The 72089-nt window shown below is 37.9% G+C and overlaps 1 protein-coding gene across 1 annotated transcript; it reads left to right on the top strand.

The window, feature by feature from the left end:
* The first annotated feature begins 58376 nt into the window (after positions 1-58376).
* Positions 58377-60851, top strand: LOC131575528 (uncharacterized). Its single transcript, XM_058831114.1, has 2 exons — positions 58377-59172; positions 59257-60851. Exons 1-2 carry the CDS (start codon positions 58377-58379, stop codon positions 60849-60851), a joined length of 2391 nt encoding a protein of 796 aa, XP_058687097.1.
* The last annotated feature ends 11238 nt before the right edge of the window (positions 60852-72089 follow it).

Here is a 72089-nt window from a genome sequence, read left to right as displayed (position 1 = left end):
TATCCAGCCCAAAATGTAAAACGAATATACTGATAAAACAACTGTTAATAGCTCAAACTTCCTTCTTTTTGTTCTGTACCTACAGCAAGGCATCATTCATAAAATATTAGCATTAGTATTAGTGTCCAGATTCAAAACTGTAATTTAATTTACCCATACTGTGTTCACATAATAGTTTTAGCTAGAATATATATGCAAAGAAGGATTGTAGATACTTTTTTGCAGCTTATAATTGAGACCATTTTAAAAGACATGGTCAACTTTCATTTCATGATTAATATTCATAATAATAAGGGATGACTTCCTTGTGAATATAGATCAATAAAAATCATGTGCTTCCAGTGGGAACCATCTGAGAATTTTAGAGTAAAATTTTTTCTAGTTGGATGAACAGTTCCAGAAAATAATAATAATCTCATTTAATAAATCTCATAATAAAATTTATCTCATTTCAGCACAGAACTTTTTCAGAAATCATGCTTCATCACCTATTTTTCCTTTCCTAAATTTTTATTAAGCACTTTTTTTTTTCTGTTTTCCTGAGGTATGATTTGAATGAGCAGTCATCGCTAGGAGTTTATGTTGGTTTATGGGTGTTTTTTTCTTTTTGCTTACATTCACTGATACATTGTATCAAAGTGCTTATCACCTCATAAATTAGTATTCCTTCAGGAAATTTTATTCCGCATAAGAGCTCTGACTTTTTCACAAAAACAATTTTTTTTTCTGAAACAGATGCCAGAGAAGTATGATATATTCCTAGTATCTCTCATTGCATAAATCTACAACAGACTTTCCACATCACTTTTTTCCTAATATTTTGGAGGCAGGCTTTGTTAGATAGTTCTTCTCCCAAACTTTTAAATCAAAAATACAGACAGGAAGATTTATCAAAGGATGGTCAAGACATCGCATGGGAACAGCACCAGTCGTTAGGTCATTACTACTTTGATGTATCCTTTTTCTGATGCCTGAAGCTCACACTGTAGAAGGAAGCACAACAAACATGCTTTCTTAGGACTGATGAATAGCCCAGCTTAGTGGGGATCTCTGCTTTGGTTTAGCTTCTCAGGAATTTAATTCTTCCCTGTACAGGAATATGCCACAGGGAATACTCTGTAGTGAATTTCTACAGATAAATCTGTAGAGAAAAATAACACAAGATTTTTGAGTGACTTTGAGATTGCCATTTAGATAGTAATATTAATTTGCCTGGAAGATTAAGAGATTTATTAATCCTTAAATAATTAGGGTTTCAAGGGGGTTTGGCAGACAGTCTAGTCTGTGAAAATTTCTTAGAAGTCAAAAGCTTAGAATTTGTGTAAATTATGACTTAGAAGTCAGTTATCTGTTGTTTACACAGCTGTTAACTTTGTTTTCTGGTTTGTAAGTCAAGAGACCATTTGTAATAGTTACTGGCTGCTGTAGCAATGATTTTGAGAAAGATTTCTGGGGTAAAGCATCCCACTAACTTCTCCTCCAAAAGCTCTTCCATGAGCACTTAACACTTCTGTAGCTGTAGCCTGTGTAGCTCTTTGCTAGATGAATACTTGACCCAAACTAACCCAAATATAGATGCTTCCCTGTTTTCTGCAATTTTTTTTTTTTTTAATCCTTTTGTGTCTATCTCAACAATTAATTTTTACTGAATTTATTTTTGGTGGAAGATTTGAATAACAAGAGATGTTATGTACTGCATTTTTTTTTTTTTTTTTTGGTGGAAGATTTGTACAACAAAATATGTATTACTGCTCTTTTCAAGCAGACAAACCTAGAAGTGGTTAGTTTGGAAAAGACCTCTGAGATCATCAAACCCAACTGTTAACACAGCACTGCCAAGTCCATCTTTAAACCATGTTACTAAGTGACCCTTCTACAAGGCTTAATACCTCCAAGGAGGGTAACTCCACCACTTACTTGGGCAGCCTGCTCAAATGCTTGACATTTGCTGTAAAGAAATTTGTCCTAATAGCTAAACTAGACTTCTTCTGCTACAACTTGAAGCCATTTCCTCTTACCCTATCACCTGTTGCTTGGGAGAATGGACCAATCCCCACCTTGCTGCAATGTCCTTTCATACAGCTGAAAAGAGCAAGAAAGTCTCCCTTCAGCCTTCTGCCTAAGAAACCCCAGCTCCCTCAGCCTCAAAACACTTGCACGCTGAACCCTTTACCAGCTTTGTTGACCTTCTCTGGACATGCTCTAGCATGTCATTGTCTTTGTCAATTATATATTGATTAGTATTCCAGGCAACCCCAAATTCCTGTAAGTCTGTTAAATGTACACGGACTACTTAACCTTTTAAACTTTAGTCTAATCTTTTCTGAGGCTTACCTGTAAAGCTCATTAAATATTTTCAACTTATTATTTTTTTTTTTAAATAGTATAAGTGGACTTTGAATGATCTTTTATTATCATATTTGACACTTGTGAGCTTAATATTCAGGTCTTGTTTTATCAATACAATTGTTTAACTTATAAGAAAGATGGGAAAAGATTATTTACAGGGGCAAGCAGTGACAGGACAAGGGGCAATGAGTTAAAACTGGCAGAGAGAAGGTTTAGATTATGTATCAGGAAAATCTTCTTCATTGTGAGGGAAGGAAAGCACTGGAACAGGTTGTCCAGGGAAGCTGTGGCTGTCAGATCACTGCAAGTGTTCAAAGGCTGGGTTGGATAGAGCTCTGAGCAATGTGGTCTAGTGGAGGTGTTCCTGTCCATGGCAGGGGGATTGGAACTAGATGATCTCTCAGGTCCTTCTAAACCACACCATTTTGGGATTCTATGATCTTTTGAAAATATTTTAAATAAATATTTAAAAATATTTAAAAAGATGTCTAGCTTCATAGTGAATTGTTTTTTTCTTTTTCTTTTTCTTTATTTTTTCTTTTTCTTTGTTTTTTCTTTTCTTTTTCTTTTTCTTTTTCTTTTTCTTTTTCTTTTTCTTTTTCTTTTTCTTTTTCTTTTTCTTTTTCTTTTTCTTTTTCTTTCTTTTTCTTTTTATTTTTTTTTCTTTTTCTTTTTTTTTCTTTTTTGTACAATATTATCATCGTTTTATTGCAGTTGGGGTACAGAAATACTTAGAATAACTGTGTTGCTTAAATGCTCTTATTTTAATCTGATTTCTTAACATACCATCTTCATCTACAGCAATAGCTTTGCCAAGATTTGCATAGTCCATGATGAGCTTCCAGAAGCACACATAGAAGAGCAGACATTTTCACATCCCAGGGGTCCTTAGACACCAGCTTTGTGATCTTTGTTATTCTCCCTTGAGATTTATTGTTGGTGACATCTGCTTTTAATTTTCTACCACTTGACAATCAATTTTTAATTGATATCATAATTTTATAACTGTGTGGATGGTGTTACAATCTTGTGAAATTGTTGTTTGTATTCGAGAATGTAATGTCCATTCTCTATGCTATTTGTGTTCTTTTTTGTTGATTTGTTGTTTTGTTTTGCTTTGTTTTTTTAAGTCAATGTTTCTTATAGATTTTTTCAGCTTCAGTAAAAATGATTCAAAGTAATGTCTGTATATATGCACAATATATTTATTACTGAATTAAACTGTCTTTTATTCACTGATGCTAAGCATGATCAAATAGCAGCACTGAATTCCTCTAAGTAACTATAAACTTTAAATCCAGTGGCAAATTAAGCTGTCATGGTGAGCATAAAATAACAGGTCTGGACAGCTTCTATGTTTTCAGATATCTTATTGTTCAAAGAAAACATTACAGCTATGGTTGATATCACTTTCACTTACATTTTATTTTTTCTTAGTGAAAAGACTAGTCTCATTTTTCCAACCATTTATGTTCTAATATTACTTTGTTAACTTCAGCTGATTCTCACTTGCTCTTTTTATTTTACAAGAAAGAAAATAATTTCTATGATCCTACTTCAGAGCATAGTTTTTTGGTTGCTCAGATAATTTGATGGAATCCACAAAGGTAACTCAAAGGTAAGAGGGACAATCAGTTTTATTCACAAAATCATGTTGTGACTGCTGTGAACCACAGATGGTATAACAAAGACTAGCACTGAACTATTACTATGTATTCTTTTTCAAGTTAACTTCACAGAATGTTTCTGAAAATCCTTGGGATACTGAACTCTGCTTCAACAAAGTGTTTATTTCGATCTCCCTTTTTTGTTTTATTTGTGATGCAGATACTTAGATTTGCTTGAGAAAACAAAAAGTGGCCTATCCTCTTAATGAAATTTGAGATTCTGCATTGCTTCTTTAAAAACTGCTATTGATCTTTTCCACAGAAAAACATAAAGGGAGAGTACCAAATAGGTTTTTGCCAGTCATAAAGAAGGGACTTGTAGTTTCTATTCTCAAGTGGTATCATTTGGGACCTTAACGATTCAGGAAAGAGAGAAACTAGATGAGTATTGTGAGTTCCCTTAGATGATTTGACAGGGTAATATTTGTATGATGCAATTCTTCTCAGGTATCTGACAGTCTGGGTTTAATAAAGAAAAATACCTGTTTCTTAAAAGTTTGACGTATAAATAGAAGCTTTTTTCCAAAGGTCCAACATTTCCCTCCTCATTTCCATTTCCACTAACAGTTCTGAAATTATACTTTATTTACAGTTAAATTACAATTCTTAGTCTAAAAATCAGAATCTTTCTTGCCTATGTATTTGTGAAATATTGCTGCATACATAGGTATTTCAGTAAAATAAGGGCAATTTTAGTTTCCAGTATAATCCTGGAAAAGCTGGCAGCCCTTGGCTCGGACAGGAGCATTCTTTGCTGGGTTAAGAACTGTCTGGATGGCCAGGCCCAGAGAGTGGTGGTGAATAGTGCTGCATCCAGCTGGCAGCCAGTCACCAGTGGTGTCCCTCAGGGGTCTGTGCTGGGGCCAGTCCTGGTCAATATTTTTATTGATGACATGGATGAGGGAATTGAGTCCTTTATTAGTAAATTTGTGAACAACACTAAGCTGGGAGTGTGTGTTGATCTCTTGGAAGGGAGGAGGGCTCTGCAGAGAGACCTGGAACTGTTGGATGGATGAGCAGAGTCCAATGGGATGAAGTTTAATAAGTCCAAGTGCTGGGTCCTGTATTTTGGCCACAATAACCCCCTGCAATGTCATAGGCTGGGGATGATGTGGTTGGACAGGGCAGAAAGGGACCTGGGGGTGCTGGTGACAGCAGCTGAACATGAGCCAGCAGTGTGCCCTGGGGGCCAAGAAGGCCAATGGCTCCTGGCCTGGATCAGGAATAGTGTGGCCAGCAGGAGCAGGGAGCTCATTCTCCCCCTGTACTCAGCTCTGGTGAGGCCACACCTGGTGCTGTGTCCAGTTCTGGGCCCTCAGTTTGGGAAGGACATTGAGACACTTGAGCACATCCAGAGGAGGCAACGAGGCTGGTGAGGGGCCTGGAACACAAACCCTGTGAGGAACAGCTGAGGGAGCTGGGGTTGTTTAGCCTGGAGAAAAAGAGACTCAGGGGTGACCTTATCACTCTCTACAACTCCCTGAAAGGTGGCTGTAGTCAGGTAGGGGTTGGTCTCTTTCTCCAGGCAACATCTGAAAGAATGAGAGGACACAGTCTCAAGCTGTGCCAAGGGATATATAGGTTGGATATTAGGAAAAGGTTTTTTATGGAAAGAATGATAAAGTATTGGAATGGTCTGCCTGGGGAGGTGCTGGAGTCACTATCCCTGGATGTGTTTAAAAAAAGACTGGATATGCCATGGTTTAGTTGGGGTGTTAGGGCATTGTCTGGACTCAATGATCTTAAAGGTCTCTTCCAACCTTTTGATTCTGTGATATCATGGGTTGTTGGGCAAAATATAGCAAGTAGAAATAAAAAAAACCCATGAAACTTCCTAATAAAAAATACCAAAAAACCTCCCCCAAATCCTATACATGAGTAAATGATCATTCTCACTGGAAAAATATTGGTTATCTGAATATCTGAACTTTTTATCTCAACAACCTGTTGATTTAAAACAAAAATAGAGAAAAAAATTAAACCTGTCTTCAGTTTCCCTGTGATATCAAAGCCCCACATAGATTTGGGGAACAAGTACTAATTAAAGGGAGGCTAGGAGTGTACAAGCCCTTTTGTATATATTTATCTGTCAAATTCACCTATTTTGACATTTCAGTAAATGCTATTCTGCAAGAAAATTTAAGATCTGACACTTCATACTCTATCACTCACAAATTAAATTCCTGAAGAAAATACCTTATTGCAAATATTATTATCACAGACATGCAAACAGTAACTAAAAGGGATTTTCTAGTGTGGACTATAAATGAAATCTTTAGGTAGTTCTCTAACACAGAACTATCATTGAATGTTCAGAGCTACTTTCCACTTTGTAATATCAACAAACCCTGACACATTCCACTGAGCTAAAAATAATGTCTGTGAGCACTGCATAAAAATGTATTATCAATTTTATTTTCATCATAGTTATATTAGTTTCTTTTCCTAGTCACTTAATAGTGATGATACCAAATATAAATACAATAATGATTTTTAAAAGAAACATGTTATCATAAAGACAGCTGTGCTTATTAATCAGCTTTCTCTCAATCCACCACCAAAACATCCTATCCAAACAAGTTAAACTAAAATCAGTCTATCTAAAAGTAGTCACTATAAATTATCCTGTTCAATTAATCTTTTTTTTAAACTATAACACAACATGTCCCAGCCAGAAACATTTTGATGAGTGTACCAGTATTTCTCATTTCTCAACCTTTGACACTTTAATAGGCTTACTTTGCAATGAATAAATCACAAGAATTCTTCTTTTGAAAGAATATCTGGAGAAAATAGAATTTAATACTCCTATACAAAAATTTCAGCCCACAGAAATGTTAAAAACAAGTGTGTTTCCAGGGGGTGGATGTGGGCAATGTAAATTTCAACTTCTGAACATATGTAAACTACAGAAATAACTAAGGACCAATAACTAAGAAGTAATTAAAATGACATAATTTTATTTTAATATCTTGAAAATATCTGGAGCTATTTTAAAAACAATTACAAGTGTATTTTTCAAGTTTTTTCAAGGGTTTTCACTATGTACACTGGAGGACAACTATTCATCAGGTATATGTAAGGGGAGGTAGCAAAGGCACTCAAAGTAGCCCAGCTGCTGCAGAGTGGTGTAAGCTGATTTATTTTGCTTCAAAGAATGGTGACATATAATCAAAGAAGAGTCACTTTCTTCAGTGCTGGCTATGGAATTTACTGCCACAAGGAAAAAAGATTAAGTATTATTCCCAGTGCCACCCTGTTATGTTTTTTCTTCTAGCCTCATGTGTTCCAGCAGGTTACTGTAAACTACTTCTCCTTTTGTGAATTAAAAACAAAATACATAATCATCCAGGGCAATTTGGAAACTTTGCTATTTTTCCAGGCTATTTGTCTTTTGTTTTGATGTGTTACTTATCTAATCTATTACAGTTATGAAGTTTTTATTAGTCTTTGGGACCATCCCTTCAAATAACTACTCACAATTATGAAACTCGTTCTTGAACCAATGTCCATCTAAGACATTGGTACATTGAAATTCAGATAGCCTCAGAGCTGAAGCAAATGACTTCTTGTTCTTTCACACAAACTTTTGCTGGTGTCAAGCATGGAGGCTGTGCAGCACAATGTTTAGTAGCAACATTGATTCTCTCATATTTCACTCATTCATTTTTTTAGGATTTTTCTCAGAGACTGAATGTGTGAAAATGTCAGGCATTATTCAGACATAGAAAAAAATAAATAAAATGAGGGTCACATCTGTCTAGCTGTCCTTTCAAAAGGAGTGCTTAAGTTTGGCAGCAATATTCTTTCAGCAGTTCATCTAGTCTTCTGAACTTGGCTTGACCTGTACATGTGTCACTAGCATGTTTTGTACAGGCATTCCTTTAATTTTCAGTTTTCCTCAGTAATTTCTTTTGGTTTCTCAACCACTCCTTTTCATTACAGGCGTTAGATGTTGGGAGTCGTATGTGTGAAATCACACCTCGTCACTAAAACAGCCAAAGCAGCCAACTGTGACTTGCTGCTTCTGCAGGTTTCTTCTGAAATGCCCAGTGAAAAAGATAATGTTTTTTAAGTTTTCAATTCCTTACAGTTCCAAAGAGAAGTAAAAATTCTACAGAACTAGAGAATACTCAGCAGTAACCAAATAGGTATATTTCTTTTTCTTTATGAAAGTCAGAGACTGTTCTTCATGACTATTTGTCAAACAACATTGTGAGACATGAGGTTGTTTAGGTAACTTTTGCATTTTATCCTGTCTTTTCCACCCTTTGCTTGCTGGGTTGCGCTCTAAGATTTTGTGCTTTGTCAGTGTTTCTCCCGGTTTCAATAAGTCTCTGTGCAACACCAAAGCAAGCTGTTGTCTCAGTTACAACAAATCAAATTTAAGGATGGGATTAAGATTCGTCAGAGTTTAGACAATCTTGAAATTTATATTGGGTTAAAACTGTAACAGCTGAGTTCATTATTCATGAGTTAATCTCATGAATTCTTGTACTTTTTTTCTCTTTTTAAGTTATCAGTGACAGAATACCAAGATACTTTTTTCTGATGTCAGTACAAAATGCAATACTGAATTATGACAATTAATCCAAGAGCTCCTTACACAAAATATTCTGTAATAGTTTTGGGTAAACTGGTTCAGGTTTCCTTGGAATTTTTGAATATTCATCATCTAAACTTTTTTACACCCAAATTATTTTAAATGATTTATGTATATGTTCGATTGGAAAATGAACTAGATGATGTATGAGATTTCTTTCAATTCTATGACATATAACACAAGCAAATATTAATATCAAAGGCAAATCTTCTTTGACACATCTAGTAACTGATACTACTTTTGGTTTTGATTTTGCCTTTGGTTTGCAAGTATCATGAAATTAAATATCCTAAAGTACAAAAGAAAACTCTCAAATCACTGTACATCTGAAATATATCAGTTCTCAGTTTTGTGAGTCCCTGCACCAAGCTGTAAACCTTGGAACAATAATCTATGAATTTGTGTTCATTATCACTTCATTGGAAGATAAAGTTCAACAAGAGGAAAAACTACTGGTAATTGCCAAAATTCCTGTGAACTTCAAGACATCATATTATTCTGGATAAGCTGCTGAACAATTTTATTATCCATGAAGTAGTCACAGAACAGAAGAAAATGAAATAAGAAACACAAAGCAACATTTCCTGTAGGTATCCTTGAAACCGTTCAGGAAAGGCAGAATTCACCCTTCCTCTCCTTCCTACTTTTATCTGAATTCAACTTTCTTATATTGTCACATACACAGGAATGTGTAATTCTCATGAGGCTGCTGAGCTACTGCTTTATGATAAATTAACGGAATAAAATAGTAGATTCTTCAGAGCTAATCATGATCTGACACATTGAGAGCATAAAATAGAATGCAATTCTGTTCCTTCTGCAAATGTGTATGGTGAGACTTTCTTGAAGGAATGAGGAATACAAACCAGCACAAATGGATAAAAAATTGTACACCTTCATCTTTGTAGCTTTAACACTCTTAAGTTCTGAGTTCTGTTTTGGATGTGGGCAGAGGGTTTAAGTCTATTTGAAATCAGCATATAGATTCAATTTACTGCCAGGGTCTGTGAAAAGGTCTTGAAGAAAGTCGTATCTTTCCTTATCCTTTGCTGAATGGTTTGAATCTCAGTGTGTGTCAAAATACAACCTTGCAAGGCTTGCAAACTCAGCAAGTTCGAGATAGAACCCATTTCCCTGCCTTTCAAATACTTACTATTATTGGGAGGGTTTTTTTTCAGCTATTATTACAGTTATTATTGCTCCTTTTCCCTCTTATAGTTTCTTATTTCCCATACCACCCGCTGAGGAGGTGATGGATCATCTGCCTCTGAAGGCAGCTGCAGTGCTATGCAAAACAGCTTAGCCTGTGGGAGGCTGAAAAGGTTCAGGTAACCTCATATTCTACAGTCATGATCGTCCATTCCCAAAATAGTGTTTTCACTAACTTCTCCCATGATAAATTCCAGAAATATTAAACATTTGAAATGCATTTATGTAAGAACTGTGTTCCATCTCACTACCTGCTCAGAAGTGAAAAAGCTGGTTTTGTTGTCTCTGTGAGGAAAGGCTGTTTTAACTTCGTCAGCACAGAACAATGATTCAGCTGAAAGATGAAGCAAAATTGCTAGCAAATGGAGTAACTCAGCTGAGTAACTGCAGTAATTGTTAGATGTATTTGTTCCCATTTTAACCTTCCTAAATTATAAAAAACCCCAAACAAACAAACAAAGATTCTAATAAAGAAAGACATTGTGGGTTTTTTGGTAACTATTTTTAGCATCACCATGTGAAATGGGAGAAAACATTGTCCTTTTATTTCCAGGGTGATACGCTTACAGACAGGTACAGTCTGGATTAAGTTTGAAAATCTTTCAAGGAAGTTAGTTTTCGACACGCAGGAGGACCGAACTGAATAGTGCCATACCACCCAAAATCCTACAAGTGCATGTAACAGAAATTTAGATGTAGAGGGGTTTGCAGAATACAGACTAAATTTACATTTTGCAATGAACCTGTGACATGTAGTGAAAAACAAAACTGATATATCTAAAGCATTCTAGAAAGGCAAAATACCGTGGATGTTGCAAATATCTCAAGTTTTTGCAATGATAGTATATTTAAGAAATAAAACTCCTAGATGATCTCAGAAAGTGGAATGAGTCCTGTGCCACGGACCATTAAAATGTGTCATAGCTTTTACTCACGAGGATTATAAATTAAATTAATTCATTATCAGTGTATGCTTCTGCATACTATTGCAGGATTTACTTAACCGTGGATTTGTGTTAGTCTTTCATATTTTCCTCATAATGTCTTGTCAGCTCTCATTTCACTAGACTAAACGAACATCGTCTTCCTATACCTCTTTACAGGGGACTGAGATCATTCCCCTAGTGAATCCTGGGAAATATCTCCCTCTAAAATAGCTGTTCAATCAATACCTTGAATGCATTTTCCTATCCTTGCCAATAATATGTAACTCACTGCATTTCTGGATAGCTTTGACCTGCATCACAGGTGACTGGTTCATCAATACTTCCCTGCTGCTCTCAAACCTAAGGAAAATCCCTTTCTCTTTATTATAGATATTTTGAGGCTAATATTATATATCATACAATTATCCATTGGTGTAAGTTTTTAAATCTGCTTGAGCTGGATTCTGCTAGCAATTGTCAAAGGATGGGTTATTTTCTTGCAAGTTAATATGAGTTAGTAAAATACATGACATTTTATGGTTACAAAAAGAGATTGCAAAAATGAATTTTAAAAAGGATTCATTTTTTCCTTATGAAATCCATGATTTTAAGGCTTGAATTCTTGAATTTCCTTAGAATTCTGATTATGGTTCTGGGATAATATATGGGGCACATTTGAGACTGGGTCTCTAATGTACTTGGCACTGCAGAAGCTTATAACAAGTGACTGGTTAACACAGTGCTCCACAGAAGCCACTGTACCCGTGCTTGACACTGTCAGTCAGTTCTGCAGCCAAGGCTTGCTGGGCAGCTTCCCCCTCTTGTACTGCACAGCTCCTTTCAGCCATTTGGATTTTATAAAACTGGACTTTTTTATTAAAGACTTCACTTTTCAAAACTCAAAAAATGGACCTTGATGGAAAATGTAGGAATGTAGCTGTCAATTCAAAATCCTTCTAAAAATATCCTTCTTTCAATCTTTGTGAAAAAAAATTAACTCTGTTTCAGTAAATCAGGTCTTGTAGGTAACATACCACAATTCAGTTAATTATTTGTGAGTTCACAGGCATTCTTAAAGATTCTTACTTTGAGAGAAAAGATACTAATTAACTCTTTCTTGCCAACCTCTGAATGAGAAGTCATAATTAATTTCTCTAAAATTTTCACTGTTCCTTAAGCTATAGCTGACATGTCAATAGCAATATTATGTACAGGTACTGCAAGGATTTTAAGCAAAAGGATGAAATGTACATGAGGCCAAGTATTGCCATTCTAATCCTTCACTTGAGAATATTTAAATAGTTAATTAATTGTGTCAAACTAATAAACTTGGTTATTCTTCAGCCAGAACAATAAAATCACTTCTACTGATTTCAGATATAATTTTCCAGAGAACTAGTGGACAGAAAATGTTGAAGGAATAAAACATTTGACAGCCTGTTAGTCTTTAATCTTTGCCTGTTTTCCCAAATGAATAAGCATAAAATTACTTAAGCAGGTGTTTCTGTAAATCTTCTGATGTAGGAAGACAGTATATTGAATATCTTGCACATTCCTATGGGTTAGGTGAGTTATTGATGCAAACCCATTGACTTCATTTTGTCACTCAATCACAGTGACTGCTCAGATAATGACAAAATTTTGTTGTTACCACTTTCTGTGTTTCCTAGAAATACTTAGCAAACTCACAGTCAAGGTTCACTTAGGTCTATGGCATTTATTTTGTTAAAACGAAGCTTTAATCTCATTTGTGAAGTTTAAAATAAACATTAATCATAAACAAAGTGTGAAGGAAACCATTAGGATAAAATTTGATTTGCTGGTTGTTTAGAGTAGCTTAGGGACTGGTGCAAAATTGACTGGAACCAATAAACTGACTCCCATTGATTTAACTAACTTAACTTCTTAAATTCTTCAGATGTTAAATAATTTACAAGATGCATAATGTATTTATAAATATCTTCATTTTAATATTTCAAATGTTAGTAGTTTAAATATACAAAGTTAAGGAAGAAAACCTAGGCTACAATTGTGTTAATGTCCCTGCCCATCCCCATAATTTACAAGAGATTACTCTTGTATAATAAAGTATGATGGAGGCCAGACACATTAATAATTCTTTATTTATAAGACATACAGTGAAGAAATCTAGTAGGAATAATTTTCAAACTAGATAAGAAAAAAGAAGTTAGAGCTATGATTTTGCTTATTAACACTAATTAGCTGTTTTTCATCTAACGCTTCTTATAATGATAAATAATTACTTTAACAATTATTTTAATGCATATAAAATTTGTTCTGGTGAATTCAGATTCAGAACTGTGTAACCCTTACTTATTCTTAAGATATATTCTGTGGCTTAGTAATATAGAGAGTTTTAAGAAACATTAGGTTTGAGATTGAGAAACATTATCAACTTCATTTGGGAGAAGTTTTTAAAGTTTTAATCTCTATCACCTCATGATATTCTGACTGCAAAACAATAGAATATGGTCAGCTTTCACCTGCTGACCTCTTCTTCCTACAGTAAACTACAGGGCTTTAACTGAGCTCTACCAGATACAGTAATTTTCATTAGCAAGTGGTTGTTTTTTTCTCTTTACCCCTAGAAACTGTAATGGCCATGATGCAGTTTGAAATCTGACTGTGATGTTTTACAAATTAAACCAAATTATTTATGGATAGATTTTGAGTAGAAATCACATTATAAGTTGCAATTTTGCTAAACCAATTTAAAAACAAACTGAGATTATCTTAGCACAACAAAAAGGTATTTTTAAACACTGCTAAAATTTACTCTCTTCATAAAGCTACTTTTAAAAAATAAAAAGTATTATTGAAATATTTATTTAGATTTTTTTTTTTTTTAATTTTAGGTTATTTACCTTAGTATACTATGATAGAAAGAGAAGAAAAGATTATGGTTCATTTTTAGTTCCTTCTGGTAAATGAAAAGAAACCTGTCTGTATTTTATTCTTGATAGTGACATCATTTCAGAGCAAAACCTAAACTGATTTAATATTTGCAGCAAGTGATTTCAAGAGATAAATCATGACTCAGAAATGAGATCAAAGTCTGAGAAGGACCTGGGAGCCTCCTGGTTCATTTGACTAGAGGAAAAGTGATCCTCTGTGTGTCATAGAAGAGCAACAGAAAAGCACATTTTGAAAACACAATTGTTTTCTCAATGTGTACAGTTTTAACATCATAACTTCCATTAAAATCACTGTCCTGTTGGTAATTTCTGAAGTAGGGAATAAGGACTGTATTTGTGAATAGCACAGGTTACCCAGAAGGGGAATCAGTACATTAGGTTCAAATATGTGCCTTTTCGTTTTTATAGTTTTGTCCTTTGAAATACACTTTTAGTCATTTTAAAGTTTTCTTTTTTTTTTCATATCAAGAAAAAAAAGACTGAGTAATTAAATAGAGACGGAATGATCCTTGTTGCCAAACCTTTTGGAGGTGCCAAGGCTAAAAAGAAGATTTTAAAGGGAAAACTGAGCTCAAATGGGAGTATGATCTGCAAGGATTATAGATTTCTAGGAGGAATCTTGATGAAGAATAATGTCAGTCTTAGGCATCAAAATCCATAAGAAGGATGTGAATTAGATTATCTATTTAATCCTTAAGTATCACCTAAGGAGCCTGCTGGTATTTGATCATTGGCTACTGTGATAAACTTAAGACAGCTGAACACTCCTGAAGGATTGAAGGAGGTCTGTAGGTTCAGTTACAACTAGATGTTTATTTCCCCTTTTCCCTCCACCTTTATCTTGCATTTCTGTAGAGAGTTAAGTTTGGGGAAATGGTAGAGAACGTTCAATTCACTATTTAGAATGCAACATGGGAACCAATTTACAGAGAGGAGGAGGATAGAGTATAAAGAATGAGGATTGTTGTGGGGTTTTTTTCACTGCTGTTGTTTTCTTTGTTTGCTTTCTTTTTTTGTTTGTTCAGTTGGTCTTTTTACTTCTAGCATCCCTGGATGCCTACACAGATGTTAAGAAAAAATAGTCAGAAAAAACTCACCCCTGTAATCATAAAAACTATTCAAGATATGCAGTCAACTTGTGGTCATCTATATATGAAATAAACAGTCTGGAGAACTCTGAGGAGATGATGACATTTCTGCAGTATCCACAATTTGGGGAGATTTTCTACCCATTTTTGTGCAATGTCTCATTGCTACAGACCAGACAGAGACTTGCTACTGACTGCCAGTCTGAAAAATTACTCAACCTGCTAGGTGCCTTTTTCATGGGGACATTTATTCCACCTGAAAAGTATGGTCTGACACCCCAAGGGTACAGAGCACTCAGCATTTGCAGGTGAAACTAATGAGATGTGATGACTAAACTTACACCTGAGATTTCTGCAAATGATTTTCTCTATGTATAAAAATACTTACAGAGGTAATATGATTGTCCGTTATCATCCTTAGTCTAAAATATGTGTTGACTACTGTCATTCAAGAACTGTATAAGTTTAAATTAATTAGGTACAAGACAAAGAAAATGCTTTGATAAAGAGAGCATGATAAGTGATCTATCCAACTGGAAAAAAAAATTATTTAATTGAATGTTTCTGTAAAGGGTGGTTATTATTTTTTCCATCCAACAACTGGAGTTATAGAGCAGTTACAGGAGGCTATATTTTATGTGTATGGAATAAAATTTCTGATAGTTTCAAAATCTAAGTTTGATTTATTCTTGTATTTCTGAAAACACCAGAGATTAATGAGGTGTGTGTCTTATTTATTTATTTATAGTAACTTGGTTACATAATTTTGCATTTAGTTTAGAAGAATGAAAAATATTTATACGAAATAGAGTGAATGCTTGAAACACAAGCAGAAAAATGGTTTATATTAAAATGATTTTTGCTTGGTATATCTGGGGTTTTCACCTGGCTTTTCCTTTGACATACAAAGGAAAAAACATAATCTGTGTCATACAGACAGATGTTTGTTCTTTAACAGTAAGTAAAAGGGACAGAGGCAAAACTTCTGGTTCTCCCTTAGCTTTTATAGCTGAACTGATATCATAGAGTAAGGAATATCCCTTTGGTTAATTTGGGTCAGCTGGCCTGGTTGTGTCCATTTCCAGGATATTGTCCACCTATCTTCTGTTTTTAAGCAGTCAGTGATTTTCAGATGTCTCAATACTATTTTAATACAACATTAGTTGTCTGATGCACATAATAATCCAGTTATTTTCTCTATCTACAGTTGGAACTGCTTACTTAACTCTTGGTTCTGCTTCATTCAAAGTTTGCAGTTTTGTTTTCTCAGCAAGTTTAAGCTTTTCAAAGCAGGATTGTCTGCTCAGGTGATTTATGAAGATTATAAATAAAGGCCTAAATACTCAAAGAAATTCCATCTATGATATAAATTCTCCTAACAAGATTATTATAGTTCTTTTATCCATCTGCATAAACTGCTGTATCTGCTCTGGTGCTAAAGTATGTGTTTTTGAAGCTTATCTGGAACATATTTCTCTGCACAGGGGAGAAACTGATCATTGAAATAATATTTTATATTTTAATGTGTTCCAGCTGTGCAAAATATGCTTCTGTAGATCAGCTGCTCTATGTGCAGGTGAATCTTCATTGAAATGCAATAGAATTCAGAAGCTCCCAGAAATTAGATTTAGCTTTTTTTTTATTATTATTATTTTTTTTACCCATTCTGTGCTGCAAAGGCTGAATGTCACACAGCATACAAATAAAACTGGAAAAAATGATATAAAGCCACTGATCATTACCTGACTGTTGCTGAGTGAATAAAGTGTGTGGTCAGATATTCATCTGGTACTGACAGATAGAATTACAATGAGAGCACTTTCAGGGGAAAAGTATTTCCTGATAGCATTTGCTCATGAGTAAACCACTTTTTAATGCAGGTGACCCTTTGCAACTCTCTGCTCTGGGAAATATTTTTGCTGTCAAAATTATCACAAGGTTACAGTTTCCAAAAATTCTCTCTCCTAAAACAGGAGATGGGCAGGAAACAGGCTGCAAGCCATGCTCCCTATTCTGTCTGCAGTATGCTAGTGACTTTTCACTATGTGTGTCTCTCCTCCTGGTCTTCTGTCACATAATGCAAATGGTGGGGAAACCCAAGTTTCCATGGGAAAGTCTTTGGAGGTCTAGTGGCAAGGACTAGCTGCAAGTTGTTAGTAAAAGTAACGTGATTTGCAATCTGCTTGGTTTTGGGACTGCTGTCGCTGAAATACCGTGATCCTGAGAGCAGGTCGTGCTCAGTGTGTAAGGTTGATAGGTGCAAATATTAATTGCCATTTGATTACTCTTATAGAGTAAAGAAGTATCCCTGAAAAAACAGGCATAAGTATATACCTCTCAGGTATGTAAATAAAATATAGTAGTACAGAGATGCCTTCACTGGAATAAAATGATCTTATTTTGATAATTAAAATAGCCTTTATGGACCCCTGGATTTGCTCTTTTATCCACTCTATGGTACTACATGCTTAAAATTAACTCAGATGTCTCAGAGCTATGCTGCAGGGTCAGAATATTTTCTGGCATGACTTTTCAGCAGCACAACATTATGTTATACCAATCATTAAAAACGAGCCTTAAGAAACCATAAAAAATAAATGAAATTACAATTAATTATGTCACTACCATTTACTTCCCCTAACTATGTTGTTTAATCTTCTTCATTTAGATCATCAGAGAGTTGACTATTTTGGAATTTCTAAGCTGAATAGGAAAGGAAAATAAATTGTGATATTTTACCTTTGAAAATTTGGTAATACTAGGTTTCTGTTGGAGGTGGTCATGATCCTAGGTGTCTTACTTCAGATATGAACTCAAAGAACTTTGATGCACTCAAGATGTTTTAATTGTAAAAAACAAAACCACCAACCAACAAACCCACCAAAAAATATAATAAATTATTAATTTGAATGGATTCTGTAAAACATAGCATCACTGTATAGCTGCCACATTTAGAAAATTATTATAAATGTCCAATATTGGTTAAGAAATAAAAGAAGTGTATTTTTGCTAAATTAATTTGGCTCTCTTCCTTGCTATATATGTCGCTCAGTAGCAAAGAAATACAATTGTACTATGGTCCTATAAAAATAAATGGTAGTGCAATTATGACTGGAGTAATTGGCATAATCAAGAAGAATGATTTTCTAAAATTTTAATTAATTAGAGCCTTTAAGTATGAATTAGAGTAGATAAAATAATTATAAATTACTAAGTGTTAATTGAACCCTGTATCATCTTAACCTAATCTAATAAATATCAATTTAAAAATAAACTCAATGCAAATTTATCTTCATAGGTCTTAAAAATTTATTCTAATCTCCATAAAATAGTTGTAACTTCACGTGATGCACTCCTGCAGTTCCATATTCAAGCACTCAAGCAAGATTTACGGTCTAATCTTTCTGAGTTAAGAGCTGAGATGTTTATCTGAACTTCACATACCTTGTGACCTCCAGCTCTTCGAATATGCTTTGCAGTAGAAGCTTTCTAATATTTTGCAGCTCCTAGTGATAAAACTCTCAATACTCCTCTAAGATAACAAAACTTCATGTTTTACCTTTGTACCTCAGTGGTTCCCTGTTATTTTGTGGGTTTATTTTAAGAGAAAAAAGTATGGTGAATTTGAAATACATGGGTTGGATGTAGAAGTTACTGGTGATACTGGTATACTCTACTTGGAAATAACCTTGGTGAAAGCATCATTTGCATGAAGGACAAATTTCTGTGTATATCTGAAGTGTTGTATGAGAATCAGTATCTTGCAGAATTGGTTTTGAGATTTCTTATATAAAAACTTCTATTTCTTTATGTTGGAAAACCTATTCATTTGGAAGTAGTGGTTTTCTTACAAAAGAATAAAAGATTAGAAGCAATCAGTACTTCCTTTTCTATCTAGTGGGTATTTCTAGAATTCAGCTATAATGTCTTCTATACAAACTGATATTCCCCAGACTGTATTCTGGGACAGGATGATCAGAGCACAGAGTAGATCACAGAAATTGGAATATGAATAAGGAAGAGACACGTTTGTTTCTTCACACAGCAGTTCCAAAATTCATGAACCTCCCCTCCTTCTTCTGTTTTGATTTTTGTTAAGGAGTTTGTGAATCAGTTGGGAGTCAGCAAAACATTAGCATTAATGAGTTCATTTCCACACAAATTGGCTCATTATCATGCTGACTTCCAGTGTTTTGTGACAGTTATGAACTTGGTTCTCCTACAAGGAGTGTTCATTTTCTTGCTTCGTTCAAAATGATGCGGGGTAAGGAGGTAAATGAAAAAAAAATAAAATAAAATGGCCTATAAATGTATTCTGTTCATTGATGCAGCAAGCTCTCTGGTTTCTCCATGGTTAGTTTTAGGGAACTCTGAGTACAGTATTTTGTTCATTCGTCAGAGTGCACTAATTCTGCCTGGCAGTTGGTAAAAACTAATATCCAGAATCCGACTTTGCAAATTACATTAAGGCAATTTAATTTCTATTTTGTACCAAAATATCTGACCCTAATTATTATAATTTCATAGAATTACACTCAAATGGAAATACATTATGGGAAAAATATTTCTGCAGTACTCAAATAACCTTCCAACAATTCTCTCATTAACTGATGCAAATTTGTGGTTTTACACAATGCCAAAAGTATTTGCGCCATAATTATCAGATTAATGATACTGCTGATCTATTCATAAAAAGTCCTGAATGTCAAGTTCTTGGTAATCTTTTTCAAGTGTGGCATTATGTTCCTTTCCCTTCAGAACTCTCATTTGGTCTTTAATCCATTTGTAACTCACTGTGATTATGCCCAGCAGGTTTATGAACTTTATTACAGTTCTTTTCCTGCAGATTTCTTTTGTCTCATTAAGCCTGATAGCATAAAATAGGTATAGTTTATTTCATTATCCCAACCAGATCTTTAATGCAGGTTGAGTTAAGCCAGTCTTGTTTCATTATGTCCTTTCTTCGTGTCGGGGCTGGAATGGTGTGAATTCATTCTGTGACCTGAGATTACTGTTGCCTCTTGGTATCCTTTACCTTCACTGTAGGTCATGCCTGTGGGTATAAGCAGCTCTTTTTTCCCAGGATCAATACTATCACAAGACCTCTTCTGGCTTATAATATTTGCATTAATTGGCATCAATGATGACCATGGCAGTGCAACAGTGCATTCATAACTTTGAAGCATCTCTGTATCTCTAAGATTTATATCACATGCTAATATAATATTCTTTAACATTTCTGTCCTTCCAAAATAATCTGTCGCAATGTAATAAATCTGTACTCTCTAGTATTCATATCTCCAATATGTATTTTCTCAGAGTGAAGATCTGTGACCTTTATTAGACAGAATGTCAAACTGAATAGAACATAATGGTCTTTTCTGTTCTTTAAATCACTGATAAATATTTTTCTGTCAGTTTTAGGCTCCAAATAATTATCAAGTACATATCAAAATACAAGAAGTGATGTTATACTCATTATTTATTGACACATTTGTTTCCAGTGAGGGATAGAACTCCTGTTTCTACAGTGTTATGGGACCCTCCAAACTGTATTTCCAATTCACTGCTGATTACTCCAATAATTGATAGATGTACATGCATTATATGTGACAAAACCTACAGGTCTTTCAAACTCTATAATGCCAATTATAAATAGTGAATTTAAATTTCCAAGAAGAAATGTTCCAATATTTATTTAACTATATGATGCTGGATTTTTAAGTAATCATGCAAGCTTAGGATAGATACTGGGATCAAGTGTTACTGAAAAGATTTTAAAATAACAGTTTAAAAAGTTTTTTTGATACTGATATTACCCAGTTCATTTTCTAAATACATGTACTTCTGTTACAAATGCTATGAAAAGTTGTGTCATCTGTTAACTTATTGAAAGTTTTTATTGCTTCAGAAATCCATGATATTTTTCTATTTTATAATGTTTTTGAGGATTTATTTTCAGTGATGGACCTTGTCTAAAATCTTGGCTATAATTTACAATAGCCCCTCTTAATATTGTAATAACTGCTAAAATATTTTGTCCAAGGATATGTGTTTGCTCTTGTTGTGGATTAACCTCTATAAACTTATTTTTTGTCCTTTCCATTCTTTCCTATTACAGACTCTTATTCTCTGATACCATAACATTTTCCACTAATTCTTTAAACTTGGATAACATCCTTCAAGACAGAGTCAGTCTCCCAATATTATGGAAATAGAGCTCTATACTACATGAGCATGGATGGTTTGGATTCGTTGACCTTTTTGTCAGCAAGTGATTTTTCCATTTCATTGAGTTGCACTGCAGGCTTAAATATATTTCTAATTAAAAGTATAGCTCAACACTTTCATGTAATTTTTTCTATTAAGAATCCTTCTGGCTTTAGGAGTTACGGACTCTTGCACATTCACCTGTAATTTGGGACTTTCATAGCTCATCTAGAATCATAAAGCACATCTGTTAAAAATGGCACACCATGCAGAGAGATTTTCTGCAAACTGACTGATAAACAATCCTGCAAAATTTTCATTCTTATCTTGGCATCTTACTCAGCTAACTTATAAGGGCATCCAGTTGTTCATTTAATTGATAGAGAACTTCATATCTTCCAGTAACTCTGACATTTGGTTCTGTATTGAAATATTATATGAATATAATATTTAAATTATATTCCTAATTTGAGAATCATGATCTTAAATTGAATATCATGTTGTCTTTGACATTAAGTTTCAAACAGTCTTAGAGGTTAAGAAACACTTCTACTCTTTGGTGGTCTTTGAGCTCTCAACCTAAAAGTAAATCTCATTAGTATTTTGTAATGTATCAGTCAAGGAAGCACCCTTGTTTCTCTGGGTAAATGACTAATTAAGGAGAGTAGTTTGAAAAATGTAATTGTTAAATATGTAACAAGATAAAACAGGAAAGTATAAATATCTGCATATATACAAATTTATATTTGTATATATATATATACAAATATATATATATATATATTTATATATATATATATTTATATATATATATCTGATTGAGCATATTATAGGTATCTATTATTCGGTTATTTAGTGAAGAAATAAAAAGAAATATTATTCCTAATAAATTATTTAACACATTATCAATTCTTCCTCTAAATGTGATTGCATGGTTTTAAGCAGGTGAAGTTTTATGATTCCAAAGATTTGCACTTTGGAGGCTAAGAGCACTATATTGTTTTATTAGATAGAGATCTTCAAAGAAGATTCCTCCAAAAATGTGACCTCACCTGATCATGTATCAGGCCATTAAGGAAAGGCAACAGCAGTAATGCAAAAATCTATCCTGGAATTTTCTTTGGCTGAACAATCAATAATTATAAACAATACCTTTGTTGCAAAAGAATGTTGAAAAATATGAGAGATGTTAATTTGCCACATAATAAATTACTTTATTGTGAATTAAAAAAAAACAAAACAACTGTTGTGCAGTAGCTTAATTCAAGCATAAAATTAGATTTTGTGATTAGTAATTATGACTATATTTAACATTCTACAAATTATCAAGAAACAATGTTTAGTAAATGCACTTCATGTAACAGTAATAGGGTCAGTCCAATTTCTACAGAAAGCTGATGTTCTGTTTATATGCAAATTACTAAGCAGTCTATATCCATTCACAGCAGAACAAACACTACAGAGAAATTCATTTGGAATTGTGGATGTATGAAGCCAGGATGTATTGACTGGCAGGTGCTGCACTGCAGGATGTGCACGCCACGCTTCCCATGCACGCCCCACCGTGGTATGCTGCAGCCATAGGACATTCCATTCCCACCCTCAGCAGCAGATAAGGGGCTCCTTGTAACATGCTGACAGTGATGGCTACCTCCACAGGAGAGTGGTGTGTCCATTTATTGTTCTGGAATGGACACAGCTGAACTGAGACCTAGCAAATTCTCTGTACAGCCTTGAGATTTCTCAACATAGTCCAAACCAGAAAATGCCCAGATCTCAGATGTGCAGAGATTTTGTATAGGCTTGGACATGATATACTCCACTGAAAAGGAAAACTTGATTCTGTGTGGTTTTAGACTTCTCATCTACACCTGGAACCGTCTATACAACAGTTTCAGGCTGTAGCATCCATACAAAAATAAGTACCGCAAATACGGATATGGTGGACTAAACTCAGGAAATAAATGCGTATAAAAGTAGCATTATAGCAGTTTTAAAGAAATAAAAAAAGAATTGGTGGTACATTTTACAGTCCTACTCTTTGAACATCACCTTTCCAGCTTTCTCTATTATGTCTTTAAAGACACAGTCCCCTGATGACTGCTGTACTATTTTTTGGATGAATTTTTTAATGTGTGCCTTGCTTTTACAACCACACTATTTAGTGCAAATAAATCACTCCCTCAAGACTCGCAGATGTATGGACTTTGAGGGAAGTGTAGTGGAGAAAATGAAGCTTAATTTATGTTGTTAATGGACAGAGTTTTCAGAAGAATTCAGCCCTGTGTATTCAGAAAAAATTTCTTAAGGAGTCTTCATAGATAATAATGTTTATTTAATTTAAAATGAACCCATACAGATTCTGAAACTTTCAGGAAAAAAAAATAAAATCTGTCTCCTGAATTCTGTCAAACTGGTTTTCTTTGATCTTGTAAAATCTAGGCTCCTAGCACTGTTGTTTTGCTTTGTAAGAAACAACAGGAGGCACATTCATTTTGTACTGGTCTTCAGAAAGTCATAACACACATTTAGCCAACAGAGTTCTACAGTATCATAACACAAATCACAAATTTAGCCAAAGTTCCCCAAGCCTTGAAGAAAAATAAGAAAAAGTGCCATAACAAATAAGCTATTTGTTCCACAGGACAAAACAAAGGGAGAAGGTGGAAATATGAATCTTGTAAATGTAGAACAGGAAAGCAGGGAAACAGTGGGAGACCAATTAATTTGAGAAGGCAACTCAGGACATTTTAGAAATAATTAGAAAGAAAACTATGGGAAGGGCAGAAGAAAATGGAAAAAGGGGAAACAAAAATTAAATTGAAAAAATGAAATTAAAAGAGAATTAAAAAAAATAGTGAAAAGAAATGCTCTCAAAACTTGCTGAGGCTTTCTTCCTCACAAATTATGTAGGATAAAGAGATAAAACACATTCACTCCAATATCAGCTTATGTAGACTTAAAATGGAAAAACCAAAAAACAACACCCCCCTCCAGATACTGCTATAAATATTGCTTTTCAAGAAAAGAAAGTCCTAATCAGAAATGCTGAAGACACTTCTATTAACTTCGCCTGTGTGCATGAAGCAGGCAGAAGTCATGAACTGTGAAATCACTTAGTACAAGGATTTGGAATAGCCAGGAGTTATACAGAGGAAGTCTGTGTGTCTCTGTGTGTGCGTATGAGTAGGGGGCAGAGGGGCAAATCAGGTGTCAGAGTGCTTATACCTTATCACAGACTTTTTTTCATACAGAAGCCATACTTTCCCTCAACACACAGAAAGAGGGATCAAACAAAGATTTTTGATCTCAATCAACACCTTTTCTCAAAGCTATTTTCCTCAGAAATCTGAAATTATGGGATATAGCCCGTTCTAATAGCTATGCCAAGATGGCTATACACAAAAGTCCTTTAATACATGCACAAGCCCGTTCCACTTCTGCTGAGGTAAATTGAAGGATGTTGATGAGAGCAGGAAATACTGTGTGTGAATCTCCACTCTGAGCAGGGTATAATCTGGTCCACTCAGCTCTACCCTCTTTTTCCTTGTTTGTTTGGTTGCTTTTTTTTCATCAGTGGAATGGAGGAAATGGTTCCAGCAAGATTTCAAGCTTCTAGTAGGCCGATTTTTATTAATTCTTCCAGTGTTATATGAGCAACAAAATTTTAATGTTTATCTGAAAAAACTCCAAAATACATCTGTGTCTTATTAAAGAGTTGTGGTGTGATGATGTTCTCTGCTCTCCTGTAACAGTAGTCCTGATTTAATGTCACAAGTCTGTGAATGTTCTGCTTGCATCTTTAGTGAAGTCAGTTTGGAATGGAATTGAATAATTTCACAATAAATATCTAACAAATTCTAAGGAGAATATGGCTGTCAGCACAGTGAGAAAAGAAGTCCAGACAAAGAATTTAAAGGAAATTCTATGACGAGTGCAACTACTGAGTGGTTTGCATGAGTATCACAATGGAGATGATAACACCTTTTGTCAATATTTGTAAATGTTCTCTCCCATCTACCAGACCTGTGATTGACTTGAGAGAAGACGACTCTGACATTATCAAAGAGTCATATAGATAGAGGTAATTGATTTAAATTTCATAATGGAATTTCTTTTCACAGGTCCCAGCAGTGAATAATGTACTCACAGTCCATTCACTGACAGAAAGAGATTCAAAGACAGGGAACAGAGGAAAGAGTAAATAACATCTGTCAGTGAAACTCAGCATAAAGTTCTTTTCTAAGGATCCAAAGCAGCCTTTATTGATAACTCATGGACAATGAAGTCCCATGCTTTGAAAAATTTTTCTTCTGTAATATTGTCAGGAAGGGAGTTATTTTTGATTTTTTTCCCTTCCCACTTTAATTCACACCTGGACTGATAATTTTTTCTCTTACATGCGATATTTTGGCTTCCTGCATAATGAGAGGATATCTGAACAGATGACACAAATTTATGATTGCTAGATTTTAGCTCTCTTCTGAAACAATGAGTAGGGTTTTTAAACTGAACCCAGTAGCTGGGCTAAGCTTAAGCAACTTCTGTCCACTGAAGGAGCAGCAGACAACACCAGTAGCTCACTCTTTCCACCCTATTTTCCACCTATAATTGATAAAGAAGACTTCTGTAAAGTCTACGGTGGTGAGTTAGGATCACTGAAATGTTGTGGGGAGACAGATAAACCAATTATGTTGTTCTTGTCAGATGCTAGGTATACAATGTGTACTAGAGGTAAATTCACAAAATAAATGTGAAATGTGAATAAACTTACAGCAAGAGTTGATGGCTTGTTCATGAGCCAGAGACATGCTCAGGGATCAGGATCCCTCTCCAAGATGACATGGTCAAGCACAAAGTTTGCACAGTGCTGTAGGCAAGAGTCAAACCTACAGCTGGTCTTTCAGAGTGTTTTGGGAGTCCCTCTTGTTGAGGCCCAGCAGAAAGAGAATGGTTGTGTTGTTTTGCAGTAAGACCTCTGTTACCTATCTCCCTAGAGACATGGTCTGTTCCAGCCTGATGCATCTTCAGTCTCCTGGATGAATATCCTACCTTCCCTCATAAGACAGCACCCAGCGAATTTTAGTTCATCAGATTCCCAGAACATCTCCAGGGGTATCTGGGAGACAGCTGAATGGGACAAGCAGAGAACAGTGTCCAACAAAGGAGAACCTGTGTTGCAAAGAGCACCATGCACAGAGAGCAGGGAGAATAAAACTCCCTGCGTGGAATCCTGGCCAAGGAATTTGTATTATAGTATTTTATTTTATATCTACATTTTTTTCTTATAATCTCAGAATGGTTTAAGGCTGGACTCTGTCCTTTTCACAGTTTGTTTCTTTCTTTGGTCAGTGATCTGGCTTCAAACCAGGGTTCAATCTCAGCAATCTCCATGGGACTCTTTCATCTTTTTTTATTTTTCCCTACTCTACTGTCTGATTTTCCCCCTTGCTACAATAAGAAACCTGAAATGCACCATTCAGGTAATTTGGGATGCCTTCCAGATGCCTCCTGAAGTGCTCAGGAGTGTATTGAAGGATTCGTATTCTGTGGGAAAATTAAATGTCCTCTGTTATCCAGCACCTTTCAAATAACACTCACGTGTCAGAAATAAAGGAATTGAATTCCAAGTCAGTGTAAAAACTGAAATTAATTTTGGCACCCAGTTACCTATTAAATATGTCTGCAAATGAAATTGATCTGCAGCTAAAAGTATAATTTCATAAAGTGAAATAAATTGAATCAAAATAAAAGAACACTAAAAGAAAGGGATTCATTTTTCCCATTTCCTTCACTAACACATTCTCCAGGACTTTATATATACTTCTACTTCATTCTCAGACAATAGTATGATTTTTTAGATTTAATTGAAAATTGGAACTTAACAGAATGTTTCTCTATATTAATGCAGAGAAAAAATTGAAGGTTTACCTGTGATACAGACACATCAGCTCATACATCTATTAGATTTAAAGGACAAACTCTGATTTGTTTCTGAAACAGCAAATTTGCAAGACTTTCCATGACTCTATCAATAGATTGCTAATGGTGTGGAATGTGTTCATTTTTTCTGAACATTTGGTTGATGGTTGTTTCAAGATATTTTCCTTCCCTTATACTGTCCCATCATGATATATTCCAGGTATCTTTTTCTTTTTCTTTTGAGCGAGCTTTTTTCTGTACCTTTATCTGCTCACAGAAGTACCATCTCTCCTGGCCATGGTTGTCCTCCAGATCTTGGTTTGCTTCTGAACATGACTGGCCTCTCCCATGAGCTGCCAGTTTGTACATGTAATCTTTAAATATCTTCTAGAATATTTTCTCTGTATTTTAAGTATTTTTTTTTTCTGTAACTAAATCAGTAACTTCATTAGTATATTGCTTGTTTCTTTTGTATCCTAAGCAATGGGTACTCACACACCTTAAGAACTCCAATGTAGTGGGACTTGATTGCTGAAGACTTTCAAAATTTCTGAGCACTTAATCTATGAAATAAAGAATATTCTTTACATTCTTCATTTTCTTTATATCAGTCACTCCTCAGGACTGCAAGAAACTGAGGTTCTAGGTTTGCTGCACTACATTTTGTGTCCTAAACTACCTGTTAAGAACTAAAATAGTAATACTTATGTCTAAATCATTGCAAGAAAACAAAAAATAAATATATAAATTGTGGATTAATAAAAAGGTTGAATGTTTTTGTTTTATATTTCAAAATATATTTTAGATGTGCAAATATGTACTAATGATATAACCCAGACTAATATCATGAACAGCTAATATATCATAACTGAATTATGGGCAAACCTCTACACTGATACTCTGAGTCCCTGATATAATTCTGTTCCAAAGAGAATGGATGCATAGAATGGTGCAAAAAAAGAAGCAGTATCAATTTACTGCAAAGAGTTTGCTAAAGGCGACTGCTTCCATTAATGACTAGATCTTTTATTCAGAAAGACAGCTTGCTTTTTGGAGTCCCCAGTGTTTTTCAGGCAATTTAGGTAAATATTTTCTGTATTTCTCACTGTTCATATGAGGCAGTGTTTCTTGAAAGAGCTCAAGCTTTATTGCTTTATATTTGTGTTTGATAATTCATCCTCCTCAAGCTTTGTACAAAGCTCCAATAACTCCTGCTGATGTTTTCCTGGATTATTGTCCAGACTGGTACTAGGAAATAGTTTGCAATCAAGGCTTTCAGACAGACACATGAAAATGGCAGAAGAGAAATCTCTGGGGATCAGTCACCCTCAAAAGGGTTTGTTTCTTCTGTTACCTGGATTCTGTGCAGATTCTCTATCCCCTTTTTCAGTTGCTGAATTCATAGTGACAGCTATGAGTGCAGAGTCAGGCAGGCTATTCACAGCTGTGACAGGCATTGAATATCTTGACGGTATGCCAGTTGGAAAAATATACACTATAAAAGAAAATATTCCTCTGTTGGATAAATCTCTTTATCCAAATCGGGTGTTATGAAGCTGATCTTTGTCAAAAGAATCTTCCTGAGATATTGGAAGGCAACAGCAATGTGTCACCGCTCTGACCAACAATGAGCATCCCAGGGAAATTCTGATTTCCCACAGATTGTCCAAGTTTACAGTTTTCTTCTCTGTTTCATAAGAGCAAAAGTTTTAGGCAAGTGCTTGCACTAGGAGCACATCCTACTTGATATCCTTGAAGGAAAAGTATTCTATAAATTCTTAACTATTTTTTCTGATAATCTACAGCTGCAGGGTTCAAATTCACACATATTTCAGATTTCAGGCTCTGCACCTAATATTTTGTGTTCAAACTGTACTTGTCAAAAATATTATTATATCCCAGTATGCTTAACTATAGTGTTGTTGTGGTATTATTGTAAAATGGCAGCAAGGGAATCTAGAGAAAGAGGGGAGGGGACAGGAATCTGAAAATATCTCATTCTTGTGGCAAACAAGGTTTGGGACATTTTCCAGTACAGTAGAGATTCTCAGTTTCCTTAGAGTCTGTACTTTAAACCTCTGCTATGTAAACCAACAGTAGTTTTAAACTGTATTGGAAGCAAGTAATTTCACCATAAGGATTTTGGATATAAAAAGTCAGGGACAAGACTTATTTAGGAATTTTCTGTCTTGGAAGAAAAGCAGTTCTTGAGTTTTAGCGACAACAAAATCAGATGTTTTTTTAAATTTATTTTTCAAATACATATGCTGCTTTGAAATAAAAGCAAGAAAAATTAATCTGTGATTAATACTGAGAGAATATCACTGGAAGTTCATCACTGTGAATTGAACATAAACATATAATGAAAATATTGCACTGCCCATTCTCTCTTAACCTAAGCCTAAAGTCTGAGTAGGAATGACATTAAGGCAATACTTCTCCTTGTGATATTTTTTTTTTTGTTTTGGTGGAACAATTTTTTTTATTTTTTTTCATCCAGTTCTGATTTTCTTGGGTTGATTCACTGCTGTATCTTGTGAATGTAAGATTTCTTTTTACTGCTTGAGCTCTGGAGCAATTAAAAAAAACCAAAAAAACTGCAGTTGTGTTTTCACTGTAAGTACATGAACTATCAAAAAGCTTTTAGTCATAAAGTCAGACAGACATAAGAATTTGTGTTGAAAAGCTGCCAGGAATAATTTTCAAATTTGAGCTACTGTGCTGCAGCTTTGGAATACAGTTAGTATTTGTTTACCTGTTCTGAAGCAGTTGTTGATTTCTAGACCTTTGCAGCCTGGGTATTGTATTGGTATTCCCATTACAGTGTGAAGTGAGGATTTCTTGAATGTAGGCCTGAATGTCAAGCTGCTCCTTTGATTACAGCTACTCAACTGCCGGTGCAACACTTCCTCCAGTGGTAAATACCTCATTTGATGACACTTCATCCATTTTATTTTAAGAATTTCTGCAGTGTCCATGAACATTCACTTAATTCAAATATTTGCTTCCTCAGGTTGAGAAGCTGAGAATTCCTTTTGTTTTCTCTTGATAATATTGTTATGTGTACCCATTAGTATTGTCTACAACTGGATGAAGTAGGGAGAAGAAAATACTGCTGCAGCCATCTTTCTGTTTAAACCTGACATTACAAGAAATGCAGAAACACCTTTAAGATATAAAAGAAGACTGGTCATCTTAGCCAATATCTAACTGCTAAAGGATAAAACTAGATGAACTTAATCCTAACCTAGAAGAAAATATTGAAATAAATATGTTGGTTTGTTTTTAGGAGTTTGGGGGTTTATTTATATAGATGGTTGACCCTGTCTATATGCCAGGCACCAACCAAAACCTCTCTCTCACTCCCCTCTACAGATGGACAGGGGAGAGAATATATAATGAGGTTGTCATGAGTTAAGGACTGGGAGAGATCACTCACCAAATACTGTCACAGGCAAAACAGACTCAGCTTGGGGATATTAACTGAATTTATTGCTAACAAAACCAGAACAGAATAATAAGTAAAATACACCATTAAAAACACCTTCCCCCCACCCCTCCCTCCTTCCCAGCTCTACCTCCTACCCTAAGTGACACACTGAGACAGGGAATGGGGGTTACAGAAATTTCATCACAAGTTGTTCCTGACACTGTTCAAGGAGAGGAGTCCTTCCCCTGCTCCAGCGTGAGGCCCCTTCCATAGGAAGTAGTTTTCCATGAACTACAACATGAGTTCATCCCATGGGCTACAGTTCTCCACAAACATCTGTGGAGTGGGTCATTTTTCTGCAGGGTGCAGTCCTCCAAGGACAGACTGCTCCAGGGTGGGGCCCCCATGGGGTCATAATTCCTACCAGGAAACCTGCTCCAGTGTGGTCTCCTCTCTCCATGGGTCTGCAGGTCCCTGCCAGGAGCTTGCTCCAGCCTGGGCTTCCCACAAGGCCACAGCTTCCTCTCAGGCACGCCCCTGCTCCAGGGTGGGATCTATGGACCTCCAAGGGCTGCAGGGGCACAGCTGCCTCACCATGGTCTGTACCAAGAGCTGCAGGGGAATCTCTGCTCTGGCACCTGGAGCACCTCCTTCCCCTCCTTCTGCACTGATCTTGGTGTGTACAGGGCTGTTCCTCTCACATATTCTCACCCCCACTCTTCTCTGTCTGCAATTACAACTGCACAATAACTTCTTTTCTTCCCTTCTTCTTGAACATGTTACCACAGAGGTGTTACCACCATCTCTGATGAGCTCAGCCTTGGCCAGCAGTGGGTCTGTTCTGGACTCAGCTGGCATTGGCTTTCACTGGACATGGTGGAATCTTCTGGCAGCTTCTCACAGAAGACTACTACCCCTGTAGTCCCCTCACTACAAAACCTGGCCATAAAATCCCAATACAATTATTTGGTAATTCATTGATAGAAATTAATGTTGTATTTTTCTTAATTTGTGAAATAAGATATTTTCTGAAAACCACTTTTATTTTATTTTCTTTTGCCAGTGTTTTAAGAAGGGATATGTGGAATAGAAAACAGAAGCATGATTTGTATGCAGCAATGACTTACATTGGTATAAAAGCAAATGGTTATAAAATTCTTACTATCACCTCTACAATAGAAAATCATGCAGTCTCAGCTAAAATGAAATGAACAATAATGACAATGCTAGGTGGAAATGCATATGTTAAAGAGGTATCAAATATGCAGTTAGGAAGAGGCTGTATAATTTATTTAATAATATTTTTAAGCCACGTACAACCTTTGAAGAAGTGATGAATATTTCATAACTCACAAAAACATCCAACTACAATCTCAAGCTTAGTTATACAGCTGTGATTTTGGCTGAAATAAAATAAATTCTTTATTTTAGATTTCATTCTACTTCAGGTTTCTCTGAATGCCGCAGAGTGACATCAATAAAAAATCAAGTTATGGTTAAAAATGTATGTACTTACTGCATACCTACAAATTGAATACTTTAGTAATTTTAAAGTTTCCCTCATTCCCAATGTTTTTATTATCCTTGACTGTAGAGAAGTTTACATATGGCTCTACATATGGAAAGCTATTTACATATATTGCTAGACTCTGCCACGTCTACAAGGGTGAGGAAACTGTGGTGCTGGATTTCCAGCTCTATCTTTAATGCTCCAGGACTCAGTTCTGCTAGGGACAGCTGTGAGCTAGGAACAAGTCATAGGGAAGAAAACTTCAAGCCATGACAAATATTCTGTACATTTGTGACTCATACTTGTAACTTTAGTGAAATTTATTCCCATTTGGGTAAACACCCTAATTGCTAGGAATGTGATGCCTAGATTTTCTAAAGGAAAGTGTTTGCTACTCTGACATCACCTTGTTGATTTTAATGATATGTAAATTATATTGGCTTGTATCCAGAAAGAGTTCCTGGAATAGTTCTGTGAAATGCTGATGAGCACTACTCATCTGAGTGGGAAAACTGAAAGTGTTCTGCTCTGCTCCCCTATGCACATGATCAATAACTGCAGACAATAGGTTTGAGGTTTTGGCTCACTGGAAATACAGAAATTGATTCTAAGCCAGTCACCTGCTTGAAACATTTTGGAATAGATTCCAGTTCTGAGTTCAAGACTATTTAACACACTAAATTAAATACATATTCAATACTTATTGATATGAGAAATCCAAATTCACAAAACAGTACATACAATATGGAACATCAATTTTTTCTTATTTCCAACATCAATGACAGTGAAAAACCCACAAGACATAAAAAAAGTGTAGTAGAATAACAAAATAAAGTTTGTTTCAGTAAAGAAAAATACATCAAAAGTATGTTTCACAATAACCTATTACAATCTATCAAAGATATAAACCAAGTGAGAAAAAAAATTATTAAAAAATCTAAAAAAAAATCTGAAATCAGAACTAAACCATCAAATTTAAATCTATCAAAGATATAAACCAAGTGAGAAAAAAAATTACTAAAAAATCTAAAAAAAAATCTGAAATCAGAACTAAACCATCAAATTTAGAGTAGAATAGTAGAAAGTAGAATAATTTTCATTGAATAAATACGTAATTTCATAAAAGAAAGCTGAACAGAAAAGACCAACTGATTGAACAGAGAATGCTGTCAAATACAGAGTTTAAACAAATTACACAGAAAATAATGAAAATAGAGTAACTTTTCTGTAGGGGGAAAAAAGTTCAGGGATAACCCAATTTCAGCTGTTAATGTTTTCCTTTTCTGTTCAATAGGAAAGGCAAAACCATTTTTGTACTGGATATATCTCCCCTGTGTAAAATTCAAACAGATTTGCATTATTATCTTCCATAATTCTCAATATTCTGTCCACTTAATGTGACACAGTTTGCAAGTAATAACCAAAATATTTGACCTCAAGTGACATTGGTATTCCTCCTTATTTCATGAGCTACAGCAAGGATAACTAAACAGAAGGCTGAAATAACAGTAAGTTGCACTTCCTGGAGTGAAGGGCTAGATAATAAGTAAAAACTAGGCTGTTTCTTTGCCTCCAACCCTCTGCAATATGTTCCTTATTCTCTGTGAGAAAATCGTTGTTTTTTTACTGGAGAACATCATGGAGCCGTCTAAACTTGGAAACTAGATTCTCCCCAAAATCAGAAAATATCTAAGTTTGAACACTGAAATCAAAGACATTTTATGTATTTTCTTTGGTTAGTTATTTAAGTTTATCAGGATTCCACAACAGGTTACCAGAAAAGTAGTTTCATTATCTAGTTAATTGGATGTGTAAGTAAGCACATATTCATGTTAGGAAAGATAGATATTTTTCACAAATAATGCTCCTTTATTATTCCTTCTGGAAAAAGAAAGGGATTTTATTGCTTCTCTCACATGTACTTTTTTTTTAAAAAAATATTTTATATGTACAGAGAGATGTTTCTTATGGTACTTTTAAGCTTGTGAAGAACTTACAAATGTTACAAAATTTTGAAATCTTCCATTTCAAGACAGAGAAGTGCTTCTTTGGTAATGCTTCTTTGGTAATACAAAGCACAGCTCTGTAAACTAATTTTATATTACCCCTGTTTCCAAACCAGCAGCCTTTATATCTTCATGTTTGTTCCATGACACATATTCTGATGAGGGACAGAGCATGCTATGTTTGAAGGTGCCAGCTGGGAACCTGCAATGGCATCATCCTCTTCTTTTTGCACACACTCCATTGTTGCATCTTTGCTAATTACTGGAACCACCCTTTACATGGTAACTAAACAGAAAAAAAAAAAAAAGAGCCTCATGCAATACCTATTCAGCTAATGAACAAAGGGAAACTGCATTAAGATGATATCTGCCTGAAATTTCTTCTTAATTGACAACATATGGCAGGTATTCCAAAGGGCTACAGGGAATCTTTCCACACACTGTGTCTAAGCTTTTTGCCTAAGCTTTGCTTTGAGATTTAACTGGATACTTTTACAGGCTGGAATATGTTACTTAGAGAGATAGACTGAGGAAACAAACAAAAAAAAAAATTAAAAAAAAAATAGGAGGGTACTGAATAGAAAGATTCAGTGATGTATAGGATCTTGTGGCAGCAAGAGTAAGTAATAGAATACAGTATCTAAGAAAGGGGAAATTGGTACAATGAAACAGAATTTCTGAAGAAAAAATATAATTTAAAAACCAAAATGAGTATTGGCAGTTAAAATGAAAGTTTCTGTCATGAAGTACTATGCAGCTTAACCTCATAGCACTAGGACTTGACAATGATCAAAGTTTATTATGCCAGCTTACCTGCACACCTGTGAATTGCCGATATTGACTATCTGAAATAGAGGTGTTGCAGATGGCAGCATGCAGGCAAAATACAGTTGCCTTTGCACTGAAAAAGTATAAAATCTAAATAGTACCCTCTCAATAATAATGAAAACATGGTTATGCTCTTCCAGCCTATTTTGCACAAAAATTGTTCAACCTCAAATAGTTCTTGTGGAGCTTTTTCATTTCAAGATTATGTGCTACTGGAATGGACAGGTATGTGATATAATACAATCAAAGTAGCTGCAGAACTCTGCACACTTTGGTGATATCCTAGTAAGGAATACTTGCTGCTTGTTGAAATACATACTGGCATGACACCCTAGCATGTGCTAAGCACAGATAGCAGACTGTTGCTTTCTCACCCAGTTATTTCTCTTAATGTTTTTGCCTAGGCTTTTCTTTACTCATTAAAATGACCAAAAGAATCAGTCGACAGAGGAGAAACTCAGCTAAAATCAGCCTAGCTTTAGAGAAAGGAAACTCAATTCCGTGAGAGATTGGACATTACAGGACTGGGAAAATGTAGTAGTAAATTTCACAAAAGGAGTGACTTTTCTTTTTAAATGCTGAGGTAGCTTAGACAGCAGCTGCTGCTATAGCATTACACTGGCTTAAGGTAAGTGGCCTCACATAATACATACTCCTAAAAAGTAAAAATAAAAGCTCTTGTACTTTTTTACTTCAGAAAGATCTTTATAAATGTAAAATTCAAAAGATAATAAGGAAGTGTTGATTGCAGGCATTTTGAATCTGATTTAGCTGTGAAGGAGCTCTCAGGCATTATTTAATATGAATACTCTTCCTCCATCACTGGTAGTTAAAAAAACAAGGAATAATAAGGAAATATCTTCTATCCCTTGTCTTACCTTTTGACACACCTCAGGTAGTCTCTTACTACATTTCCCATGCAGCTGCTATCAGGATTGCAAGTTAAAGCCTCTCAAACTATCAGTTAGCTTTCCATTGATCACAGCGAAGTTGTGATAAAAGAACTGACAAAAAATTTGCTTTGCAGACTATTTTTTCTGTCTTGTGAGCATTCTAAATTTTAAGGTTCAGCTTAGTTTGCCATAAAATCAAAAACCATAACAAAAAACTGTTGAGTATCACAGAAATCTTTTGCAATTTAACTTCTATGAGATTTTGTGCTCTTCATTTCCTTTTGACCTCCAGAATGAAAAAGCTAAAAATTTTGTTTAAATTAATTTTTCCTGGGATTTTCCCATTGGGTTTTTTTCTGATGTCCTTCCATTTTGCAGGAAATATCAAATCAAATCTAAACAGAAAATGATCATGTGAAACATAACATTCTTTTTTTCTTTCTCTAAAATAAATCTATTTATTTTCTTGATTTGAAAATGAAACACCAAAACTTCTTTAGTTCCTTTTATATTTTTCTTCCTGTTAGATAGTAAACTGAGATTTCAATGAGTCATACAGCTCAAGGGCTTTTGCAAATCTTTTATGCTCATTAGGAGACATTAGCTCCCTCCTGTATGTTAATCCTTCTTCTGTCACTCTGTGAAAGAAAATCGCTAATCTTCAATCTTGACAGTGTGCTAATCTGTCTATCATCAGCCCTACATACCATATGCTGAACACTTGCAAATGCATTTCTGAGCTAGCTACAGCTGTACTTAAGACATATGCATTCAGTCAACAGAGAAAAGACTTTCTACTCAAAATATAGTCTCTTTTTCTTCAGTTGTAGCCTATTTTGACCTATTTTACTTTACTTTGAAGCTTTTTTTCATTATCAACTGTGAAGTAAGTATAAAAGGTATTTGCATGTACTTCACATTAGATAAATGCTTAAAAGTATAAATGTGTTTTCGTGCTCAGCTACCTCGATGACTGAATGTTTTAAAAATAATTAGTGAAGCAGCAGATTTTGTTAGCAAAGTTCCAGCAATATCTTTATGCAGCTGGCCTTAAATTAATCAAAAATACCCACTTGATACCAGGCTTTGGTGCAGCCAACCCAATGCATCTCCTCAAGTGTTCTAAAGAAACAAAAATCTGAGTAACAGTTAGTCAAGAGATTGGACACTAGTAGAACAAAGGAGTTTGCAAACTATATGACATGCAGATCACAGAAGATACAGGTAACAGAAATCTGGGAAAAAAATTACAGAAAACTGGATAATCAGATTTGTTTGCATTAGAGTCAAGACAATGCAAGAGTACCAGAAAAGAACTCTTGCTAGAAGAGAGGATAGGACATCTTATTTTGGCTTTTCAAAAATCAGAGGAAGAGTGGATTGACCTGTTTGGTCTGAATTTTCAGTTAATTTGTTTTGGCAAGTGGAGTGTGAGGCAGGAAAATGTTCATTGTTTTTACAAGCATTTTCATCAGTCTCTTGACATCATGCCTTCAACATTTTGATATTTTCCAAATTTTCTAAAAACTGCAATTATCACCCTTCATTTCCATACTAGAAATTTATTCAACATATAAAAATAGAAAATAATTTGTAGAAGCAGCCTACCTCCCCTGAAATCCATTCAGCCATGTGTCCTTGTCTAGTGGCCACTCTGGTGTGGTATATTACATTGGCTTCAGAGTTGTCATGGGTCTGTGTTTGAACCAGAATTTTATAAACTGCATTTCTCTTCCTACCCTCCCTGAAAAAAAAAAAAAAATCAGAAAAAAATATGAGGGGAAAAGTTCACCCAGACACTCAACCTGAGTGGCTATTCTACTTTTATGTAGCATAAGAAAAAAATCTAGTTCAACCCTCCTGCACTAAGCAAGAATATCTTCAATGAGATCAGGTTGCTCAGAACCCCTTGAATGTTTGAGGGATGGGACATCTAGCATCTCCTTGGGTAACCCATTTCAGTGTTTTACCACCATCACTGTAAAAAGTTTCCTCCTTGTATCTGACCTCAACTGACTCTTTTTCAATTTAAAACCTTTATCCTTTGTCCTGATGCAACAGCTCCAGCTGAAAAGTTTGTCTCCTTATTTCTTATAAGCCCCCTTTAAGTGCTGAAAGGCTGCAATAAGGTCTCCCCAGAACTATTTCTTCTCCACGCTGAACAACCCAACACTCACCCTTTCCTCACAGGAGAGGTGCTGCAGTCCCCTTGATTTTCTTCATGACCCTTATGAAGTACCTGCACTCAGCTGACACTGATTACAATGTTTTTTCCTCTGTCCTCCTCTTTTACAATTTATCAGAGGATAGATAGCTCTCTGAGAAATTCACAGATTTTTGAGAACTCATTGGCAAGTCAGACATTCAATTCTATTGCAAAGGCTATATGGAAGGCTATATTATTCCCTCTGCTTCAACAAAACAGATTGTTGTGAGATTGGGTGTGGGAAAAAGCTTTTCTTTTTCTAATCTGCCTAGCTATGGAATATTCTTTAAAACAACCAAGTGCCAATATGAGAAGCAAGGGCTGAGCTTTGTGGTTAATTTAAATTTTAAAAGAGGCAGTAATCTCCAGGATATAATCAGTGATTTTTGTCCATAGAAAAGGTTTGAGCTACTGCCCTCTTCTTTCGTCTCTGTCTCCACACTGTATTTATGCCATTTCTCTTTTCAGAAATGGCACTCTGAAGTGATCTTTCCAAGGACATTAGGTCAAGTTAATTGATGGTGTAATATCGTCCTCAGTGGCAATTCTTCAGCTGATATATGGGCTGTACTGAGTGCTTGGTGTTTAATTAGCATCGTTGTGGCTCAGTGTGAAAAGTGACTTAGTGTCTGAGATGACTGTTGTAATGTCACCCTTCTTCACTAATGACTCAGTAGTGTCTTATCTCTGCTTAGTCTCATAAAGGAGGAAAGCTTGATCTCACCTGAAGGCAGAACTGAGATTCCTGTTGGAGACCTGCTAGGGTTACAGGAATGTAAGGGAGCTCTTCACAACACTATTTCAGGAGAATAGACTGAGAGAAGGTCTGGTTTTTGTTATTTTTTCAAAGCAGAGCTGGAAGAACACAACTGGATGAGCCTAGCAAACACCAGGAAATCTGAAGCTGTCCTTTATCTACTGCATTTTATAAACCTTTGAATGGGAAATAGCATAATCTTACAGAAACACCAATCCACCACTGGTCTCTTTGAACTTCAACTGGGCCAATATTGCAACAGTGTTACATTAGGTTTTGGTGTTGCCTGCAGGGTGAATAAGTGTTTTTCCTTAAGTGCTTTGTGGTTTCTCCAGTAAGAAAAAGTAACACTATGAAAATAATTGTAGCTCTTATGGCAAAATAAGAAGGCAAGAATGAACGAAAGTAAAGGGAACTGTAATTTTCAGTGTCCTTGTCTTCTTTAAGAAGCAAAACTGTCTTCATAAAGTGCCTTCCTGGCTTACTGCAGATAGCTCTCATCTGCTTTTACAGCTGGGCATCTTAAAGCTTCTTCATAGTGCATATTATTTCACATACTTTGCTAGCAAAGCAAGAATTTTTTTTAAAGTTTGAGTACTAGAGATCAATGTATGTTGTAATTAATTTATATATTTAGTCTGAAAATGAGTGACATTCAGAGATCTAATGCATACAATTCTTTGCTTTGGGTGGTAACACATCACTTCTGTTTTGCTCTGCTTTTTCCTTGAAAGTGATTGCTGGCATCTCATAGCTCAGAAGGACAGAATTTTTCGCTATTCTTACTGTCTCACATAAACACTTTTTCTTTGCAAAGCTTTGTATTCTGTAGAACTTTCCAAAGGGATTTCCTGCCTTGCAGAATATCTTTATGCCTTTATCTCTTCTCCTTGCTGTCTTCATTTACCATAGCTTTAGTTATTAGAAACCTGTAATTCCTTCTCATATTTTCTTGAAAATAATACCTAATAACATAGTATACATTTTTTGTCTGTAGTACAAAAACATCACTAATTCCTAAAACAGTTAGTAACAGCATCATGAAAAACCACTTGAAAGAATGAACTTTCTGCATTGTTTCAGAAGGATTTATTACTAATTCTCTAGTATGTGGAATTGGGTATTATATTATTTAAGTAGAAAGAATTATTGTAATAATTGGATTAAAAAACTAGTTACCTCAAAGTCTGTAGTATGAAATTTCTAATGCAAAGTATGAGTTATTCTCTCTTAGGTCCCAAAGCAATGTTCAAACTGATATATATAATTCCAATATTTACGTTTAACTCAAATATTATTTGAATTGAGCATTAATCAATAAAACATCCCCAGAGTCAGGGACACAGCAACAAAGGATATCAGTGTTATCCATTCAACTTCCTTTCCTCAACACTGTGAGAATGAGAATGTGAGACACTGATAAGTCTATTGTGACTTTAAAGGTTCTCAGTGGATGCTACTGGCTGTAAGACAGCAAGTGCTGTAGAAGCTCTATAGGTACAGGACTAGAACAATTCTTCTTCAAGATAACACAGAGGTTATCACATCTGCACATCTTCTTTGTACACTTTCATACAGTCAGTTCCTTAGTTAATTAATTTTGTTTGTTCCAATTCTCTTTCCCAATGACTCAAGTGGCAAGCCAAATGGAGATGCACTGGCTGTGGTTCAACACAAGTAACACAGGCATGAATCCTAAAGGTACTTTACTGTAATCAGAGAATGCATGAGCACATACAAAGTCAATGTTTCATACCTCAGTAATTATATATACACTGTATGTATATTAATATATCACAGTTTTTATTAAACACCAAAGCAATTTCTCCCTTTTACTTCTTGAGTCCAAACTAGAATCTGAACAGGTGAATTGTGTTATGTTTGCTACACAAAATATGTATACATAATTTATATTCAATTTTGTTATACCAGTAAGGTCTTCTGTTGGACCTGCTTAAATATAAATAAAGATACATTGTGACATGCCTCCTCCTCCTCCCTTTTACAATAAAAGAAGTAATCAAGCCTGGGGCAGTTTAGCATCAATTAGAGCTTACCTTCCTGACATAAATCTCAATGCACATGAAAATTAGGTGTGGCTCTTAGGTTATGAGTTTAACATTAAGACCATTATTGTGCTTAAGGGTGGCCTATTTACAATACTCATTATTTGTCTTTTCTAACCTATATCAAGTTTATGTAACTTACTTTTCCTCTGCTTCATGGTTCTGTGGATTTGCCTGTCAAATCTGTTTTCTTGCCTACAGTTAATCTTTTTGTTGCTCTGGACCAATTTTCAGGAAATTTTCAGATTTCTGTGTATTCATTTGGCCAGAGATATGAAAATCATTAACAGGTTTGCTGATGGCTGCAATCTGAATGGTAAGTATAGCAAATGATCTAATGGACTGACAGTGCAATGTACTACCTCACCACATACCAGCACATTCATACTGGAATATATATATATCTATCTATATATATTTACTAAAATACTGTCTATTTTTTTACTGTATATAACTGGCAAATGAGCTACTTGCATCTCTTCATTATAGTACTCTCCATGCTAACCTTAAAAGTTTTGTCTGACCTACCCAAACAGATTGTAAGGACTCTGAGGATCAGTTTTGCCTCCCTGTCACAGAGGACTTGGTGAGTGTTTCCCCAGTACACATATACATCTTACCAATGACTTCAGAATTACCTCAAGAGATATTTACACCCAAGGTCACCAAATTTTATTTATGCCTTCACTTGTGTCTAGGGATGTTACTGCAGTTCTTAAAAAAATAATTTAAATTTATTCTCAGTATTCAGCTGGGACATGAGCAGTATCAACTGATGTAACCATCTGTCTCTCTCAGGGTCACTTTTTTTGGGGCATCTTTTTGTGGGTACTGAAAGACTCTGAAGATTGCCATACAAAACTTCAAAGTTTAAAGCTGTCACTGATTTTATATCACACACAAATGATAACTAGCATTATCAAACCACTGAACCAAGCACTTACATACTTATTTAAGTGTATTTCAGACTTCCAACTCACCGTGTCATATTTAAGATATCCGATGTCTTTGCTAGCTTAGTAGCTGATCTGATAGGAAAAGTCTGGCATCTGCTGCTTCCTGAAACGGAGCTTCAGAACTGTGGTGCTGTCTTATATTAGTGGTTTTTCCCCTGTAGCATTTTGTATACTTCTATATAATTTTGGGCTGTGGTTTGTCTTCTCTTTACTCTTTGTGTTTATATCTTGACAGCCTTACTATATATTGAATGGTGCAAATCAAATATACTTTATCACAATTTCTCTAATCACAAAACAGTTGCTTTAGCAACCTTAGCCATGGTTACACAGTTTTGCTGTACAAAACCTGAACTTCACATCAGACAAATGAAGCACAAACTAGGTAACACAGTTTCATTAACCCCGACTATTAGAAACTCCTGTGACTCCCTTTTCTAGGGATATCCATCTCTGAGCAGCACCTATATGCTGCAGTCTTTCCTTAGAGTGGTTGCACAGCAGATCAATTTATTTTCAACTAAATTTGGGGAAAATATTTTCTTTTTGAACTCGATAGCACAATGCATGACTGAATCCTCTGAAACAACTCAAAATAATTTTTAGATAGTAAAAGTATTTAAGTCTTTAAGTTTTAATTTGATAATAATTATCCCCCTTGATCTACGTTCTTTTCACTTATACAATTTTTAATAGCACTGGACCTTTTAAAATGAAATATGCCTTTTGGGATTAAAGTTGTTGTTCTGCAAAGGGCAAACACAATTCATGGAACCACTGATATTGATGAAGTTCCCGACAAGAAGCTTTTGAAATACAGCTGGGCTTTTGGTGACTTTGAGAAATAAGGAGAATGATTAAAAGATCCAGAAAATTTGATTGCTTCAAAACAAAAATTTACCTGAAACACTTTCAATGTAGAAGAATGGTGTATTTTGCCACCTGAGTTTTTCTCACAGAACTAAATTTTCATTTTCCAGACAATTCTAACCTGCAATACTTCACTAGAATGAAAAAAACCCAAAAAAACAACAAAAACCCCTCCAAAAAAACCAGAAACAAAACAAAGCAAAAAAATTGTTTAATATTGCAAAATTTAACAAGTAAAAAATAGAAACACACAAAACCACCGCTCCCTGCATGTTCCTCCCACCCCACAAAAAAAATCCCTCCAAACAGACAACCCCTCCCTGCCCAAAGCACTAAACCCAAGGGGAAAAAAAAAAAAAAAAAAGAAAAAGAAGCCAAACCAATGCTCCACAAATCCCTGAGCAATTTTAGCCCAAACTTACCCACCAATGTTTTTTTTATGGCACATGACACCGTATGGTATGGAATGGAATATGCCTTTGGTTAGTTGAGGTCATCTGTCCTGGTTATGTTGTCTTCCAGCTTCTTGTGCTTGAATAAGAAGATGCTACTCCCTGGCCGGCCAGAGTTCCCCTCACCTACCACTACTGATGTAGTAAAGACTTTGTGATGCACAATGCCACATCTCTTATACTCTCTTTTAGGAGAGCACCTACCTGCTGGTGCATTCTTGAAGGAAGAGAGTTTGTGAAAGAAAGAAGGTCCTGAGAGGGGTCTAAAAGCCAGCAGTCTATCCTGTTCCTGATGTACCATGGCCAACATGGCTGCAAGATTATAGCAATTTCTTGTTTGGTTTATTAGTAATTCAGAGTGTCTATATAAAAAGAAAAGCTTTATCTCTATTCTAATAAAATGTGTGAGGTTTGTTTTGGTTTTGCTTGGTTTTTATTTCAATTTTAAGAACATTTTAGTCTTTGGGAAACTTGCACCAAGGGTCAGAGGCATGGCAATGTCAAAGTGCTTTCTCCATTATGGTCCAAACACAGTGTGTAACCTCAGTATTGCATCAGTTTCTACTGATGGAGTAATATGAAAAGTTGCTGTGTCTTCTCCTGAATACAACTCTTGTTTTTCTGCAGTGCCACCCTCTAGTGATAAACTTCACTATCTCTTTTAGGAGAGCATTTAGAGTCACTGCTCCATTTTTTTTCCCACCTTATTTTATTAATGTTGAAAGTGATTAAAGTAATAGGGAAGGTGCGGTGCGGGAAGGTGCGGTGCTGTGCAGTGCAGTGCGGAAGGAAGGAAGGAGGGAGGGAGGAACATAAAATGTTACTTGGCTATTCTTTGTCTGCTATGCTTGTGTTTTCAAAAGCAAGCCTGAAATACTTTAGTGGTTTTATAAATGCTTTGTATTGCCTGTTCTTTCTTTGTCTGTATTGTTTGCACTCATTAGCCCATGTAAGTACACACTAGTTTTTTTACACACATTTTTTTACAGAGGTGAGAGGCAGCTGTGGAAATTCTTTGGGGTTTTTTACTTCATTGAGAATTTGAAAGTGTCACTTGGGGCCTTAGCTGTAAATTTTCCAGCAGCTCTGATTTTTATTCTCATTGATCAGATTTGAGGTAGACTGATTTTTTTTTTAATTTATGAGCTGACAATACCTTATCATAACAAAAAGAAGATAGGATCTTGCAAGGTATTGTATAACCTTTTCCATGTGAAAGGGGCAACTGAATTTTTTGCAGGTTCTAAAAGCAGAAATAGGCTAAACACTTGTATCCATTTTGTGGATGCAATGATTTCTTTCAAGATGTGCAGAACTTTCAGGGTGGACATTTGGGTGTTACCTTTCCTGTTCATATAGAAAAATTTCTCTTAAGTCCTAAGTCTTCCTTTTTATGTTAGACTTGTAGTTATGTTGATCTTGAGTCAACAAATACCTTAAGCTGTCAGTGGCTTGTGAAGAACTAGCAGAGCTTTCAGAAAGAGACTTGAGTATTTGCATAAATGTCCTTCTAAACTGAGAGACTAATGGTCCTAAAATGAAATGACCTGATAAGCAGAGTGGAAGGAAAACCAGGTGGAAAGAAATGCTAGCTGTTAGACAGCACAAGCTGGAAAACTGTTCCTTCATAACTATCTCATGCTCTATAACTTACAGCTTTTGTGAGTCTGTTCTTATTTGCATTACTGAAAAAAATGTCCGACTGTAAAGCCAGCACATAGTTCCTCCCTAGGGCTAGGCGTGAGCATGCTGCATTAATTGCAGTTTCTTTTCTTCCAACATAGACAACAACAACAAAAAAATGTACAATTTACAGGTTTCCAAGTAATTGTGTCTTTTGAAAGCATATGGAAAAATCATAAACCATAGTTAAGGTCATGGTGCTAAAAGCACATGTTGGGTAATTACAAGCCTGACCAGGACACAAATAGCATTTCATGGGAGATGAGTGAGACAGGAAACTGGTGTTCTGCTTTGCCCTCTGTGGAAGAGGCCTAATGAAAAATTGCTTGAGTGACGCACTAGTGTTTCTCCTCTCTGCTCAGCAGTATTGACTGGCGGCATGATGAATCAAATAGCATGGAGAAATTCTCAGCACCAGATGGCAAGCTCAACTCCTGCAAATGGTATTTTAAAACAAAGTTGAAAAGAGCCTCTAATCTGTTCCTGGTGTTAGTCTGAAAACTCAAATAGTTTGAAAGTGATTGTGATAGTATTTGAACTGTGCCAATGAGGAGCAAGAGCTGACACCACTGTCCCGGAGGAGTCTTTGCAATAATATCTGATCTGAGATAATTTAAGTAGTTGGAAGTTTAAGGGAATTAGATTTGGAGGTTGTACACAGGAAAACACAGGGGTGATATGGAGAAATATTTCAAAAAAGTTTATTATTTAACACACTCTCAAAATTAAGTTGGTTGCACTACTGCAACTCAGGGCATTGGCCTAGATAATGAACTAGCTATTCATCTCATCCTGTTTTCCTAAGTATGACATCATTTGCAGCTACACCTAACATATACTTTAAGTTGGTGTCTCTTGCTTCATCACAGTGTCTTCTGGTGTATTTTCTGCCAACTCATCAGCTGATATTGTCACATCTCTACCAGCTGAAGTTCCTATTATGAGAAATAATATTTTATCTTCTACTTATTTTTTTTTTTTTTCCTACTGATTTGCTCCAATAGGCTGTGACTCCTATGGTATCGATAACTGCTATTAACATATTTTCCAAAATTTAAACAGAAAGATCATGGAAATATAAAATTATTTATGTTGGAGAAGACCTTTAAGATCATCAAGTCCAGCAATTAACACAGGACTGCCAAGTCCACCACTAAAACACAGCTACACATCTTCTAAATACTTACAGGACTGGTAGCTCCACTGCTTCCTTGTGCTCCCCATTCCAATATTTGATAATCCTTTCAGTGAGGAAGTATCCAATCGAAACCTACCCTGATGCAGCTTGAGGCCATGTCCTCTTGTCCTGTCACTTGTCACCTGAGAAATGAGACCACTCCCCACCTGGCCACAGCATCCTTTCAGGTATTTGTAGAGAGTAATAAGGTTTTCCCTGAGCCTCATTTCCTCCAGGCTGAACAACCTCAGCCCCCTCAGCTGCTTCTTATCAGATTTGTGCTCCAGATCCTTCACCATCTCTGTTGCCCTTCTATGGACATGCTTCAGCACCTCAATTTCTTTTTTGTATTGAGGGGCCCAAAACTGAACACAGGATTTAGGATTTTCCCTCACCAGCGCTGAGTAGAGGGGGACGATCACTTCCCTGGTCCTGCTGGCCATGCTATTTCTTGTACAAGGCAGAATGGTTTTGGACTTCTTGGAAATAAATCTTTGCCTACAACAACACTAATGCTGGTTGACATTTTGAAATACAGCTAATTATTATTAAGAAAATATTAATTAAATGCAAAATATTTATAAACAACCTCAGTGATATGAAATGTTTAGGTACATTGAGTTTTAGACTGAAGGCAATATATTAAGGTAAAGATAAATCTGTTCCTTATTGTGATGATCTAAAAATTAAAAGGTTCTACATTCCACTTTCCTATGTGAATTACAGCAAACTAACAGTAATTCACCTTGTAATATGTCAGCAAAGCAATCAGTTTTCCCACTTTGTGGCATATGATCACACATACCTATCTGAAACAGCAAAGACAAATCTGTTTCTATCATCACACCCAGTGAAATTGCTATTAATAATTAGAACTTGTCACCTTTCTCCAAAGTATGCTGCATGATATGAATTCAGCTTACACATGATATAAGGGAATCATAAGAATGAAAACTTCTTTCTTTTATTATGGATTTTATTTCTATTTAAAAGCTTTAATTTAGTCCCATCACTTTTTCTTCCTCACCTTTGTTCAAGCTTAACTTCAGAACTGCCTTTGATAGTTCATACAGTTAGACAAGGAGTGCCTGATTGTAATGTAGGTCAAAGATTATTTTTTTCTTCTTCTTCTTCTTTTGTCTTTTGACTTTAATCACTTTTCCAAAATTAATTGCCAGAGATGGTTATTAGCTAGTTTCCATAAAAAAAACACAAACAAACAAAAAAGCACCAAATCTCTGCAGGAAATTATAACCTTATATTTAAACAGCAGGGTTGCTGATAAAGGAACTCCAAGTCAGTTGCCACCTCTACTACAGTATTATGCTAATATAAAGGAGTAAACAAAATAAAAAATTCTGGAAGGACTGGTTTGCTTACAACCGTAAACCATTTCTTCTGTCCTTTTATCTTGCATAGAGGTTTGCAAACTTAATGTAATGAATTATACCCTCAGCAGCAGTGAATACTACAGGCTGTGAAGATAGCTCCTGACTTCAGAAGGGCTCAGCTATCCATCATTGTTAATGCTTATTGATGCATAGCACACATTTTTGCTCCCCAGCCTCTGACTCTGATCTCATGCTCTCACCCACTCCTGCTTCATTCCCCAAACATTTCCTAAAGAGTAAATATGTGTACTTCCAGTACTTGCCCACTCACTTTTGATCTGGTTGGTCCCTAGGAAGTTTTAATAGACCTGTTTGTAGAAGATCCGTGTCTCTAGATGGTACTGGCAGGATCAAAAAACAAGTTATCTTTTTTACTGCTGGTTGCAAGGCATTTGGGATTTTTACATAAATTCTGCTTCAGCCATATATTTATTCAGGAAAGGAACTTCTACTAAGTATTCAGCTTCAAGTAAAAAATTAAAGAGTGAACTATGTTGCCTCAAATTGCCACTGTACTATAAAGCTGTGTTCACAGAAGCATACTTTGAATCCACAATGTTTTATACAATTTATAGTAGTAATAAACCTGCTAGATTTGCATAATTTAGCACAGATTTTAAATGTAAAGTTACCCTCTTGAAAAAACTAAATTTTCAAAAGGCGAAAGGCAGCACTTGGTCCTTTTGAGCTGCCATAAGATAGCTGGTTATCCAGAGCTTTTAAGAAATTTCAGTGATAGTAGAAAAATAAGAACTGAAGTAGCTCTTCAAGAAGTCAAATTCATTATAGATCATCCAGACTGTCCAATAAAGATGTTGGCAAACTAGCCTGTATTGGTTAAGTTCCTACTCTCCATTTCTCTCCCTGTTCTCAGTTCATTGTTTTTAGATGTACCATGCCCCCAGAAATCAACAAAACATTGTCCTGATTTTGATTCACAATCACTCTGAATCAATAGACATAATGAATATAAAGAAATTTGTTACTTATAATATTTTTTAATTACTACTGTCATAAGTGTTTAATGAACTTTTTGGTGATCGTAACATTTTTCAATTCAGAATAAAGGCAGATTTGGTTCCTGTTGCAGCCAATATGGTAAGTATAATTTTATTTTATTTTTTTAAAATTAAATCCTTATATGAAGAGTTTGGGCTGGAAAAAATTCAGCCCAATATTTTATTAATCTTCTATTTTATAATAGAGTACTACTACCTAAGATAGACACAGTAGATAATGCTGCAATATTCAAGAAAGTACTCAATAGTTAAGATCAGGAAATTTTACTATACTACTATAGTAAGTAGTATATAGTAAGCTACTACTATATAGAAAACACAGAAAATATGGAAGATTTGAAAATAAAATCCAATGCCTTCTCAGTAAGAGGACTGTCTTGTGGTTTCTTTTCTATACAATGTAACCAAAATATATTCAACAGCCAAACCTCTTAGCATATAAAACCAGATCTGTTGACAAAATATAATTGGTTGATTATTTTCCACTAGAAAATGGTAACCAGATGTCTCCAATTACTTAAAAAGGAAAGAGTAGGTTGGTACACTGCTTATTCTGTATGTTAAAAAAAGAGGTGAATCAAGTTTCTGTTCATTGCATATGAAAATTCAAATAAGATGTTTGTTGTTGCTTTTTAAAATCTATTTATTTACTGTAGAAGAAACTGTGTTTTCTCTTTGAAATATAGTGTGGGAGGAAGACCATGACAGGTTTCCTGCTAAGCCTACATGGGAAAGGTGTAGTGCAGGCTTCCCCTGGGATTTGAATTTGACAAAACAGCTCTGGCATTTATGCAGTGAATGAGTGGTGGCTGAGATCTGGAAGAAGGAAGGAGAAACTGCAGGAGAGAACCATCAAGGCTTCCTTGAGGTAGTACTGCTTAAGTAAGTATAAAAGACAGTGGCTTGTGTTTTGTAGTCTCTGTTCTAACAGTGAATTGGTTTTGACTGGTGTTCTGCTAGGCTATGAGCTTTTTTTCTGTTTGAGTGATTTCTAGGCTAACAAAAAGAATCTCTTTCTCAGTATGAAGCCTGTTTGAAGTTGAGGAAAAAAGCATAAGTCATTGTTGGTAAACCTCTAACTACTGTTGTGCTACTAAGAGAATGCAAACAAGTTTCATGGATTTGTGCTTTTAGTTTTATACTTGCATGAAGAACTAAAATTGCTCATGTTTGTAACTATAAGACAGTTGTGCAAATACTCAGTCTTACCAGTTGATTGCTTGTAGGCAGTTTTTCTGTCCAGTGCATGCTATAACTTATTTTTTTTTCTTCTAATATTCATGTACACTGATGTCTAAACTTTATCTAAATAAATCCCCTACTGCCTGTATCTGCTGTTCTATCAGTGTTTAGAAATACTTGGTTTTAAACAGGAATCTAAGGATTAATCTCTACTACATGACTCCATGTCTCTGAACAAATAGCTTGGATCTAGATCTAGAAAAAAGGCTTATGCAACTTTACACACCCAGCTGGTGTGTAGCCCCGATAAGGGGGCTAAAGACAGTGTTTAATTGTGTGTATTTGCTAGCACATGGACCCTGCTGGTTTTAAGCTTTGTTCAACTGGCAATCATAGAACCAATATGCAAAAGCAGGGTGGTTCCCACAGCTCTGTGGTCAAACCTGCATACAACAGTCTGTCTCTAAAGCTAGAAGATGCATCCCTAATGTAACTTTGTTTCAGAAAATGAAAAATGCATTTAGAGATTATATACTGGAAAATAAGGGAGTTTCTTAGCCCTTAGACTCAACTTCCTGCCACATCCACACATATTCCATGAAAAATTAGAAAGCAATGACTAATTTTCACTAGGTTCCCAGATAATAAACATAATAAAATAATGCACCTTTAAAAAAATCTACTTCTGTGAATACGTTCCTGACACCGTAAAAACATGCTTGGTTCCTCTAGAGAGCTCATGGTTTGGCAGAAGTGGATGAGTAGCTTTCTAGGTTCAGTAGCCACAACTGATCTTTCCTCTCTGGCTTGCCTACTCCACTGTTGATTGTACATGTAAAACACCATACTTTCACTTGAAACAGCAGAGCATTATGTGTACTGAAGGTTTAAACTGTGTGGGAGATAACTGTTTTGATAAGGTTATTGTTCTTTTACAGGCTTTTTTTTTTTTTTTTTAATCCTAATTTTAACTTCAGTTCATATTATGATATATTTTCATTGCAAACCAATCTACCATTTTCAGTAAGAACAAGCTTCAATCATTCTGGTTGCACATTCTTATTCTCTTTAAGATTATTTTCACTTTGCTGTTCTTCAGCAACTTAGTTTCACCAATTTTTATTTAACTCTTGGTGAATCCAAGTTCTACCAAAGACAAGTTTGTCCAAGTCAGTACTTGAGCCTCGCTTTCCAAAGCTTTAAAAACTGTGGATTCATTCCTTCCAAATATCCTTTTGTTGTATTATCAGTTCTCAAGTTACACACCACAAGAATGTAGTCAAGGGCACACTGCATGTTAAAGATCTTGCAAAAATTAATATATTGAGGATTTGTGTGATTTGTCAATCACTTTGTTTGTTGTAAATAAATCATCATAAAATTAGCAATTAAGTCTTGTGTAGCAGTTGCTAAAGTGAGGTAGTGTTTGACAAAAACATAAGTAGAAAGTTTGGATGCAAATCACAAAGATGAGATGGATGCCTTCGTGCATTAACTAGAATCAGCAAGGTTTTAAACATCACAGTATTAACATATCAAGAGATGCTTAGTATTGTAGCTAAAACAGTGTGTTAAACAGGGTTATGTAACTTGGAAATTAAGCCAGGCTGTGTGTTTAATTGTTAGTGAACAAGTAAGTGTGTAAACTTAACCTTTTACTCACCTTTCAATTTTGCAAATGGTAAACCAGTACAGGGCTGGACTCAAAATTACCAGTAGCATTGGTTCAAAAGATTCAAGACCATAATGACTATTTAGTTTTAGTTTTGATGTTTACATTTCTCACTGAAAAAGATTCTTCATGGTACATGTATGCAAAAATCTTCTCATTGTATATCTGTTGTCATCTGCAGTTTCTAAATCTATTTCTCAAATAATCAGGTGGAGCCTTGTGACTTGTACTCTTTGCACTTGTCATGGGGTGACTTTACCTTTAAGATAGCTTTGGGAGCTAAGGAAGTTGAAGCTGCTGGTGGCTGATGGGAGTCTTTTCTCCTCACCAATTATTGGTCATTTCTAAGAACTGACAGCAGTTTTGACCATTGAAAAGTGAGATCAACTTCTGAACACCACCTTAAGATGTAAAGCCAGACTTCTCTTGCTCTCTTTGTGTTTCCGGCTTCTGAAGGGGTAACAAGGCTCTGTCTGAGCCTCCTCCCCCCGCTCCAGGCCGGACAAGGCCGCAGAGGGCAGGGGGGGAGAAATGGAGCCGGCCGGCCTGGCTTGGTTTGTAGTTTCTGCTGCTGAACTGAAACCTGACACCATGAACATCTGCAGCTTTTCCAAGACTTTAATTCTTTTACTACCTGGATGACATGTACAGATTACTACTTTTTCCCAGAGAGAGAGAGAGAGAATCAACATAAAGAAGACATCATAAAATCATCAAAGACAGTGAAAAAAAAGAGTTAAGTTTTAGATGGGGAAGAGAGAATAAGGAGATGCTTTATAAGCTGAAATACTTTTCTGTTAAAGCTATGGAGATGGACAATAGTGTTCTGAAAAAACTCCTTTAATTCATGACAGGGTATATTGGGAGGAATTACGTGTTCAGTGTGGATTTTGAGCAAAAGGTGGAGTAATTGTGATACAGTGAAGTGCTGGAACAGAGTGAGGAGAAGTAATAGTTGAAGATGTGAGGCTTTGAGAAGCAATGAGAAAACTTTCCAGGGAAGCTCACAGAAACAGATGAAGAGAACTTTTGCCTTTGAATAACTCATCCTTAAAAATGACATCCCTAGACTCATGGCCCATAACACACCTCAGAGTGATGTGAAATGGGAGGAGTGAACTGATGGCAGGATTTCCGGGCAGCTGGCATCAGAAGAATAGAAAGCTATAACAGAAATAGCTTTCTTGTGAGAAACTCCATAGATTAGCAGAAGAAGACTTCTGTTCCTCTACAAAGACTGATGAAAAGATTCTAGCAAGAGTTGGGACTGTTTTAAACACCAAAGTTCCAAAGTTTTGTGTCTCTGTGTTGTCATGTGAACAAGGGAATGGTGGGTAGTGGGGGATAAAAGGGTTTTCTGGAGGTTTATTCTGGTGTTCTTATTCCTGTAGTTTTGTTAATAAACTTTCTTTATTCCTTTTAAGTTTTAAGCCTGGTTTGCTCTTGTTCTAATCCATATGTCACAGCAAGAAATAAGTAAGTTTTCTTGTAATTTTTTTTGTTACTGCTTTAAAACCACGACAGCGCTGCAAAAGCTACTGTGAAAAAGCAGTCTCTCCAAAAATTTCTCTAATCGTTATTTGCTGACTCAAAAATCCTTGCTCATTGAAGTAAACCTATATTGTTCCTCTAGTTAAGAGTAAACTTTCAATGGTTTTGCCAAATAAAGTAGAACTCAAAAGCACAACGTTCTACTTTTCATCTGCTGTCCATGATGAATGGAGTTTTTGATTTAACAACGAAATATTCTTCATTTGGTTGGTTACCTCAATAGAGAAATCACTGTGTTTTGCACTGAAATATTTCCCCAGGGATTCAGTGCCTGCTGTAATGATCTAATGCTGCATTGGGTCACATTATGACAAATAGCAAGAGCTGATGATGTTTCATTTTCATAAGGCTCTGCAGCATTCGTAGCTTTTTTTCTAATAAAAGCTAGAAGCATTAATAGAATTAAAAGAACTGTAGTACTCTTAAAATGGAGGCAACTCAGTGACTGGGTCAGAGAGAACAGAACAGAGAGACAGTTTTCTTAGAACTGTCTGTTGAGGTTGACACACACTACTTTTTTCATCATATTTCTTCTTTCCAGGGGTACTATACACTGAATACTGGGAAGGAACTGCTATCTCCTGGAATATATGCAGTCAATTTGAACACCAAATGTTTTCCTAAACAGTTCATGTGTAAATCCATGTCAAGACTTGTATTATGAGTATTGCTCAAGTGGTAAATTAGCTATATGAACTGGTTTCTAGAAGGGAAACTGGGAGGGCCTAGTTATCTAGCCCAAAAGTCAAGTGGAATGAAGGTATAATCATCCACATGTTGCAGCTGAATTCACACTGACAGTTCTGTGGCATCCATCACTGCCTTGGGGAAAGGTGATATGAAAATGTGAGAGAACATTTTAAATTTCAAAATTACTTATGTTTGCTGAGTCTGTGGTAGCAAAACATGATGAAAAGTGAATTAAAAAATTAAGAACTTTCAGGGGGTTTTCATGCTATATATGGGATTGTGGGATCGAGTTATAACTTCTGCTGGAATGTAAATATAACTGCCCAATTTTCTCTAATTTCAACCCTAGTTGTCTTCCCACAGTGAATTAGTCTATGATTTAAGTAGAAATGTTGATTTAGTCTTATGTCCTGAGCTGTGAGAGATGATGTTGGAGTGATTCCTCTCCTCTTTCTTAATTGCTGTAACTGTTGGGTGATAACTGGAATTGCACAAGGAATAACTGTCCTACTTCCTGCCAAAATCCATGGATGATGGATGTATGCTCTTTGTTACTCTTTAAATGTCTAATGCTCAAGGTTACATTATTTTAGGGACCAGTGACACCTTTTCATGGCTTTGCTTATGATGGGAGGTGGAGAAAGGATGGAGTGGAGAGAAGGTGCTTCTACAGGCTTCTCCTGCTTTTCCTTTCTTTTGTCCAAGCCTGCAACACTACCACACAAATAAAGAGGTACAAAATTCATCTTCATGAAATTTATTTGGTTGGCCACAGAGCTTATATGGTGGCTTCCCAAATTCTGAAATATATTATAAGCCAGTCTAACAGTGCTTGCTCCTTTACACAACACATTGTTGGAGTATTGCAGTCACTTCAGTGTGTGCAGGTTGGGAAAATTGCAGAGCCAGACCTCCTACAGGTCTAAACACAGCAACGCTTTTCCAAAAAAAAGGAATAAAAACACCAATTCCTAGAAAATATTGCATAATGTCCAATCTACCAACACACTAGTCCTTTTCTTGATCTCATTTGTGGCACTTGTGCTTTTGTTTCCTTTATTTAAATAAAGATGATAATCATAATCTTTGTCATCTATGTTGTATATGTGCACAAAGTGACTAAATCTATCTGAGGCACCAAGATATTGTTGTGAGGACTGTGTTGGAACTGGGTAAGATATTTGAATCATAACAGCAGCTGTAATTACTTGTTTATCTACACTTTCATGGTGCAGTTAAGAGAAAATACAGTATCTGCTAACATTGTGTCTTTCAAAGACAGCAGAAACATTTTCTATTAAAAATACATTCTTCAGCCTCACTTATTCAAGGAATCCCCACCTCCCACATACCCTAGGATGAGAATAAGGAAAATAGAAGGAGTTTTGATAAAATGTTTAATATAAGCAGTTTTAATCAGACACATCTAGGTCTTGCACATCTAAATTGAGCTTTGAGTCAAATTTTGGAAGATGCTGTAAGAATTCTCAGTGCTGTGAGAATTCTCAGTTTGAGATTTTCAAACACTTCAGACAGTGTTTGTATGATTTCAGTATAGTATATATGTAGTTTATTATTGGATTTTCAAAGTTTTTGAAGAATTGAATGAATCCTATAAAATATGCAGGCCTCACACAGAGAATAAAAGGGCTTTTGTTAGCTAAATTCTGCAAGTTCGCTGCAGGTGGAGGGAGGATGGGTTCACAAATTTCTAACAAGATTTTGAACAAACTTTAGGCTAAGCTGATTGAAGTATTAATTTCCATGTTTTTGACTAGTTTGACTTTCACACACCTCCAGCAACATGCCCTGTACTTGAATCAATCCTGTTGAGCTCAGCTGCACATTTTACTGTTATCAGCAAAACCATTACATTGCAAGCGTTTTTAACAACCTCTTCATGTACTTATGAAGAGGTGTATCTTGCTGTGAAGCTTAGCTGAAATATTAATGGAAACATTTTCAATTAAGATACTTCTAGTTGTCATTTATTTTATTATAGAAAACATTGAATGAGAAAATAACTGGTTTTCACCCTAAAATGTCAATTTAACTCCCCAACTTTTCCCTTCAGTCACTCTTCTCTTAAGAACTAGTCTTCTGAACACTTTCAAAACTCCCTAATGCAAGCATTATCCTGACAAAGTACAAAAAAACCAAAATCAAATCCTGGAAAAACGGACTCCAACTTCCTTCCTGTCTAAGTCGGAGCTTAATCTTATTCATCAACGTAATGTCCCTTAATATTCTTTGGTTGTTTTATACAAACTGAAGTGTTATATACCATTCAACAGCAAAGACAAATGAAGACACCCAGCTATAGAAGGGGCTTGTTCTGTGCTGTGTGTTTGTAGATTCCTGAGCAGTGTCCAGGGTAGTTCAGATGCAATCTCAACTTACTGCTCTTGAGACAAAAGCAGAATAAAGGCTTCAAGGAAATCAGGAGGAGAGGCAGTGTGAACACTAATGGTGAGCCTTTTTCATGTTTAATAGACGTATGGGAAACCCAGCAAATGTGATGTCTGAACACACTTTGCATACTACAACACATGCTTGATAAGATCAGCTTGAGAGGATGAGATTGCATGCAGAACTTGAGACTGCGTTTGTGGAGGTAACCACAAATCAAGGCCTCTGCTTTCCTGTCAGTACTCTTCTCTTTGCATCTTGTTCCATTAGTTGTAGAATGATATATTTGCAAAGAATAGATATTTGTGACTTCTTTGTATATAAAATCATGATTGCACAAAGTAAAGACAAAAGAAGAAAAGAAAAAAAATCAGCAATGGACCCCTGGTTAATTAAAAAAAAAAGTCACAGTTAAACCAAGTGAAAGAATGCTGCAGGCAGGTCAAGAAAAAGTCAAATGTTGCAATTGTGACACAGCTCAGTCCTGAGGTCTTGCAAGCACTCAGTCTGTGGCGAGTTGCTGGCAAAGCTAATACTGAAGTATAGGGCTACTCACATGCTAAATCAGCTGAATGACCAGCTGTACTAGTTTAGGGGAAAATTTGGGAGAAAACCTTCAAATGGGGTCCCTCCAGAAAGCAACTTCAAGTGGCCTCTCCCCCAGCTTCTTCAGGAAAAGATTTCCTTGGAGAAATGTGGAAAATACTGTTTATTTTACAAGTAAGGTATCTACAAGCAAAAAAAAAAAAAAAAAAAAAAAAAAAGAATAATATTAAACAATAAAACCTCTTGCTGTTCGATGAGATGGCAAATCCTGAAAGTCCTTGTCCTGGGGTGTAGCTTGGCTCTCTCAGTCCCTTATCAGTCCCTCCTATGCTGGAAAGTGCTGAGGCCCAGGCCCCAGTGGGCTACAGGTGTGAGCTCCCAGTGTTTTTCTAGGTTTTCAGTCCAGAGCAGGTTTAAACAGATCCAAGGAAAAAGAACAAAAGTACAGTCCAGGGAACTTCTCTACTTCAGCTAGCTAAAAACTAACTAAAAGCAAAGAAGAAGTCTGTCCCGCTGTCTGTCCATGCTGCAGACAACACAGTCTGGAGCAGCATGGGGGCGAGTGAGTATCATTTCTGCAAACGAACTGTGGCTTCTTTCCTCTCCTTTTCTTTAGGAACTTAAAGGTGAAGAACCTTACATCCAGCATAAACAGAATAGATGACTGGGGATATAAGCATCATAAAGTTGCCCTAGGACATTCCACCCCTTATCCCATATTGTCAGCTTATTACTAAAACTAATACATATTCTAACTCTACAAACACATACATTATACACACATATATTTGTACATATATACAGACAAGAACAGTGACATGGCTCTCACCAAACAATCAGATATCCCTGAAGTACATATTGTGTCGATCCGTCATTCTGTATTATCCATGATGTGCAAAATGGTCCCTGAGCAAAGACGACCCCACAAATCCATTTGTCTGTACTTGAAGCAGAATTGATCCAAACTCTCTTCCCTAGCAAACCTCTGATATGTACCACTGGGAATTTGTCTCTGTTTACTGTATGCAGGGGCTCACAAGTTCTCTCCCAGGTGCAGAAGCCACTGAAGACCATGGTGGCTCCAAAGGTGATGTTTGCCCTGTGCTCCCCTTACGCATGCTGGCCATTTCACAGGGGCTCTGAAGCTCTCCCTGACAGCTCTGGCTGAGCAGGGACCAAGCAAGAGGCACCGCTGCTGTGCATCCTTTTGTGTTCACTGGGGAACACAATTCAATGAAGATCCTGCCTGATCCCAGACACTCTGCAGGGCTTTGGCGCCACAGAAACACACTTGTTGGGCGTGTGGAATGAGCACTGTGCTCTGTTGGCAGTGGGAGCTGCCTACTGAAAATCACCCCCTGTCACCTGCTCATCACCCCTGGGAAATTGGGCAATCAAGGTCCTCTCGCAGTGGCACGGCAGGAACTGAGATCCCGCCATGGAGAAGCCCCATGTCAGCAGCAGCAGATTCACCACTACACCCCCAGGACAGTCACTTAGGTCCCAGGAGCACCCCCACAAGCATGCATGTCAGCACCAAGGCAAGCGATTCCATCTCAGAGCAGGAGATTTCCGGGCGCAAAGCCTTCACGGGCCGTGTCACCTAATTTCAGATTGAAAAGCTTTTGCGGGGCTTCTGCCCGTTTATTCAAGTGAGCCACCGGGGCTCCATTACGACCCGTTGGTGTGATCTTTGCATGGGTCACGTCTTTGTTTGCCCGGGGCCATTATGAGTGCCAGGGCTGAGGTAGAGATGGAGGGTGGGGCTGGTGTGGCCAGGATGCACTCTGTCACCTGTGACATCACAGCACCGGTGTCACAATGGGTGCAGCTAGCAACATTAGGAGCAGGTGACGCTGGCCCAGTACAGCCTCGGCGAGCGGCGAGCGTGCACGCAGACAGGAGGCTGTGCTGAACGCCGAAGGAGGCCGACGGCAGAAACGCGAGTACCCGGGCAGCTGAGTCTCAGCGGGCATCCAGAGGCCAGGCTCTGGCAGGAGCACCTTTGCCAGGGCGCGGTGCTGCTGCCGGGCCAGCGGCACAGGCCTTGCAGCCTGCCAGCTGCCCGGCCCTCTCTTGCCTGCTTTCAGATCCCCGGGGGCTCCTGTCCCCATTTCCCTTATCAGTACCTCCCTCCCATCCCCACTCGAGCCCTGCAAAGCACCTTACGCCATGCTGGCCACGGCATTTCTTCTCTTGCTTGCGCAAGGCCTCTTCCAGTACCCGCAGCAGGCCGGGGACGGGCTGGATGAGGCCACACGGGAGCGCATGCAGCAGCGTGCTGAGTATCTGAACCAGCAGATGGCTCAGCTGCTTGAGGAGCTGGAGCAGAAGAACCTGGAGCAGAGTGGTGGCGCCTGGGGAGCCCTGCTGCTCTGGCAGTTCTGGGCTCTAACTGGAATCCTGGTCCTTCTCGTGGCACTGTGGTTTGGACTCGGGAAAATCAGACACAATCCCGACAACACTGGCGTCAAGGAGAGGTCCAGCAGCAACTTGGTGGAGGAAGAAGAAGAAGTCGAAGAGGCAGAAGGAGGAGAAGAAGAAGGAGGAGACACCATTGTTGCAGAGAAAGAGATAGAAAGCACCAATGTGGAAGAAGGCACTACGGATGGAAATGAAGAAGGCAGCAAGGTTGATGCAAAGGCAGAAAGCAGTGCTGGGAATGAGGCAGAAGAAGGCAATGAGGACGCAACAGAAGGAGTAAAGCAGGGTGAGAAGTTTGAGGAAGCCAATGCAGCTGGAAAGGAGAAAGAAGGTGAAGAAGAAGGCGGAGGCAACACAGCAGCAGAGAGAGAAATCAAAAGCAACAATGCAAATGTGGAAGAAAATAGAATGGATGGAAATGAAGAAGGCAGCACCATTGATGTAAAGGCCGAAAGCCGTGCTGGAAATGAAGCAAAAGACAGCAATGATGATGCAAAAGAAGGAGTAAACCATGGTGAGAATTTTGAGGAAGCCCTTGCTGCTGGTAATGAAGAGGAAGAAAAAGAAGAAGAAAAAGAGGAAGAAGAGGAAGATAAAGAAGAAGGACACAACAATGTTGCAAAGAAAGAAATGGAAAGCAAGGATGCAAATGTGGAAGAAGCCAATAAGGATGGAAATGAAGAAGGCAGCACCATTGATGTAAAGGCAAAGAGCAGCGCTGGAAATGAAGCAAAGGAAGCCAATGAAGATGCAAAAGAAGAAGTAAACCACGGTGAGAAGTTTGAGGAAGCCCATGCTGCTGGAAAGGAAGAAGAAGATAAAGAAGAAGAAGAAGAAAAAAGAGGACACAACATTGTTGCAAAGGAAGAAATGAAAAGCAAGGATGCAAATGTGGAAGAAGCCAATAAGGATGGAAACGAAGAAGGCAACAACGTTGATGCCAAGACAGAAAGCAGTGCTGGAAATGAAGCACAAAAAGGCAATGATGGTGCAAAGGAAGAAGTAAACCGTGGTTCAAAGGAGGGCGAGGAAGCCAATGCTGCCGGACTCAAAGAAGACAAACGGGATGCAAAGAGAGAAGACGACGAGCACAGTATCAAGGGGAACCTTGGAAGGCCTTTAGAGGAGCGCATAGAGTTGCATGTAGTGGACCTGGACAAAGGCTGCTCGCTGGTAATGGAGCTGATGGAGAAACTGACAGACATCTTTGGACAAGACTTTTCCAACTTTTTCTACCCGGTGCCACAAGAAGCCATCGGAGTGGGCAGCGCCTTTGAAGGCTGGAGTCCCCATGCCCAAGATGTTGTGTACCGTGTGCTTGTACCCCTGAGTCCCCCTCCAGGACACGCCTTCCACCTGGAGCTGGGCGCCGCAGGGATGCTCCAGAGGAACTTCTGTGTCCGTGTGGAGCTGCTGTGCACCTGCAGAGGGGAGCAGCTGCGGGAGGACATGCTGTGCTTCCTCCACCACTCCGAGGAGGAGCTGAGAAGGAAGCAGGACCCCAGCCTCCTGCAGACCCTGTGCACTGGCTCCTATCTAGACGTGGAGAAAACTGTCCAGTGGTTCTACCGATTTGTGAGAGCAGCCCGGCTGCTTTTGCCTCCGTCCTGCCACTGGCATTTAATGTTGCAGCCCTGCAGCCGCTCCTGTAAATTTCAGCTCAGCAAAGACACGGAAAGCTTCACGGTGGAGGTGATCTTTGGGGTGCGGCAAGGAGACACAGATATCTTTGTGGGCAGCCAGCCTTCAGAAGTAGGCACGCCAAGCACAACGTGGCGCGAGACTTACGCCGTGGCAGAGGCAAAATTCTTCAGGCACATTTCCAGGCAGGCTCCCCAGGACAGCTGGCACTGCAAGTGCCTGCAGTTCCTCACCCGCTTCCCGATGGGCGTAGGTTTTTCCAGCTACGCCTTGAAGACTGTGGTAATGCACCTGCTGAGCACCGTACCCCCGACAGGCTGGGGCAGGAGGGACTTCCGTCAGCGCCTGATAGATATCCTGAAGTACCTGCAGTGCTCGCTGGAGACAAAGCAACTTCACCACTTTGTCGTAGGCAATGAGAAGTTTCCCAAGGAGATCAAATTGCCCTCCGGCTTGCGGCAGGCTCAACCACCCAACCTCTTTCAGGCCCTGGCGAGCAGCCCGGATGCCCACACGAAGGCCGTGCAGGAGTATATCCGCCTGCTGCATCGGCTCAAACAAGTGCTGGTCTCCGGCCACTGAAAGGGATCTTGCTGCACAGAGCTGTGCTTGTGGGGCCTCTTGGCAGACCCTGTATATATTAGCCTCCCATAGTGCAGTTTTACAGTACATGTTAACACCCCATAGTTAGTGCATTTACTATACGTATTGCAGCCCCATAATTAGTGCTCTTACCATATGTATTAGGACCCTCTAGTTAGTGAAATTACCAGATAGATTGGGACACTTTAGGTGGTGTTTTTCCTGTAGACAGTAATACCCCCTAGTTAGTGAATTCAGCATTCCAGACCCTTCTTTGTTATTGTTTCAATAAACACATCTATTCCTTAAATGGACTGTGCAAGCTCTTCTTGAATTCCAACAGACCTAGAATACTGGCAGATTCCACCAGTGGTGAATTTGTGACTGGCTGGGAGTAGGCCCTGTTATTAGCAAGCCTTTTGAACAAAGGCACACCATTCTCTCTCCACATTGCTTCTGTCCATGCTCTCCCAGGTGTAGAAGCCACTGAAGACCATGGTGGCTTGTCTTGGTTCTAGAAGACAGGTGTGTGCTAGGGAGAGCAGGAGCCTCCCTTGGGATGAAGAATGTAGACTCCCTCCCTCCAAATTATTATAATTTTGAAATCAAGGGGGCTTTCAGGCAGAGATCTGGGGATAGGAATAACAGTTCTTTACTAGTATAACCAGGTAAACAAACAAACAATAATTACAGCAATAACAAGAAAACAGAATCAGGGACCCCGGGACAGCCTTTTCGGCTTAGATGGGATGGAGGAGGGGCTTTGTTTCACAAACCCCCTCGGGTGGGCAGTCCCGGTGCTCCTGCGGGGCTCTGAGTAACAGTCGGCTGGGACAGTAGGGATGAGCTGAGATCCTGGGCCGGTGGCTGAGGTGGATCAGCAGGGATGAGCTGAGATCCTGGGCAGGTGGATGAGGTGGATCAGCAGCTCCGCGGCGGTGCCTGGCACTGCCACATGTCCCGGCAGGACAGGGGGTGCGAGGCCACCAACAAAGAGGGGAGAAGGAGAAGAAGCAGCAGCTCTGTCTGGGTGGTGGTGAAATTCCCTTCTCTCCACCGCCACAGCTCCGCGACCCAGCACACGAACGTCCTTCCCCGAAACCGAAAGGAAGCCCACTAAATAACTGTCCCCACCCTCCTTTTCTGCCCCATTCCCCCCCCACCCTGGGCTTGGCTACTCTTTGTCCGTTGTTAAGCACCCCTAAGTACCGGTAGTTAGGTTGTCCCAGCACATAATGGGTAAAAATTCCCCGGGCAGGCCAGAAAGACCAAACAAAAAAAAAAAGGACACCTAACCCTCAACACTATCCACCCCGAATTTTTTCCCATACCAAAATGTTACATCAAATATTAAACCTTTAAATTATACACGAACACATACTACTTTAACTATACACATATGTACATGCAGATACAGATACAAGCACATTGTCATGGGTAGTTCACCCTAAAACTAGGTCACCTTGGGGTATGCACCGGGTCTCTCCATCTTTTTGCATCACCCACCAAGTGCAACCCAGTCCCTGAGCAAAGGCAACCCCACGGATTGGACTGTCTTTGCTGGAGGCAGAATTAACCCAAACAGTTTTTCCCAGCATACCTCTCATATGTACCACTGGAACCTTATCTCCGTCTGTCGTTCTAAAGGGCTCAGATTGGGCTGGGCCTGCTCAGTTAGTGGAACCTCGGGTGTTCACCAACCATGTGGCTTTTGCTAAATTAATCTCCCAGTTCTTGAAAGTTCCCCCACCCAGTGCCTTCAAGCTGGTTTTAAGCAGGCCATTGCACCGTTCAACTTTTCCAGCAGCGGGTTCATGGTAGGGGATATGGTACACCCACTCAATGCCATGCTCCCTAGCCCAGCTGTTTATAAGGTTATTCTTGAAATGAGTCCCATTGTCTGGCTCAATCCTCTCAGGGGTGCCATGCCTCCAAAGGACCTGCTTTTCAAGTCTCAGGATGGTGTTCCGGGCAGTGGCATGAGGCACAGGGTAGGTTTCCAACCATCCAGTGGTGGCTTCTACCATCGTGAGCACGTAGCGCTTTCCTTGGCGGGTTTGGGGCAGTGTGATGTAGTCAATCTGCCAGGCCTCCCCATACTTGTATCTGGACCACCGCCCACCGTACCAGAGGGGCTTCAACCGCTTGGCCTGCTTGATTGTGGCACATGTCTCACAGTCATGGATAACCTGGGAAATACTGTCCATGGTTAGATCCACCCCTTGGTCTCGTGCCCACTTATAGGTGGCATCTCTACCCTGATGACCTGAGGCGTCATGGGCCCATCGAGCCAGGAACAACTCTCCCTTGTGTTGCCAATCTAAGTCTATCTTTGACATCTCTATCTTTGCAGCCTGATCCACCTGCTCACTGTTTTGATGCTCCTCATTAGCCCGACTCTTGGGGACATAGGCATCTCCCCAGGATGTCCCCATGCCGGACTTTCACAGACAGTTTCTCTACCCTGGTAGTGATGTCTTTCCACTCATCAGCAGCCCAGATTGGTTTTCCCCTATGCTGCCAATTGGCCCTTTTCCACCTTTCCAGCCATCCCCACAGAGCATTGGCTACCATCCAGGAATCAGTGTAGAGGTAGAGCTTTGGCCACTTCTCTCTTTCAGCAATATTCAGGTCCAGTTGAACAGCTTTGAGTTCAGCAAGTTGGCTTGATCCACCTTCTCCTTCAGTGGCCTCTGCGACCTGTCGTGTGGGGCTCCATACGGCTGCTTTCCACTTCCGGTTTATCCCTACGATGCGACAGGAACCATCAGTGAACAGAGCATAGCATTTTTCTTCTGCTGGCAGTTGGTTGTATGGTAGAGCTTCTTCAGCCCGTGTCACTTGTTCTTGTTCCTCTTCGTCAATGAGACCAAAGTTTTCACCTTCAGGCCAATTGGTAATTATCTCCAAAATCTCAGGGTGATTCAGTTTTCCAATATGGGAGTGCTGTGTGATGAGGGCGATCCACTTGCTCCAGGTGACATTTGTGCCAAGATGGGTAGCAGGAAACTTTCCTTTGAACATCCACCCCAGCACTGGTAATTAGGGTGCCAGGAGTAGTTGTGCTTCTGTGCCAATCACTTCTGAGGCGGCTTGAACTCCTTCATAGGCTGCTAAAATTTCCTTCTCTGCAGGAGTGTAGTTGGCTTTGGACCCTCTGTAACTTCAGCTTCAGAATCCCAGTGGTCTGCCTTGAGTCTCACCAGGCACTTTCTGCCAAAGGCCCCAGGACAGACCATGGCTCCCAGCTGCAGAGTAGAGCACATTTTTCACATTTCCTGACTGGGCCAAAGGCTACTGCATGGGCAATCTCCAGCTTGATCTGGGCAAAGGCTTATTGCTGTTCAGGGCCCTACTGAAAAGTGTTCTTGCAGGTGACCAGGTAGAGAGGGCTCAAGATCTGGCTGTACTCAGGAATGTGCATCCTCCAAAAACCTATGGTGCCTAGGAAAGCTTGCTGACCTTCTTGCTGGTCAGTGGAGACCAGTGATCTTATTGATGACCTCAGTGGGAATCTGATGCTGTCCATCTTGCCACTTTATGCTCAGGAACTGGATCTCTCAAGCAGGTCCTTTGACTTTGTTCTTCTTGATGGCAAAACCAGCTTTCAAGAAAAACTGAATGATCTTTCCTTTCAAACACATCTACAGCCGTGTTCCCCCACACAATGATGTCATCAATGTACTGCAAAGGTTCTGGAGCCTCACCCTTTTCCAGGGCAGCCTGGATCAGTCCATGGCAGATGGTGGGGCTGTGCTTCCACCCCTGGGGCAGTCGGTTCCAGGTGTACTGCACTCCCCTCCACGTGAAGGCAAACTGAGGCCTGCATTCTGCTGCCAGGGGAATGGAGAAAAATGCATTGGCAATGTCAATAGTGGCGTACCACTTTGCTGCCTTGGACTCCAGCTCGTACTGGAGCTCCAGCATGTCCGGCACAGCAGCGCTCAGTGGTGGAGTCACTTCATTCAATGCATGACAGTCCACAGTCAATCTCCATTCTCCCTCAGATTTACGCACAGGCCAGATGGGGCTGTTGAAGGGTGAGTGGGTTTTGCTGACCACCCCTTGGCTCTCTAATTCTTGGATCATCTTGTGGATGGGGATCACAGCATCTCAATTTGTCCTATACTGCCGGCGGTGCACCGTCAAGGTGGCAATTGGTACTCGCTGTTCTTTTCTTTTCAGAAGTCCTACTGCAGATGGGTTCTCTGATAGTCCAGGCAAGGTGTTCAGTTGCTGGACACCCTCTGTCTCTACAGCTGCTATCCCAAACACCCACCTGAGTCACTTTAGGTCCTTGAAATACCCGTTTTGGAGGAAGTCTGTGCCCAAAATGCATGGGGCCTCTGGGCCAGTCACAATAGGATGCTTCTTCCACTCATTTCCAGTCAGGCTCACATCAGCTTCCACCAAAGTAAAATCCTGTGATCCCACTGTCACATCAGCAATAGAAACAGGTTTTGCCCCCACATGTCTTCATGGGATTATTGTGCACTGAGCATCAGTGTCCACCAAGCTCTCATTTTTTTGTGTTTCTGATGTGCCAGGCCAATGAATCCACACAGTCCAAAAGACAGTTTTCCCTAGCCTCTACCTGGCTAGAAGCAGGGCTCCTCTAAGCTTGGTTATCCCTCTTTCCCTAGGCATATTGGAGGTTCATTCAAGGGGATCGAATGTGGTGTCATCATCATCACACCTGGCAGTTCAGCTACGAGCTACTGGAGCTGTTTTCTTTTTGGTGGAACTTCCTCTCTGGTGGAACTTCCTCTCTGGGTCTTGCTGTCTTCCAATTCAAGCCCCCATTTTGCTAGAGCAGCAGTAGATTTTCCATCCCATCTCCTCATATTTTTTTCACCATCATGCAGGGTGAGCCACAGCTCAGCTTGTGGGGTGTACTCTCAGGATTTTGAGAGGGATGGGACCACAGGGAGCTGTCTTAAAACATTGTTTATTATTGTTCTTCTACAGTCTCATGAAGGAGTGAGAGCATCTTCACCATATTCACCAGATGTTCTTGGTCAGTGGTCACAAGAGTTTTTAAAGTTTAATTAGGCAATGAACTAATGCCATGAAAGAATGTTTCTACTTTTATGCCAATAGTTAATTAATTTGTTTTATATGTCTTTGCCGCAGTGTGGACATTCTTAACCAATGACACACAAACTACTTGTCATATTTTATTATCTTTATAACTACTTCTATATCTTAACTTTAAAACCTTCAGACTTTCCTACAACCTAGCTTAATGTCTATTCTATCTAAACTCACATTCTTACTTATGATTCTAAATCGGGAAGCCTTCTCCAAGGTCTTAAATGAAACCCTGTGTTCATGTCTGTATCTAAGCTTGCATACACAAAATTTTGAGAGCTTTCTGTGCTTGGAATTCCCACAGTTTACTTTCTCTCCTGATCTGGGGGACTTCTGTGTTTGGCACCAGAACTTCTGATTCGTATTGCCGAGGTTTGGAGAAAGGCCTCTTTCATCTCCTCCCTGAGTTTCTGGCACTTCTTCTCCATCTCGTCTTCTAATTTCTGCAGACGTGTTTCCACAGCTGTGATTCTTGCATGTATGGGGCCATGCACAGCATCTGCATATGCTTGGAGCTTCTTCACCATATCAAGCACAGTCTCTTCCCTGTCATCCCTCTTCATCATTTCTAAAGCAGAAGCATATTCTTGTGGCCCAAGTCGTACAAGTTTTCGCCACATCAGGGATGTACATGGCACTAAGTCTGGATTTCTACTGTTTAGGTCATCCACAAAGACAATCTCTACCACTGCCATTTCTCTCAAGCGTTGAATCCCTTGTTCTATGGTCTTCCACTTGGTTTGCTGCATATAGAGATCATCTGCACACAGATATCTTTCTGCCACACTTTCCAGGACCCGTGCCCAGGGACTGTGAGGGTTAGCCTCCCTCATCATTCCTTGGTCGATAACCAGATCATGTGACAGGAATCCCAAATGCCTCGCTTCAGTGCCATCCAGAACTGTAGCCTCCCCTGCGGCGTCCCACAGACGGACTAACCAACTAATTATAGATTCATCAGGTTGTCGGGTGTAATCCTTTCTTAGATCACAAAGGTCTTTCAGGGAAAAGGAGTCAATAACGGCTTCTGATTTTGTGTCATGAACTGGTGTTGAGGGTCCTTCCCGTGGATCATTATTGCCAAGCACTGGCCGATTGGTCTTGTTCCTGTATTTCTTTTCTGTGGCGACTGCCAGTGGCTTAGGCTCACTGCCTGGTTTGGCTGATGGTTTGGGCTCACTGCCTGGTTTAGCTGCTGGCTTAGCTGTAGCCTGAGTGACTGGGGTAGCTGCTGATTTATCTCCCTGCCCCCCTGCCTCTCTCTGCTGCCCTACAGTATCTAGCAGGGTGCGATAAGCATATGCCAGGGCCCAGCTTATTGCAATGATCTGTTTCTCCTTAGAATCACCATGGCACTTCTCTTTCAGGTATTTCCCCACCTCAGCTGGTTTCTGAATTTTTTCCCATGGAAAGTCCCAGGCTGGGGGTTCAGAAAATTCCTTCAGGGTCTGGCCCATATCCTCCCATTCTCCACACCACTCAGGATTTTCCACACCTGGGACTACTTCTGGGGCAGGGGTCTCATCAGCTCCTCTGGACATCTCAGGCCTCACTGTAGATAAGTTGTGGATCATATAGAGGAAGCTTGCCAGATGAAACACCAGTAAAGTGGTATCCTTAACACTCAGGGGAAACTGAACATTCTCAAAAAGTGACATAACAGATTCAAAGGAGAAGAAAGAAAGGAAAGGCTGAGAAGCCTCATCCCCTGCTCCTCCTCCAAAAAACTGTGTGCAATTATTAATAAACCCCCAAAACATGCTAGTGGGACTGGGAGGCAGGGTCAAACGAAGAAACCATAAACTAAACATATCTAGCACTAACTCCAGTACCTGTATGAACTTCCTATAAATCATTATCACCAAGCCCAGCACAATAGCTGTTCTAATCCATGCCCCTCCACTGTAAAAGCTACACGTTAGGGACAATATTGGAGCTATCTCTGGATAAGAAAATAAACCTAGGGACCAGAAAGGTATTAAAATCTCAGAGAAGCCTAGGGACCAGAACCACATGAAGGCCTCCACCCCAAGAGATATTATGAAATCAAACAACATGGCTACTGACTGCTTTATCCCAATAAAAGTATGTACAACCAAAATGCAATCAGTACAGGTTTTTTCCACTTTCTTGAGCCACAAGTTGGGTGCCAAATAATGTTTTTGGCCTGATTTAGGGCAAAATTGGGAGAAAACCTCCAAATGCAGTCCCTCCAGAATGTAAATTCAAGCGCCCCCCCCCCCGCCCCAGCTTCTTCAGGAAAAGATTTCCTTGGAGAAAAGTGGAAAAAACTGTTAATTTAACAAGCAAAATATCTACAAGCATAAAAAAAGGAATAATATTAAACAATGAAACCTCTCGCTGTTCAAAGAGATCCAGAACGTCCTTATTGTGGGATGTAGCTCAGCTCCCTTAGTCCCTTATCAGTCTCACCAGTGCTGGAAAATGCCAAGGCCCAGGCCCCGGTGGGCCACAGGTGTGAGTTCATGGGATAGCTCCTTGTCTGGGTTTTCAGTCCAGAGCGGTTTTGAACAGATCCAAGGAAAAAGAACAAAAACACAGTCCAGGGAACTTCTCTGCTTCAACTAGCTAAAAACTAACTAAAAGCAAAGGGGAGGTGTCCCGCTGTCTCTCCGTGTGCTGCAGACAGCACAGTCCCGAGAAGAATGCGGAGGAGTGAATGCTGTTTCTGGAAACTAACTGCGGCTTCTTCTTTCTCCCCCTTCACTCTTGGAACCAGTCTTAAAGGTGCAGGACTCAACATCCAGCATAAACAGAACAGATGACTGGGGACAGAAGCATCATAAAGTCACCCCAGGGCACCATCCCCCCCTTATTACCATCATCATACTCCACAAACCACCAGTTGAGAAGCTGGGCTCTTCCAAGTGATAAAGAAATTATCCAAATGGTGAAGGCCCCCTGGCACAGCTGTTGAAGCTGTAGGCATGGCCTCCTTTGTACATCCTTGCACTTGTCAAAAGGTGCACACCAGGGCACCCAGGCACCCTAAACTTATTATTCTGTCTTGCACTTTCCTGGCCAATAACTTAGCATCAGCTAACTTTAATTTTTCTCAGTCCTCAATTTAAGTGTAAAATGTAAATAGCAACCATGGTATGTTGGACGAGAATACACTGATCAGACCTGTCTTTAGGAAATGCAGATATCAGATCTGGCTCTGACTTAATTGTCTCTAAATTCAATACTTTTATATTATCTTAGCTAGATGTTAAATACCTGTTTGCACCATTTTTAGCCCCAGTGATTTTTCTCTATGTAAAAGGACTTGTACAGAGAAATTTGCTGTTATTTGGCCTGAATTTTACTGTCTTAAAAACAGGAAGTGAGCAGAACTCTGCCAATCTGTACTATGAAGCTTACACCAGTGTACAAACTCCTCATTGTCCTAAAAGCTATTATGAGTTACAGAAGGGAATAAGAACCTTTGGTTCTTTTTAATAAGCAGAAATGTCACAGCCAAAAGTCCATGGCAGAATATCTTCTATAGCAGATAAATGTCTATGACGCTTTATAATACTAAGATAGTTAGATAAACTGGGGCTACTGCTTGAATTTTCTTCAAATTCAAAGAAAAAATATATTTTTCAAAACCCCAAAACTGACCAAGACTACCTTGCTGCTAAAACAAGTCTTCCAAGAGGGTATTGCCATAAAATTTTTATAATCTCATTCTTCTGTGAAATATATGATGATAAACAATTTTAGAACAATACACTCATTAGTTCAAAATTTATTAAATGAGCGATTCTAATTGCAGTTACAGAGATTAGGCTTCATGCATGTTTAAATCAAAATATAAGGATTTAAAAAATGCTAATTAGAGATTAATGAATACTCATGCAGTAATATTTTAGCTAATCTAAGAAAACTGTTCAAATTAGATCAACATATGAGAAAAAAATTAATAAACACAAAGGTAAAAAATTCTTTAGGGCTTTTTTTAGTAGCCATATAAAATTTTTCTAATGGTGATTTTTATTTAGAGAAAATTATGTTATGGTTAAATATTTTTAAATTGTGCTAGGGTGTCAATGACTTCTAAGTAATTTCATTTGAACATTTTGCATAAAACACACTTTATATCAATTTTTAGCTAAAAGTCCTTATATACATCTTTTCTTTAAAGAAACAGACTCTGCTGATGCAAATTATGTAGGGATCATTTCTTTGAATTTAGATAACTGTAGTAAAATGGGTTGAGTATTCAGCACTTCTTCATCAAAAAAAATATTGAGACAACTGTCTGTAATTTTCTGTATCAATCATAAGCAAAGTAACTTGGCTTGAAACTTTTTAGGTGTTCATATATTTTTGTTTATCTTCATTTCTTTCTTGTTCACTGGGTCTGTTGGAGGCAGATAGGATTCACTTGTCTAAAAAGGGGAAAAGAACTCCAGTCTATGAGTTGGCAGGTTGATTGAGAGGACTGTAAATTAGTTTTGAAGGGTGTAAGACCAGGCTCAATAGAGATGAGCTTGGGGGCATCTGTCAGTACCAGCTTGCCAGTGTTGGGGGTAAAATCAGCAGCCCAGCTGAACCACCTGCACCAATGCACCCAGCATGGGTAGCAAACAGGAGGAGCTGGAAGCCATGGTGCAGCAGAAAAGCTACAATGTAGTTGCCATACTGCTCCCAAGGGAGAAAAAAAAAAATTATAATTCTCTCAGCATCTTCTGCTTCATTCATATGCTGACCTTAGATTCTGTTTTCAGAATTTCAAATGCTTGGGGACAGCGAGTGTGGGTTGTGCAGTCTTACTCTGACAGCCAAGCAGTCACCAAAGCCAAAACCATGGGTTTTTCTCACTCCTCAAGTGTCATAGTAAAGGATTAAAGTATTATATCCAGCAGTGTATTGTCATTATCATAATCTGCATAGCTCTCTTAAAATAAGGTTTTGATACACAAACACAGTAAAGAACTATTAACGTTGTAAATAACCATAGAAGTATTTTGAAAATATGTTTTTAATGCAAGTTCAAGGCAGTTTAATTATATTTAAAATGTAGAATACTTGTAATGTTTGAAAGAGTTGATACTTGGCTGATTCATTTTTTCAGTTGTTATTTCTTACCAGGAAGGAGCCTGGGATTTATGATGTGCAATACCTATTGGGAATACTGATGTGTGATTTGCATAATCATTCACTCAGTCATCATTTCATGCAGGTTCAGTAGAAAATTCTCCTTAATGTCATCTGAGTGAATAAGAATACTTTATTAAGAACATATGAAGGATAAAAAAAGATCAGGTCATGTGCTTAATTCCTCTACTACTTCTAATTTAAACATTGTCTTTGAGCTGTCCCTCCCTGGGCCCATGTTGAATTTCCACATGTTCCATTGTGTGTAGGTCATGTGTATGAAGCATGGTGAAGTGAGCTGTTGCAATTCAAAATAAGATTCTCCTTCACCAGTGGCTAGTTCTATGACCAATAAAAACGTCTAATTAATGGAGCCTAATTGCATTATTCAAAGTAACACTTCTTTCCAGACACACACTAATCATGTTTCTAGTGGGAGTTTTATGACACCAGGTCTCTACATTTTAAAATAAAATCACTAGGATAACTTGTTAACTGCAAGTGTTTTCAGTCACAGATCTCTAAAGGCTGGAGAGACTGCTATTATTCCCAAATACAAAGTTGTGCTTGATTAGAAGCTGACCTCCTTTTCAAATTTCTCTGTCATCTTGGGTGACACTTATTACACTTTTATTGTAATAAAACCATATGAATGCAAATGCTTTCCCCAAAAGGGAAAATCTTTCTGTTTTGGAAGAATTAAAAAAAATGAAACAGTTATCTGAAGGCCAGTATAATTTTTCTTGTGCTTTAAGACTCTCAGCTTATTAAAAGTGGCAGTGGTTTGAAATTTAGGATCCCAGAAACTGGGCTTTTGAGATGGTTAACAATGTAAAAATCTGGATTGGATATGGCCAATTGAGAATGGCAGTAGTCTACTGCTTTAATTTGTCCCTCAGATTTTACATATGTTTTGTGTATGCTTCTGTTTGTACTCATACAGTGTAATGCTTTGTAACTCTGATGTCCTGACTTTCTGCAGCAAAAGTGTTGCATCATTGCTTTTTTTTTTTTTTTCCCCTTTTTCTTTCCGCTTTTAAT

The sequence above is a fragment of the Poecile atricapillus genome, chromosome 2 (genome assembly GCF_030490865.1).
Source record: "Poecile atricapillus isolate bPoeAtr1 chromosome 2, bPoeAtr1.hap1, whole genome shotgun sequence".
NCBI classification, from domain to species: domain Eukaryota; kingdom Metazoa; phylum Chordata; class Aves; order Passeriformes; family Paridae; genus Poecile; species Poecile atricapillus.
Note: the sequence above shows the minus strand (reverse complement) of the source record. Positions and strands in the feature narration are given on the sequence as shown.

Bases quoted from the DNA above. Each gene is read 5' to 3' on its own strand.
- LOC131575528 (XM_058831114.1), top strand. From the start codon at position 58,377: ATGCTGGCCACGGCATTTCTTCTCTTGCTTGCGCAAGGCCTCTTCCAG. The intron at 59,173-59,256 runs GTAATGAAGAGG...TTGCAAAGAAAG, and splicing joins TGAGGAAGCCCTTGCTGCTG to AAATGGAAAGCAAGGATGCA.